We start from the raw sequence: 72089 nt of genomic DNA, 5'->3' as shown, positions 1-72089 counted from the left end.
TATGCCTTTCTCCAGTGTGCACTCTTTCATGTTTCACCAGGTTTCTAGACTCCACAATGTGAGCACTTCAAAGGTTTTTCTCCAGTATGGATTCTTTTGTGCCGCTCCAAGTCTCAGGCTCTCATAAAGGAATTTCCACATTCAGAGCAAACAAGAGCTGTCACACCGCTATGTATTTTCTGGTGCTGTGTAAAAAATAGTCAAGTAATAGAAAACTCTTCCCACAAACAAAGTTGCTCATTTGAATGCTTAACTTCATTTAATTTATGCATTTAGAATACACTTTTATCCAAAGCATCTTACAGTGCATTCAGAGCTATACATTTTCTTTTTGCTAGTATGTGTGTTCCCTGGGAATCACACCCACAACTTCTTGTGCTGCTAACACAATACTCTACCACTGAGCCACAGGAACAGCATTAGATCAGCAAAGGATCTTCTCAGCAATGACTTGAAAACAAATTTTGACCACACTGTTCACAGCATAATGGCCTTTCTCTAAAGTGAAACTGAAGGTGAAATTCGAGGCTTTGCATATAAGTGAAACCTTTAACACACAAATGGCATGAGAAAGGCCTCTCACCTGTGTGGATTCTTATGTGATACTTCAGGTGTCCTATTTGAGGAAAAGTGGTGGCATGTAAAATTGTTTTTGGCCTCTGTGCTTTCATGTGAGAAACCCTCTGAAGTTTGTGAACCACTAAAAGAGTTTTCTCCAATTACTGAATTGGGAGCTTCCTGATTCTCCTCCTTTTTGATCTGCACTTGACATTCCTTGTTTGATTCCATCAGTTCTAAAATAAACATACGAAAAAGAAATTCAAGGGGAACCCATTTTAAATTAAAGGACATTTAAAGGGCAAATTTTGTAAAACAAAACAATTACTGAACAATCATAAATGAACACAAACCTCTTTGTTTTGCAGCCACTTCATCATTTAGCATTACTGATGTCTTCACTCTCTACAACAAAATCAGTTTTACCACAGCGTCATGCGGAAATTGTTATTACACCACACTTGATTCCTGCTGGCTTGAACCTCAGTGGACTCTTGATGGGAATGTTTCCAACATTTATTGGTGATTTACTGAGGGAGTGACTTCACTGAAGATTGTGTTGTATGATTTTCTATGTGGCACGTTGGACTATAGGACGAAACCTGTGAAAAATAAATAACCAAATCCTTTTTTATACTGCCAGCTGTTAAAACACAGCAGAATGACAATTAAATAAATCCCATGTTGGAAGCATGGGCTAAAAGACAAGGCATATGCAGGTGTACCATGCACTTACAGATAGCTGCCACATATACTTAGACACATAGACTGTGAGAACAAGCAGATCAGACGTGTCAGTGGCTAGTGGCACATCATGTTCCCTCAGTGAGAAAAACCACACTGCAAGGAGGTCGCCTTTCTTTATGAGGCCTGGCCTACAGTATATGAGAGGGAGAGATTCAACATTCTCCATGTTGAAACAAGTAGCATCTTTGCTGATTTCATAAAAAGCATTGTGCAGAGTAACTACATACAGTATGAACTACATGCACTACAGACTTTGAAGCAGGGTGTCCAGTCCTACTCCTGAAGGGTCACTACCTCTGCAGGAAACTGACACTCCAGGGGTAGGACTGGACACTTTTAGAGTTTAAGAGGACTTTTAATGTTTTCTCTAATCCGTTCCCGGCCCAGAATTCTCAGCATTCTTAGCTAACACCTGTTGGAAAAACACCTGTAGTGATGGTTTCACGATGTAGTTCAGCATTTTTCTACAAACCTCATTGTTGGCAATGTATATTATGCTCAAGAACATTATTATAACTTTATCATATCAGTATATTGCTTGTTATATCAAGGCATGTTAAGGTAAAACTCTCTCAACACCACCTTTGCTGCAATGCAAATTATGGTGGAAATTGCAGCCACCCTCCTTATTCCTTTTATTATACTTTTCTCCCTCTCACTTGTACTTCATATAACCCAGATTGCACACCTGATGGTAGATAATGTATTCTGATGACAACTTTTCATACCTTTTATGGACCTTGACACTGTTATTTACTTGGCAATCTATGGGACAGTCTCAAGCCTCCGGGTTTTCATCCAAAATATCTTAAATTGTATTCCGAAAATGAACTGAGCTTTTACGGGTTTGGAACGACATGGGGATAAAAGATTAATGACAAGATTTTCATTTTAGGATGAAGTACCCCTTTAATAGATAGTTTTATTAAAGACCTTAATGCTGACGAGGATTCTAACACAGAATCCTCAGAAGGACTGGTCTGGGAAAGACACACTCACTAGAAGTCCACTTGTGATTGGATCGTTGAAAATGCATTTTAAACCAGTTCGGAACAGGTCATTATGTTAAAAGTCCATACTTATGCACCATGCTATAGGTTCTCTTGTATGTGTAAATGAACATGGTGCAGCAGTCTAAAGAATTGATTGCAGTCTGAGACTGTAACAGAAAAACCACATAAAAATTAGGACTGCTCCTTAATTTAATAAGATGACTGATATGGACTACTTTTATAGTATATAGACTTTTTTCAAGCTTGACAGCCTGCTGTTGAAAACGGATATTTTACAGAAAATAAGTTGAAATAATGAACTTTCAAAAACACATGGAATAAATTAAAGACATAAAAAAGTTTTAGAAAATGCAATCAAAAGTAAATATCTCTGCTTCTCATGTGTCAATTAAATTAAATTAAATTCGAGTTTATTTGTATAGCGCTTTTTACGATCCAAATCATTGCAAAGCAACTTTACAGAGAGTTAAGTTTCTACAATATTTAGTAGTAGCTTATAAGTGGTGGCTGTCAGTTTATGTGCATATGACAGGAATTTTTCATAAAAAAATAATACAAGACGTAGTCAACCATATGATGAAGACTATTAACAGCAGTTATAATGTGACTGCATAGTAAATAGCAATATTTGTAAGTTCTGGATGTTGTTTCTGGGTTAGCATCATCTGAGGTCCTCTGAGGGGTCAGCATCATCTCTTCTCAGGTAAAGCTAAAGCTTTTGTGACCTTAGGGAGCATGATGGATTGTAACATGGTATAAGGCTAGTTAGGAATGCAGGAGCTAAACCATTTAGGGCCTTATAGGGAAGTAATGATCATTTGTAACTGATACGGAACTTAATAGGTAGCCAGTGCTGAGACTGTAAAATTGGGGTAATATGATCATATTTTCTTGACCTGGTAAGGACTCTAGATGCTGCATTTTGGACTACCTGTAGCTTGTTTATTGACGAAGCAGGACAACCACCAAGAAGTGCATTACAATAGTCCAGTCTAGAGGTAATAAATGCATGAACTAGCTTCTCTGCATCAGAAACAGATAAGATGTTTCGTAACTTGGCAATGTTTCTAAGATAGAAGAATGTAGCATGGGAAATATGGTTTTCAAAAGACAAGTTGCTGTCTAATATAACACCCAGATTTCTCACTGTAGAGGAAGTAACAGTACATCCGTCTAGTTGCAAACTGTAGTCTACAAGATTCTGTGTATTGTTTTTTGGTCCAATAATTTATATCTCTGTCTTATCCGAATATAATAGGAGAAAATTATTGGTCATCCAATCTTTTACATTTTTAACACACTCTGTTAGCTTTGATGATTAGAAGTTTCATCTGGTCTCGTTGAGATATTTAGTTGAGTATCATCATCAATGCCCTGTACTTTATATATCAATGTTTGAGCTGCTTAAAAAAGAGAAACAAATATTAGAACTGAACACACAGCAATATTACTTTCACGTTCATTTAACATCACTAACACAACACGACGTCGTAAAATGCTTCAGCACCTTTGTAAAATAAATAAATACATACATAAATAGATAAAAAAATAAACCACGTAAAAATGATTATATTGACTTATGCACCTAAAATCACTGAAAAATACTCTCCTCGTTTATTTAATCGGACAGATCAACAGTCCGCTGAGCATCCGTAGTGACGTCATAAAAGCGACACAGAAAAGCAAAATCAAAGTCTTGCTTTTATTTAGCTTATAGACAAAATCATTAAATACATTTAAAAAAAAACTTTAAGTGTCAAAGGGGTATGTTTTGTTAAAAAATATTTAACTATTAAAATATGGAATCTACTAATGAAAGTTTAACATCTAGTATCTCGATGTAAGTTATCGGAATATATCTCCTGTATCTTAGTTCATGACCTACATAACCCATTAGCTTTAGCTTTTCAAACACATTTGCATACACACTGACACATCGAAGAAAATGAAAAAATTATATATATATATAATTTATATTTTTACTAATTATTGACTATTTATTTAGGTAAATGCTGTGTCCTTTCAACTAGAATGAACAAGCTGTCATCAGAAACACTTCATTCGCGACATCCAATCGTAAGTACTGTAGTAATTACGCATTAAAAACTTGAACCGAAAGTAGTTATAAATAAAGCGTATTTATTATTTCAATATAGTCATGTTGCATGGATACAATATATTGTAGTGCATACATAGGAAAGAATGTACAGACAAATGGCTTTTATCATCAGTCATATAATTTTCTGGAAACTCCATTATGTCTGTTACGGTAATGCCTGCGTCACCATTCTGCCTCTGGTTGTTCCTGCATGTTTATATTTACTCCTGCAAATCAAATTCGCTGAAATAATGCATGCCTTTTGACAAAGTAGGAGTCTAGCCAGAGTCCATTATGCTGTACTTAAAAACGGGTCTAAATGTGTGCAGATGCTGTTTTACAGAGAAGTCCTTATGGAGAAGAGGACTGTCTACTACTGAAAGTATTTTCTTGTTACTGAAATAACGTTAGTCGTTATGTTTTCTGTAGCTACTTTTTGTTGCAAATGCCAGTGTAGTTACTGTTAATCGTGGTATATACACACTATCTGTGTACTAATACACTAACAATGAATGACTGTTTCTGCGCTGAAGATAATATTAGCCTTAGTGTTGTTTCCGAGTTAAAATATCCAATCATCTTTAAAACAATAATAATGTACATTTACTAGAGAATCAACGCATCCTAAATCCTTATTTTTGGCTGCTTAGTCTGTAACACTGTTCTTTTTGACCCGTGGTAAAAGAGAATCTTACAATGATGTTTTTTCTCAGCTCTGATGAGGACAAACCTTGCCCATCAAAAGATATTGTCACATATCCCTCATGCACAAAAGGGTGCTGTATTTCTTTCACAATTTCTATTTTGTCCGTAAGTATTGTTTTCTTTACTTTCCCCCCAGTTAAGATCCCATTGAATCCCAGAGATTTGAATGTGAATCAAACATTTTGACCTGATAGAGCTGCCTTCACAAGATGTGGTGGCGTAAGAGGGCTGTTCGGAGGAGGCCGTGGCAACATCCGCCAGCAGACTCTGGAGGACATTGCAGAAAATATTAGAGAACGCAAGTTCAAAAGAATTGTGGTGATGGCAGGGGCAGGTATCAGCACACCCAGTGGAATCCCAGACTTCAGGTAAAGAATACTCATAAAGGTCCACCTTTGAGATGGTTGCAACTTCTCTCAAATCATATTTCTCCCACAGAACGCCTGGCAGCGGTCTTTATGACAACCTTCAGCAGTACAATCTGCCCTATGCTGAGGCCATATTTGAAATTAATTACTTTCATCACAATCCAAACCCTTTTTTTGCTCTTGCCAAAGAGCTTTATCCTGGTAATTACCAACCCAATCTGACACACTACTTCATTCGCCTGCTTCACGATAAGGGACAACTACTCAGGATGTACACGCAAAACATTGATGGACTCGAACGAAGTGAGTGAAGTTCTTTTATCTCACATTACTAACGGTAAAATACGTTTCCACTGAAAAATACTACTGCTTAATCAAGAAAAACATAATAGGGAATTTTATCTATACAGGTGCATCTCAATAAATTAGAATGTCATGGAAAAGTTCATTTATTTCAGTAATTCAACTCAAATTGGGAAACGTGTGTATTAAATAAATTCAATGCACACAGACTGAAGCAGTTTAAGTCTTTGGTTCTTTTAATTGTGATGATTTTGGCTCACATTTAACAAAAACACACCAATTCACTATCTTATCAAATTAGAATACTTCATAAGACCAATAAAAAAACATTTTTAGTGAACTGTTGGCCTTCTGATGAATTGGTGGGTCTTAAACTACTTCAGTCAGTGCTGAAAATCAAAATGGTCATATATGTCCAGTGGACTGAAGTCTGTCAGGTAAAACAAGACCCTATTGAACTCAAAAACATGTAGTAGTACACAAGTTGTAACATAGTACCCCTTTACTAAAAACTAGACTAAGTGGTAACTTGCACAGAGATGGTGAAACTGGTATTCGTATAATAATTAGGCTATTTTAATGAAAGCTGTTATTTATTATTATCAAAAGGTCTTAACAGAGTCAACGATTGTGTAGATCATTTATAAATGTCATTGATCTTTCATTGATTTCAGTGGCTGGCATTCCCCCAAAGATGTTGGTGGAGGCACATGGAACATTTGCCACGGCCACATGCACAGTTTGCCGAAGGGATTACAAGGGAGAGGAACTCAGGGTGAGTATGTGTCGTTGAACCATGGCACTGAATATTTTACCCCTGGAACTGCACTTCAAATAAACTCGTACTCGTTTATAAACAAGCATTTCACAGCCTGATTCTGACAGAATATTCTTTCTCTGTGATTTATTTCTGGTATGGTTGTTGAAATAAAGAGTTAATCTCCTGACTTATGGCCATCTCCCATTAGAATGATATCATGGAAGGAACGATCCCCAAATGCCCTACCTGTAAAGGAATCATCAAGCCTGACATTGTGTTCTTTGGTGAGGAGCTCCCTCAGCAATTCTTCACCTACCTCACAGACTTCCCGATAGCAGACTTACTCATTGTCATGGGAACATCTCTAGAGGTGAGGAAAAGCTGCTGAATCTGTTAATGAGATTTTTGTCAAGCTAAGCTCTGGATTTGTACCCACTGAACAAATGCAGTGTGAGACCAAGACCCTTTAATACATTTAAACCCATTAGTTGCTGTATTTTCTGTTTGCCACGTCTGGTTGGCCTGCACTTACATGGTTGAGTCTTTAGGGGCTTTCGCTCCAGTGGAAGGTTTTAGTTTCTCTAACTATTGGTGGAAGTACCTGCTTTTTGAAACATTTCCCCCCCAGGAAATTAACTCCATTAACAAGTGATAGATGGACCAGTGCCAGGCACTTCTCTGTCCTACATGTAGTCTGTGTATTTTTTTTAAATTTTATTATGTGATTTTAACTTCTGCTTTATTATGGTTAGGAATTAGTTGTTGTTTATATTTTTATTTTAACTCTGTTTTATTTATTTTAATTTTTTTGCACAATGTATTGCACAGCTACATACACTTTATTTTTTTTCCATAGCTTTCAAATTGAATATTGTTTGGAGGACAGCAATATAAAAAAATAAAAAAATAAAATTGAGGATAAAATGAATAAAACTTTGTCATTTTTAATTCTTAATAATTGTATAATATATGTGTATATTATTATACAATTATTCTATTATTATTGTAAAATAATCAATAAAATAATTTGAAATGGTTTTATTACCAATTTATACCAAGTATACCTGTAAATATAATCTGCGGATCATTTGCAAAAACAGGTCTTGTGTTATGGAACTACATCCCCAGCAGATGTCGCTGTTGGGTTATCTGCTTACTGCTTTCAAAAAGGTCTGTTTTCTGCGTTGTTAGGTGGAGCCCTTCGCCAGCCTGGCTGGTGCCATGCGCGGTTCAGTGTCACGTCTTTTGATAAATCGAGATCTTGTGGGGCCTTTTGCTTGGGGGAACAAACGTCACAATGACGTGGCTGAGCTGGGTGACGTAGTTAGTGGGGTAAAAAAACTGGTGGAGCTCCTTGGATGGAAGCAGGAATTAGAAGCCCTAATGAATGTTGGCAGAGACAAGGTAAGTTTTAATCAGTCTCTGTTCTTACATAAATCACACGAGTAGATGCATGTAGATTAGTCTGCTGTATTCTACAAGAGTTATGGAGATATACATTTTTTATGCTCCTCTTGCACCATTATCTATCATATTTCAAATACCGTAATTGCCAGAATATTCTTCATGACTTTATCTTTAAATACTGGTCCATTGTAATAACATTGACAAAACAGCTCGAAGCTGCTTTACTATCTTTAACTGTGTTTAATGTTTCCTTTTTTGTAAGGAAATATTTGGTAGAAATGTTTATTCTCATTTCATAACCCCAAAAACTAGAGGTGTCTAAAAGTTTTCTCTCCTTTTCTATAGACTTCAGTGAACCAGGAGGAGTGAGCAACCGAATTTCATCCCGACATGGGATTGTTTGTTGTTCGGCCCTTTGGAAAGCCCAGTTATTGCCTCAGTAGTGAGCATGCACTAGAGGGACAGAGTTTCATTTGTTGAAAAGGTGTACTTGAATATATTGGGTTGAGCATGAAGATCAAGAACTTAACAGATAATGTTTTTGGTAATGTGGTAAAATAATGAATACAGTAATGTAGCTTAAATATGCAAAACAAGAATTTCATCTCTGTTTGTTTAGCTGGCTGTTATCCATCATCTTAAACAAATTTTATGACTATGGTGATATGATTAATTTATTCTGTAACTAAGGGTGGTTCTGAGATAAAGTGAAAAAACACCCTGATGAATAATAAAAGCTTTTTCTAGAATATGAATGGAGTCCGTATCTTATGTGAGTGTGAATAATTTTTATCCTTTTTGTCAAATGTATCAATGCTTTTCCAAGAATAACTTTAAATGCAACATTATTAAAATACATTGAAAATGAAATAGAAAATGTCAAACCAAGCGTCATTATTGTAAACAAACATAGCACATACCAAACCTTTTACACACACACACAAATAAATAAACAAATAAACATATTGTTAGACATACTATTCCATGAAAATTAACAAGCAGATTTAAACATTTTGTAGATGGCAATACAGTGGAATATGTCTATAATTAATGTCATGAACTACACAGTAATTTTTAGTGATGTCCGAAATCATATTGCACATTATTGAGTGCACTCATTCAGTCCCATAATGCACTGCAGTAATTTGTGTAAACTGCTAACATGCACTCAGTGGCTAGCTGCTAGAAGATGCTCAAGCAACTAGGAGTTACACTGAAAAATTTCCATGCCTCATATAAAGATTACTTTTTTTCATGTAGTTTCTGAGTTTACATATTCATTTTTATTCACTACTTCAAGTGCACTGAAAGTGAAAGTGACGTGACATTCAGCCAAGTATGGTGACCCATACTCAAAATTCGTGCTCTGCATTTAACCCATCCAAAGTGCACACACAGTGTAATCACACACCTGGAGCAGTGGGCAGCCATTAATGCTGCGGCGCCCGGGGAGCAGTTGGGGGTTCGATGCCTTGGTCAAGTCACGGGATTGCCAGCCCGAGATTCGAACCCACAACCCCAAGGTTAGGAGTCAAACTCTCTGCACATGGGATTTTGCACACAACCAGCAAACATTTACTGAAAATATTGATGTCAGTTGGCTACTCCAAAAATGGCTCAGGAAAGTGTATGTTAAGTTCTAACAGAAGCTGTAGTATCATTGGTTTAAAGACATCACTTGGTTTGGTATATTCAGATATCTAAAGTCATTCAATTAACCATAAACAAATTACTGTATCTGCGAACAGTCCCTAAAGGAATAGATCACCAAAAATATATATTTTTTTGTCATCATTTACTCATCCTCTCACCATTTTAAACCTGTTCTTTCTAAAGTGTTGAACACAAGAGAAGATATTTTGAAGAACCAAACAGTGATTTGGTTCCATAGACTTCCATAGTAAGGAAATAAATATTATGAAAGTCAATGAGGACCATCAACTGTTTAATTTCCAGCATTCTTCAAAATATCTTATTTTATGTTTAACATTAGGAAGAAACTCGTACAGGTTTGGAACTGTGATAAATGACAATAACATCATTTTCATTTTTGGGTGGACTATCCCTTTAAGGGACTAACTAATTTACAGGCAAAGTCACAGTACATTAACAGAAGTCAGTAAAGAGAACTGAAAAACAGCAGAAAAACAAGGCCCAGGGTCTCTGTTTACCTGTGTGAACATGCTATAGTCCTGCTGCAGGGAGGCATAAGGACTACAGATGATAATTACAATTCCAGTAAACTGCAAAGTCTGTACTGCAAGATGCCTGCAGTGCTACAGGAAGGACAGCTGAACATCCTTGTAGTGGCAAACCACATGTAAACATGCGTCCCCCTGGACCTGTTCAAGAACTTACAAGAACCTTGTTGGAAAAGAGTGGAGTAACATCTCACAGCAAAAACTGGAAAATCTGGTGGAGTACAAAGATGCACTAGTTCTTAAAGCAGCTGGTGGCCACACAAGATATTCAAAGTGACTTGGATATCAGGGACTCATTAATCCATTTCTATTCGACAGTGAAACGTGTTCAGTTTATGTCTTAGTTGATGAGTCTTTTTATCTTAGTACAATTAATTCTGCATGTTAAGAAATTTAAGTAAAAGCAGTTGAGTATGTTGACATTGTTACATGTGCCTCAACTTACTTCCCACACATAGACGCTTCATTTGTCCAGTAAAAAAAGCAATGCATTTTGTGGTTTGGTTTGTCATGCCATGTAATGTTTTATATCTTTTTTTTTTTTTTTTTTTTTTTTTTTACAGCGTTTTGACATTGTTGGAGTGAATGAAAAACAAGCTGTGCTCATCACATCCATAAACTCCCATATATTGACACACAATAAGGGAAATAGTTGCAGGACTCATTATTTTGTCTGTTGAGATGGTGAACTACGTAGTTCATTGTGTCATTACGTCTCAGAGTCTGAGTATGTCTGACACTACATCTCTGTCTATTTCAGTTCAGCCTGCTGGCTAGTGTTGCTCGGGACTATACAGGGTCTGAACAGATCAAGCAAACAACAACCTCAATTGTCCGACAATTCAAGATGTCTAATGGAAGAAACAAAATTTTTTAAAGAGTTAGATCTAGCTAGATTAATATATACATGTAAATGTTTTCAATAAAACAAAAAATTTTGATTTTATTTTTAAGAATCAGGTACAAAGGGACCCTTGGTTGGGAAGGAAAGATGTTCACCAAGGCCTTGGTTGTTCTTAATTCTCTAAGAAATGCCAATATCAGGCTTAAGGGAGAAGCTGCACTTGATCACGCAGACATTTAATTTATAATTCATGGGGGGGGTATGTGAAACTTTCTCATGATGTTTTGGAGGCTTCACAGAAAGCCTTCAACTCACTGTAACATTAGGAAGTCCTATTTTAGACCTCTGTTAGAGAATAGTGGCTTTACCACAAATGTCTCATTACACCAATATGCAGTTTCCATTTTCAGAAGAATGAAATCAAACTCAAAGCTATACAGGATCTATGGAAAATGTAAAATACTAGCAAAATCAAATGTATCAAAATATGCAGTGGCACTTGAGGGACTGTGCGGTTACTAAATCATAAAGTTTGTACATTGTGGTCTTTTAATTTCAAACATTCCTGCAGGCAATAACATCTCATAGATCTGAAATATGCAATGCATTATTTATTATGTATCATTAATCTTAACTCAAACTGAGATATATTTTGACAGAGCCTGGCATATTTTAAAATGCTGTACAAATGTTCTAGGCACGACTGAGAATGTTTTGTTGCACTGAAAAGTCCTCTCTCTCTCTCTCTCTCTCTCTCTATATATATATAATAAGGATGTAGTACATGGTAGGCACAAACAAATAAAGTATTGGCAGAATTATTACAAAACAACACAATTAAACAGTTGCAGTCCAGTTTACAACTATATTTGTCTTTAACATAAATTATGGAATTGTTATCTCTTATGGGCCATTTGGTGTGTGTCAACAGCAGCGTGGAAGAAATCCTCTGAAGAACTTTCTGAATTCAGTGTTGAAGACAGTGTAGATAACTGGGTTCAGAGCACTGTTCACGTAACCCAGCCATGTCACTGTGCTCATCAGGTCTGGAGAGATGTGACAGGATTCACACAAGGCTCGTGTAGTGTGAACTACAAAAAAAGGAGTCCAGCAGAAGAGGAAGACACCTGCGGGAAGATCACACATCATGTCTCATATTCATTATCGAATTAAAGCACGATTTTGTGCATTTTCAGAGCATTTTCTGAGAAACTACTAAGCAAACCTTACATAAAATAGTATGTTCAACATAAAACAATTATTTTGCTTTGCTAATTATATAGTTTTTATATTAAAATAATTCCAGTTCCTCTGCTTTTAAAAAGCAAGAAAAATGTTCACACCCATTAAAGTAATAGTTTAGCAAAAAATAATGTAAATGATTTAATTGAAACTGACTTGAAGAAAATTAGCAATACATCACTCGCCCACAAGTGGATCCTCTCTAGTGAATGGGTGCCGTCAGAATGAGTCCAAACAGCTGATAAAAACATTATAATAATATACAAGTAATCCACTCCAGCTTTGTTTATAAAAAACAATGATCACATTTTAACCTTAAACTGTAGATTCTAACCAGAATATTAGCCCATCAATTCATAATAACATTTCCTCCAGCGAAAAAGTCCATCTCCTGTTGTCCTCACATCAAAAATACATGTCTTCAACTGTTTTGACTGTTTTAGCTTATAAACATCGCTCGATCTGTGCTTATTTAAATATATATATATATATATATATATATATATATATATATATATATATATATATATATACATACATGCATTTAGCACACGCTTTTATCCAAATACTTACAGTGCATTCAGGCTATCAATTTTTACCTATCATGTGTGTGTGTGTGTGTGTATATATATATATATATATATATATATATATATATATTTTTTACTTTTTTTTTTTTTTTTACTTTACAGTAGAAAGCAATATTATAGATAGAGGATTTATATTTTTTGTGGAAGCAATACTTTGAAGTTAGATTGTTATTAATGTTGGATTTACTGATTACTTTTTGCCTCATAATTAATTAATTAATGGACTGGAGTTGTGTTGATTGCTGTGATGTTTTTAACAGCTGTTTGGCCTCTTATTCTGACGGCACCCATTCTCTGCAGAGGATCCACTGGTAAGCAAGGGATGTAATGCTAAATTTCTCTGTGAAATCTGCAAATAATAATCTGATGAAGAAACAAAGGCATCTACAGCCTGGATGGCCTCATAGTGAGTAAACTTTCAACAAATTATTTTTGGAGGGAACTATTAATTTATTTACTATTAGCTTATTGACTATTCACTTATGGTTGAAGTCTGTATGGGCCAAAACACTGCACTAGAATAAATGTTCAAATCTACACTTTCAAGACTAACTTTAACTAGACTTTAACATTACATGTGATTAGTGTGATACGTTTTATTAACATTTAATTAAGTGTCATGACCCTTTCTGGTTCAGAAAACCCATAAAGACTGCATGAGAAGAACTGTTTACACACTTTACATAAAATCCACCCACATGAATTCCACATAAAACAGTATTTACACTACTGAAAGGACAATTTATATTAAGTCACTGCTTAATTGACTCTGAAAATTTATAAGGCTAATAAATACAAGTGCTTTCACATCAAAACTAAAGCGGCATCCAGATCTGCGCTTTAACCTGGCAGAATGCCTGGTTCAGTACTGTCAATGTGTTTTTTGTGTGTTGTTGTAAATTTGATGACACTCAAAATTATTTTCTGTGATTGATAACAGCATGCAATAACAATCCCGAATTACTCCATTAATATGCAGAATATTATAGTCAGAGTCCTGCTTTTGTTCTGATAAAGCATAAAAAAATAATAATAAAAAAAGACCAGTCCTGGATCAAAATATTAATGAATGACTTTAAGAGCTCTGGAAAGCTTTGAATAACCCAGAAACCCACAAAATTGCAGCTAATAATTCTTCATTACCCAATGCTGGCATAAGAATGTCTTATGAAAGTAACCAAACTATGTCAAATAAAATGTTATGAATAACAAGTGAGACAAAGCTACACATATAAATCAACCTCATGTATATTATAGATATTAATGTGCTCCTCCAGTGGCCGCGGCTCTGCTGAATTATTCAAGTATAGTAATGGTGTTTCTATAAATACCCAGTAATGGAGTTAGAATAAGTTTCAGATCATCTACATAACTTCAATAAGATGTTTCTGTGATGCAAAAGAAATGTTTACATCTTTGTAAATGTCACCTCTTTCCCACCTATAACTTTAGGCCCTATGAATCCACACGAGGAGGTGAGTTGCACATTCTTTGTACAATACATTTGGAAATTTTCTGTTGTTACCATGAGAAGTAATTTAACCTATAGTCATGTATAGTCATATTAAATAAGATTATTGACATGAATAGAAGGTGTTACCACATAAAGCATAACCTTGTAATGTTTATATAATTTTATATAGAAGAGAGTGGGGTAAGCTGTGCCAGTTTCCCTTAAAGGGATAGTTCTCTCTCTCTCACACACACAGAAGATTTCTGTCATTATTTACTCATTCTCATGTTGTTACAAATGTGTTTGAACATCTAAGTTCTAACACAAATTAAATTATGAAAGTATATTGGGCCTAATGTTGTATGGACAAAAATATTTTTCAAAATATCTTCTTTTGTGTTCTCCAGAAAAAGAAAGAAAGTCATATGAATTTGGCTTGACATTTGGGTAAGTTAATCATTACAGAATTTGGGTGAAATATCACTTTAAGTTTTTAAGCAAGTAAAAATAACAAAGATGAAACTAATGTAAAACTATACATCATGATGTCTGCTATGAACAAAGATTACTTGAATGCATAATTAATATAATATAATTAGTGCTGTCAAATGATTAATCACGATTGATCACATACAAAATAAAAGTTTTTGCATAATATATGTGTGTTTTGTGTATATTTATTATGTATATATATATATATATATACACACACACATATAGTATGTTTTGAAAATATTTACATGACTATATTTATATAATTTATATTATAAATAAATATATTTAATATATAAACAGAACATTTTTCTGAAATATATACATGCATGTGTGTGTATTTATATATACTTAATAAATATACACAGCACACATAAATATATTTTGTAAACAAAAACTTTTATTTTGGATGTGATTAATCGCATTATTATAGAAAGATTATAGAAATAGAAATAAGTTTCCCTATGGATCAGCTATGATTTGATATAATGAACAGGTTTTCAACAACAACAATAATGAAGAAGAACACAAGTCTAATCTTTTCTATTATGTCTCAGTGTTAATAAATGGTGGCCGGGAAATGAGGTTAAGGCACCAGGTGAACCATGACATCATAATTGGATAGAGGGATTTGCCTGTAGTTCATGTTATCTGTGTGTTGCAGGGAAATTCAGCTCCTGTGGCAATTTCCTTCAAAGTTTTGAAGCTTATAATTACCTTTGCAGAATAATTAAACTGTCGATAAAAGTTAATAAAAGCATTTATTAAGTAGTATTTTTATGTCTTTTTCATTCTACTTTTTGAGGCCCTTAAAATAGTTATTTATTATGCACTTTCAACTCCAGCAAGACTGAAACAGACAAACAAATACACCAAAGCTTACCCACAACAACAGGTAAAACCCTCATAGCTTTTCTCTCCCTTCCATTGATCTTAGCCCTCTTCTTTCTCTGAGGTGGCTGGCCATATTGAATGTCAGGGAAGGCCACAGTCTGAATGGGGCTGTTTTTGTATTCAGGTGGGAAGGGGCAGACAGGCCTTGGGTAGTCATCAAGCTCCTCAAGACTGGACTGGGCCAAGTCCCTCTCAATGACCCGGGGCAGAGACGCAGGCAGAGCCCCCAAAGGTGGGAGGGCGGCAGCCACTGCAGCATGCTGCAAACTGCGGCAGGCATGGATACTGTTTCTAAGTTTGGCTTTGCGTGATTCTTCCCACTTACGCAAACCATGGAACATCCCAAAGTACAGTAGGAGCATAATGGGACACGGGATGAAAAAGGAACAGACAGACGAATAAACCACATAATTGTTGTCTTCAAGTTTGCATTCTCTGGGGTCTCTTTGAGGAACATTGTTTATTCCGAAGATGACAGGAGACGCCACAGCCAGCGCCAACAGCCATGTAGCAGAAAGTAACAGAATCTGCCGATAGTCAACGTGTTTCCTGTTGTAGTTAAGTGGTATGGACACTGCTATAAACCTGTCAACAGAATGCACATTGAAATTTACCATCAGGACAAACGGGAAAAAAGCTTTCTAAGCACTATTATCATAACATATCATATCTCAAGCAGTTTTGCTCAGGACTAAGATAAAACAAGAATAAACAAGTGTGTCCTTTAAATTAAACAGGAAACAGCTCGTAAATGTTATCGTGAGCTGACAGTATGCAAAATGATTAACATGAATGCTGAAAGGAAATTTTTTGGAGTGTTCGGTTCCATGTGCTTAATAGCCAACAGTTCACTCCACAAAATATATTATGGTAACCAGAAACCATATTTATTCTCATCGCAAAAGAACCCATAGGATTTAAATTAGTCTGGGTCATTATTTTCTTTCACTTTTTGGATAGTTTTGTTCATAGAGTTTAATGATGAGGACATGTCATGCATTGTAGCTACTCATAATGTAATAACTGCACATAATGTAAAAACAAGAGTTTTGTATGTATAATGTAATAAATATTACTTTATTATTGTAATAAAATGTTCATAATGTAATCATTTCACAAAATGTAATACATTCTTGAGCTCTTAATGTAACAATAATTTTTCAATGTTATAATTTTTTTTCATATAATAGGTTATTGTATGAGAAATGTATTACATTATGAACACACTGTGGGAACTTATAATGTAATCACAGTTCATAAGGTAATATAAAACAACTATTATGTTTACAATATCATAATTAGCTTTCAATATAATAAATGTGAACACAAAACAATCATATTTTTATTAAAATAAAATTAGGCTTATTAGGCTACATTGTGAACTTTTATTTTTTTATAAAAAGCTTATAATTTTGTGATTAGTGACACGCTTAATTTTTGATATATATAGGCCTGCTTTTGCAGACGGGGCTTAGACTAAGCCAGGATTAGGCCATACTTCAATTAGGACATTTAAATAATTTTCTTTATAAACGTAACTTAGAAAAAAAACATTACTAGTGTGCATTTTGATATCTCTATCTCTTATACACATAGGCTAAATAACAGCACAAATATTTTGACTTGGCTGCTTATACTTTATTCTAAGTATAAATATGACAATATTACAATATTTTTGGTCAGTTTATAATGTAATAAATTTCTCATAATATAATAATTGTTATTACATTATGAGCTAAAGATTTTATTACATAGAAAATTATTATGATGAATATTTTAATACAATAATATTGTAATGCTACATCATGTACAGTTTTTACATTATGTGCAGTTATTACATTATGCGTTGCTACACACATTTAACATCTTTAACATCCTGATTTGGCCAGGCTCTTAGTCAACAATCAGTTTGTGCCAAAATGGGACACACTGCCTTTGACATCAACAACAAAAGACATTACATTTATTCTGATGCATTTTATTATTTGCATTTAGCATTGTTGCTATCAGATGTGGCCCATTTTTTGGTCACGACTCACTTAACTAATTCACAAGATATTGCTCCGATTAGCTTTATTAAATAAAAATACTCTCAAGTTGTGTGTGCTGTGTGCAGCACTGATATGCTGGAAAATAGTCTTGTGCACAGTAAGAATAAACTTCAAGACCGGCATGACCTGTTTCTGCAATCCTGATTAGGTCAAAATAATATGCTAAAAACTGATTATACAGTCTGCATTCTTTCTCAGGAAAATGCCTGAGGGCTCCCAAACAACTTTTCTCATTCATAGTAATGCTAAACCAAATATCAGGGATATTTGACTGAAATTAAAATACAAACCTGTCCACACTGATTGCACAAAGGTTGAATATTGATGCTGTACAGAGCATTACATCCATGGTCATTAGTCCATCGCAAACAGCCACATCCAAGGACCAGACACCACCTTGAAACTGGAAAGGCAGATTTACTGGGTCAAGAAAGAGTTTTAATGAGCACACTTCTTTACATTGAAGAGCATATTTGATTCATTTCAATTAGGTAACCAACTTTTGGATATAGATTCAGACTGTCCTTGATTCTCGTAATGAGTCAAACTAACCTAATGAGTCTAACGAAGCCACAACTTGACGGATTTAATGTGATGGCAACTTGAGGATAACAAGATAAGTGGACTAACCTAAAAAGCTTGAGAAAGGGATTCAAAGAGGGAGTTATCTAGGAGCCTATGTAGTAACTCTTTTCAGATAAACTACCGGTATCTATCTATACACATACATTCAGTATAAACACATAATGAACAAGTTACATTTGTCATTTATTATAAATTAGAATGTAATCGTAATAATATATGAAAATTGTCTGTTACACTACACTACTTATAGTCTATATCACAGTGCTCATTCATTTCTGATACACTGACCTACTGTACAGTATTTTGATATAAAGTAGACCTGCATGCCTTATAAAATGCATTTTTTAAACATATATATATATATATATATACTGGGGAATTTAAACGAATTATGCAGCTCTCATTATGTCTCAAACAGGTATTGCGCTTAAACACAACACTTACCTCTGCAAAGACAAACAGGGGTAAAACCAAAACTGCCAACAGCAGATCTGCCACAGCCAAACTCACTATGAAATAGTTTGTCGTTGTCTTCAAGGCTTTTTCCTTGTAAACACTCAGGCACACAAGCGCGTTTCCACAAATGATGACTATAATGAGCAAAACCCCAAATATGAGAGCAGGAACATTGTAGGTAAAGAGCTCGTGCTGAAGTGTGTTGTTCACGCTCGAGATATTCACAGACATTGTTCTTGATCCGAGCGAGAACGGCTTCTTCGGGGAAACTTTTCAGAAATGTCTCATGTTGTCCTGTCCACTGTGGTCCATCTCTGCTCATCTTGTGTTAGTCAGAAGACAAGCCATCTATACCAGCAGCACAGCGCCAGAGATGGTGCATTGAGTAGGTCAATCCATCTGCTGTCTCTCCTTAAATAACACAGTCCGTTAATCTGTGAAAATCGCGAGCTGCATTTTGTTTAAGGGGAGCTGCTGTCAAAATAAAACTTTTCGACGTTGAAAAAAAAAGGAAAGGAAAAAGAAAAAAATAGTAGCCGCTCCAACCGCTTGACCAATGGTGAGGCACTTGCAGGCGGGCTCAAGAAAGATCATTTATTATGAGTGGCTGCAGGCTGTTTAGGCGCTCTGTAGGCTGCTATATGAGTAGCCTCGTCTTTTAATCGCCCTGCCTTTTTATATATATATATAGCTAAAAACCTTTCTGTTTGTTTTCCTCCCAAGAGGATTTTTTTAATTAATCGAGATATTGCATTACATTTATTGAATAGACTATTTATATTTAATTTTATATATTACGTTTATTTGTAGGTTACATGTAGGCTAGTCTATATAGGGGAGACTCACAGGTTCTCATAGCATGCTGAATATTTAGGTAGGTTTATTTTTAAAGTCGGTTTTCGTAACCTACGTGTAGGCTACATTGCGTGAAAAATAAATAAATGAATACATTTAAAAAGTGAATAGAAAAATTGCTCTTTTATTGTATTAAACAACCTATGTAAGTGTCCCAGCTAAAATAAACAGCAAAACAATTAGGAAATACAAAACTCATTCACTTATGAAAAAGTAAAAATGTACAGTGTGTGTTTTGAACAACAAATATGAAAATTAATAAAGTTCAAAACTTGTGAAGGCTATCATTATAAAGAAAAAGAGCTGAAAGATTCTTCAAAACCTCTTTTGTTTGCTGCAAAAGAAAGAAAATCAAACGTTTAACCTTGTATAAAATAAGTGTAGTTAATGGTGTTGAATGTGGACTTCTATTTTAAATCTTAAAAGAACATTATAAAGCATACTTGCATAATATTATTTAAAAGGCCACTTAAGTGTGTTTGTTAGTGTTTAATTGCACACTAACAAAAGCACATGTGAAAAGCTTTATTATAATGTAACTGTAAGTTATTTAATTACATTTAAAGTTAATAAATTTTTAATGTACTAAATTTCAACTTCATCATTACAAGTTTGTAATTGCATGCACATCTGAGGCTAATTCACAGGCTCTACAAAAGGCTCACTCTCTTGCTCATCTGGGCCGAGTGTTGTTAGTGTTTAGCGCTCGAGAGCGTTAGCTACTTTGCAGAGCCGTTTCCCTTACTGAGTTTCGTTTCATGTCTTAGCTTTAGTTTAATCATTCTAGTTTCATCCCATGCCTTGACCTTCTGCCTGCCTTTGTTTACCTCTCTAGTCTTGTCCCTGTTGGACATTGTCTACCCCTTGCCTGAGCATCGCCAGTATACGGATGACCCTATTGGATATTGGACTACCCTATTGGATATTGTTCACAGATTGCAGATCCACACACGCCTATGCATCATTCTTCGTCTTGTCTCCTCTGTTCCTGTTTGCCATTGTCTGATCTTAGCCTGTCTTACCATGTGGTCTAAAAGCCTTTGCATTTGGATCCACGCATTTCTTGTTGTGTCGGCTCCATAACAGTTAACTAATTGTATTTAAAAATGTCCAAAAACATTACATTGAGTTTGCACAAGTATTATTTTGAGTATTTATGTAATACATGTCTCTGTACTCATTTAAAAAGTATGTTAAGTGTATTTCTTTTCTTCTCAGGGTGAGGAAATAATGACGTTTGAACTACAGTACAGACCAAAAATTTGGACACACCTCATTCAAAGAGTTTTCTTCATTTTCATGACTATGAAAATTGTAGATTCACACTGAAGGCATCAAAACTATGAATTAACACATGTGGAATTATGGAATTATATACATAACAAAAAAGTGTGAAACAACTGAAAATATGTCATATTCTAGGTTCTTCAAAGTAGCCACCTTTTGCTTTGATTACTGCTTTGCACACTCTTGGCATTCTCTTGATGAGCTTCAAGAGGTAGTCACCTGAAATGGTCTTTCAACAGTCTTGAAGGAGTTCCCCGAGAGATGCTTAGCTCTTGTTGGCCCTTTTGCCTTCTGTCTGTGGTCCAGCTCACCCCTAAACCATCTGGATTGGGTTCAGCTCCGGTGACTGTGGAGGCCAGCTCATCTGTCGCAGCACCCCATCACTCTCCTTCTTGCTCAAATAGCCCTTGATGCCTTCAGTGTGACTCTACAATTTTCGTAGTCATGAAAATAAAGAAAACTCTTTGAACGAGAATGTGTGTCCAAACTTTTGGTCTGTACTGTATATGTGAACTTACCTTAACTCCATTAATGTATTTGTTCACCCCATGCAGAGTAAAGGCCACTTTTAACTACAGATAACTATGAAGTCCTGCTCCAAAGCAGGGTTTGCATTCCCAAAATTGTGTTATTTATTAACATTTGAGGTTCTCCTTAAGTTGCTTCAGTATATGTTTCCTCTGATCATACTGCCTGGGGCCAGGGGGACATATAAGATATTAACTGAAGTCATTATTGTAATCACATGTAAAATGAAGGTCTACAGTACAAGCAAGATGGTTTTAGTCTTAAGTGTTTTGAGCTCTTTTGAACTTTTTCCTCCAGGGAAAGTAGACTTCTGAGTTACACTCTTTGTCTGAATACTGGAACTAAAGAATAAATCTTGTTCTCGTACTTTCACCTCCATACACTCAGACATAGGTGAAAATGTAAAGTGAGAATAGCAATCTGGCAGATTTTGGGGGAAGATAAAAGTTAATTCAGAAGGGAAATAAAGTCTCAGATAACTTTGGGGTAACTTGAAGATTAAACCTTGTCTTCCTCAAGATTCTAATAAAAGTAATTTCCACTCTGTAATATGTATAGACTGTAGGCTCAGTAGTCTACAGAAACTTCAACAGATTACAGGTGCTTCTCAATAAATTAGAATGTAGAGGAAAAGTTAATTTATTTCAGTAATTAAACTCAAATTGTGAAACTCATGTATGAAATAAATTGAATGCACACAGACTGAAGTAGTTTAAGTCTTTAGTATTTTTAATTGTGATGATTTTGGCTCACAATTAACAAAAATCCAACTATTCACCATCTAAACAAATTTGAATACTTCATAAGACCAATTAAAAAAAAACATTAAGTGCATTGTTGGCCTTCTGGAAAGTATGCTAATTTACTTTACATGTACTCGGTAGGGGCTCCTTTTGCTTTAATTACTGCCTCAATTCGGCGTGGGATGGAGGTGATCAATTTGTGGCACTGGTGAGGTGGTATGGAAGCCCAGGTTCCTTTGACAGTGGCCTTCAGCTCATCTGCATTTTTTGGTTTCTTGTTTCTCATTTCCTCTTGACAATAGCCCTTAGATTCTCTCTGGGGTTCACACCAACACCATAGTCATTTAAGCAACTTTTGTGCTTTTGGCAGTGTGGGCAGGTGCCAAATCCTGCTGGAAAATGAAATCAGCATCTTTAAAGAGCTGGTCAGCAGAAGGAAGCATGAAGTGCTCCAAGATTTCTTGTAAAAAGGGTGCAGTGACTTTAGTTTTTAAAAAACACAATGGACCAACACCAGCAAATGACATTGCATTAACACTGGACTTCAAGCAACTTCAGTCTGTGTGCAGTGAATTTATTTAATACATGAGTTTCAAAATTTGAGTTGAATTACTGAAATAAATGAACTTTTCCATGACATTCTAATTTACTGAGAAGCACCTGTATGTAAAAAGTCCTGTTTGGGCTCTGAGAGACCCCAAGTTTTGTTTTATGTAGGGTTAATACTGGTAAAGTGGGACACTTTCTGATAATTTATATTCTGCATACTTTTTTATTATGATCCAAATGTCTTAGCCGCTCATATGATACTATTCTCAATAGCTTAAGAGCTCTACTATACTATAGACAATAAAAAAGAAAGAAACATTAAACAAAGGATGGATGACTCTTCCTCAAACACACAATGACCCCAAACCACATTTTTCAAGGCGTTACTGTCAAACTGGGACACCTTTATTGGAAAACTGGGACACTTAAAACACATTCAGTTGTTATTCAAGTGTAGGCCTTATAAATTAAATACACAATAACAATATAAACAACAATATAAACAACAACAACAATAATATAAACATCACTTTTTTTTAAGAAGGGGTGCAGGTACAGCAAATTCAAACCACCCCCTCCCTCGCCTGCCCACAAAATTTATATTGGGTTAAATTTATTTCATTCTGTAATGCCACGCCAATAGAGGGAGCCCTCTCCCGAGTACTGACTGTGTTCCGCTCCCTCTGCTTCACCTGTACTTCCTGTTTGTGCAATATATAAGCATGGCCGCAACCACTATCACGTTGCAAAGTATTGCCAGCCTGTCTGCCTTACCGAGCATTTTTCCCATGGCCATAGTTTGCCTTATTGTGTATGATCTTTGCCTGGTTTCCTCGTTTCTGCCTTTGGATTTGCCCACTGTCTTGTTGTTTGGATTGGACTGCCTATCTGTGTATGATTCTCTGCCTTCTACGATTACGATCCTCTGCCTACTGTTTGGATTTGTCTGCTGTGGATGTTATTAAACTGCACATGGATTCTAACGCCGCCTCCGCGTCATTACACATACAAATAAAAAAATAAAATAAAAAATAACCTTCATTAACATCTCTTCTTGTAGGAATTAACTGATTGCACACAGGCTTGATTTAATTTCTGTATGGTAGGTTGATCTGCACGTCAATACAGCCAGTGCAAGTGAACGCCTCCCAGTCTTCAATGAGGCCATTCTCCTCGCCACACGTCTCATGGAACCAGTCCTCGCAAACAATGCACATGATCCAGTCCTCTGTCTTCTTTGGATCATTTGCATCACCAAATTTGGCTTTACAAATATTGCAAATGTCCTGGCCATCCGAGCTTGTACCCTCTATCTTTCTTTTTTTTTTTTTTTTTTTTTTTTTTGGTAGGCTTTGTTTGTTTTTTGAAAAGTGTTAATTGCGTGTGTCTCACGGTGAATGTGTGAGAGCTGGCGTAGTTTAAGTCAGTCTTTTTTTAAATATCTAGCTAACTAACTAAATGTATGAGGGACATATAAAAAGTTAACTCAATTCCTCCATTAGAATGACTTGAATGGCTGTCCCAGTTTGCCAGTATAATACCCTGTCCCAATTTAACAAAATACTATTGGCAAACTGGGACCTTGTCAAAATCGCATTAAAAACCCCCCAAGAAGATTAATATGAATGTGATTTTTACAAATTCTGATTCACCATTACATCTGTCGCAGTGGGGCACTGTGACTAGAGACTGGCACTGGACTTAGAACACAACACACTAGGCATGCATAGACTTTTCATACAACAACACATATTTGTTTTGCGCAATGTAACACCAGTTAACACCAGGTATGTGTGTGTATGTAATTGATTGTGTATTGTTTAAGTGTTGATCCTGTTCTCACCATTTTTTGTTTAGGTTAACACTTGGTGAGTCAATTTTTTTTTTTTTTGTTAATTTGTGTATTGTTAAGAATACAAACAAAACCGGTTGACATGTTAAATGTTTATTGTTTTCAATTATCCACTTACATAAAGTTAACCGTCATACTTACGTACTGGAACATTTTCTCATAAAAAACAGAAGAAACCCAGGCACCACATTGCCACCATTTTTAAATACCTGTTTCCCGCCAATAGAAGGCACACTTAATTGGTCTCATGCCGGAGGGGGAGATTGGTGTTTGTTTGATGCTTTGGTAAACCATAATAATGAATTTAGTTTGTGTTGTTTGAAATGGTTGTATATTTCTGCATGTTTTTAGTTCTAATAGTTATGCCTTTGTTACAATTAAGTTGCTATTTAATTGTTTTGTCTTTCTTGAACTTATTGGTTACCATCAATTATTTAATGGTTTAGTCCTAGTGGGAGGGGCTTATACTTTTTAAGTGTTTCTCTCAGTCTGGTAAAGGAAGCTCGTAGAGTGAGTCGGGGAAAAGTTGCTTGCTTGATTTTTGGGTCAAATTATTGACATAGCCAAAAGTTTTGTTTGTACATTTAAACTTTGTACAATTGTTTTTTCTATTTTTTTTTTTGTATTTATTTTTTTTATGTTTTTCTACTTTTTGAGTTACACTGTAAATATAATTTGAATTATTTTGGAAAATCTTTGTTTTTCACATTTTGGAATAAACACCAACTTTTTGACTTCATCAGCACGTCACTTCATTTTTTCACGCCTCCATGGGCCGGTACATCCAGAGCAGGGGTGCCGCCACTGCTTGAACATCTTGTAGCAGTTGGCACACCACTGTCTCTGTTACAACATCCTATAACAAAATATATAAAAATTACAAATGATCCATGAGTTGTTTTATTTTTATAACCGTAACATTATTTACCCCAGAATGCTATGTCATTTTACTTACCATCACAGTTCACTGCAAGGTTGTTAAATATGATGTGCCACACTCCAGAAGTGATGTCATAGCCACAGAATTTTTTTTTTTTACATACTTGCTACTGATGAGCTCAGTGTTGATTTTTAGTAAAAAAAAAAAACATATCCATGTAAAGATATAAATTATTAAGCTTAACTGTCCCACTTTACCCATTGTCCCACTTTACCAGTATTCACCCTATGTATTTTTCCCCCCAAAAAAGTGTACTTAGCACAAGATGGGAAACCATTTACACGAAGACAATTTTTATAAATATATGAAACAGAAGGATTAAAGTCATTTAGGTTTGGACTGACATGGTGGGTTAAATATAACAGAATTCTCATTTTTGACAAACTAACACTGAAATAATTCTAGACAAATGCATTGTTATGATGTTTGAAACCATACAACATTAATAAAAGCAATGAATTTTCACATGCTAAGATTAAAAGATAAGTCAAGAGTTGTCAGATTGACCTCAAACAAAAACATTGTTATACTTTTCTTAAAGTCTATGTTCAATACCAAACAACAGCGGGTTAACGTAATATCTGTTGACTGCATTTCAGTTAGGTCAGAGTAAAATGTTTAAAGAATTTGAAAGGAAAATAATTTCAAAAATACTATTATTATTTTTACATATAAAGCTTTGTGGGAAGAATGTTGAAGAAAAACAGGGTTAGGCTTTCTATTATCAAAGCAAATAGTCTGATATTTTAAATGTTTGAATAAAAAGCTTCACATGCACTAAATTGATATAAATTCCGTATAGTACAGTTTATAAAACATTTAATTGAATTTACAAGCATTACTGACAGATATGTAATATATATATATATATATATATATTTTTTTTTTTTTTGGGATGCCCTCTTTGTGTGATACAGTTAAGGCAAACAGTATTTAGTATTGAGAATAAGATGTTACAGTTTAAATAAGCTCTGCATTCATGACTTTTGACTCTAACATCATTCTGCCACAGCAAGTTACTGTATTATTATAAATAGGCCTATATTATATATTCCATGTTATTGTTTTCTGTTCCTCTCATGATTGGCTTAGAATTGATTAAATCCTTATGGTGTTTAATTTCTCTAGGCTTAAGGACACACCTGGTTTCTCAAAATGGCAAACATATACAAGGTCCCCCAAATGTTGTGATTGGATTTTATCCCAAGGGCTTTAAGATAATTTTGAGCCTTTTGAGAATATCATATTCAAAACCTTTTAAATCAATTTTAAATTGTCCATTAAATTGTCTTTTTTCTTACAATTGGCAGTTAATGAATAAACGGCATATATCTACAGTTGTTGTTTTTTTTTTACAATTATTTTCAGTTTTAAGGCCCCTTTGCACAGTACTGGTTATTTAGATTTATAGATATATTGTAGCTGGATGCAGTGTAAACAGGTTAGCTATATACAGCCATCTACGTCTGCTGACTCTCTAGAGGTTTCTTTTTCTGGGTTTTACCATTGGCCAAATGTAATTTATCTGGACATACAGAATACACTAGACAACTACTGTGGTGTAGGTGGAGATATAAAATGGAATAGAAATAAGACAAAAAAATAGCAATAAGTAGAAATACACAATTTCAATTAAGTACAAGACATTTAAAGTAAAAAAAAAAAATCTTCCATTATTTTTGGTAATACCTGTTAGTAAATTATTGATACTTTATTTAATAATTTGATGTGTAAAATATGGTATTTGCACCATGAGATGGTAACATATCAAGACATGACACTGAAAGTAAGTTTGAAAACATACATCAATTTGATCATTAATTGACCTAAATGCTAGATTGACAATATTTTTAGATAAATATTTAATATATTATTTTGATGAAGATGCATGTATATGTTTGCTTATTTATTTTAATTTAGTTAATATTATTTAATTGTATTCCTTTTTTGTTCTATTACTCCAGTATCAATGTTTGAAACTAAGCACTCTTTGGCTCTGAGCTTTGAGAAGATTGTCCCTGTGAAACACATTCACCTCATACAACTTTCAAGTCTGATATTTGGAATGATGGTGGACAGCATGTGCTACTAGTTTCTGTGCAATCTAGATTCACTTATTAAAACTCTGACTTAAAGAACTGGTATTGCAAGCTGCATTAAATATAGCCTTACAGAAGGAAAATAATGTTTTGTTTTTATATGATAAGTCAATGAATGCATTCCAAACTTTTTTACAGTTTCATGTAATATATATATATATATATATATGTATGTATGTAAGTATCACAAGGAGTAAAACCAAAGAATATAGTTCTGATGTGCAGAACAAGATTGATGAGCTTCACAAAATGGAAAGTTGCTGTAAGAAAAGAGGTAAAGCATTGAAAGTCCCAATTTCCACCATCAAGGCAATAATTAAGGGATTCCAATCAATTAAAGCTGTAACAAATCTGCCTGGAAGAGGACATGTGTCTTTATCATCCTAATGCACAGTGAGGAGGAGAGACTGAGTGGCCAAAGGATCACATCTAGAGAATTGCAAAGATTAGTTGAGACTTGGGGTCATAAAGACTAAAACAATCAAAGAGCCCCTACATTACCACATGTTGTTCGGGAGGGTTTCAAGGAAAATCACCTTGCTCATCCAAAAACAAATTCCAGCATATTCAGTTGTCAGATATGACTGAAACATCAAGTTCCACTCGCTTCTATGGTCAAGACGAAATGAAACAAACAACAAAAAAGAGCTTTTGAGCAGCAAACCCACCAGATGGGTTAAGTAAAAACAGGGATAAAAAGTACCCCATGTCCAGGGTTAATTATACTGCTGGATCTTTAATGTTGTAGGCGTGTTTTTCTGTCTGAGGTCCTGGATGTCATGTCCAGATACATGGCATAAAGGATTCAAATCAGATACCAAAAAGATAAAAAATCTAACCCTGACTGCCTCTGTTAGAAATCTTAAAATGGGCCATAGATGGACCTTCCATCAGGACAATAATCCAAAACAAATCTTAAAATCAACACAAAAATGCATCCAAAATGCACACACACACACTGTGAGCACACACCCGGAGCAGTGGGCAGCCATTTATGCTGCGGCACCCGGGGAGCAGTTGGGGGTTCGATGCCTTGCTCAAGGGCACCTAAGTCAAGGTACTGAAGGTGGAGAGAGAGCTGTTCATGCCCTCCCCCCACCCACAATTCCATCCGGCCCGAGACTAGAACTCACAACCCTTCGATTGGGAGTCCAACCCTCTAACCATTAGGCCACGACTTCCCCAAAATAATTGTGGCCAACGTGAACTAGATAAAACATTTATTTCATGCTTTTGATTGTTATACTTCAATTAAAGTTTAGAATTTTGTACATGTTTTGAATGAAATATCAAAAGGATGAACAATGCAGATTTATTTTCACAGCTGGCTTTGCTCATTTTTACCAATGGTGCCAATAGTAGTGGAGGGCACTATATATATATTCCAGCATATTCAGTTGTATATATATATATATATATATATATATATATATATATATAGGCTTCTGTCAAAGCAGAGTACAGTCAACAAGTATGGCAGGACATACCAGATGGAGTTGTCCTGTCAGTCAAGATTTCGAACTGGATAAAAAACCTTACAGATGAATTGCCAAGTGCATCTGATTGGCAAGGAGAAAAGGAAGTAGAGTTTACAGCCATGCTGCAGGAAATTAAACGACATACAGTGGGTACGGAAAGTATTCAGACCCCCTTAAATTTTTAACTTTTTGTTATATTGCAGCCATTTGCTAAAATAATTTAAGTTATTTTTTTTCCTCATTAATGTATGAGGAAATGTATTTTTAATGTATTTTTTTCCTCATTCTGACCATCTCCCTACACAACCATTAACACATCCTGCAATCCCACCCTCCACACCTCCTGCTCTTCAAATCTGTGAAGATGATGTGCGCCAGGTCTTCAAGAAGAACAAAAGAAGAAAATCACCAGGCCCAGATGGTGTTACACCAGCCTGTCTGAAAATCTGTGCTGACCAGCTGGCCCCCATCTTTTCTCAGATCTTCAACAGATCCCTGGAGTTGTGTGAAGTGCCTTCCTGCTTCAAACGCTCCACCATCATCCCCATCCCAAAGAAACCCAAGATAGCAGAACTTAACGACTACAGACCTGTGGCTCTAAAGTCTGTCGTCATGAAGTCGTTTGAAAAACTGGTTCTGGCTTATCTGAAGGACATCACTGGACCCTTACTGGACCCCCTCCAGTTTGCTCACCGAGCAAACAGGTCCGTGGATGATGCAATCAACATGGGATTGCACTTCATCCTGCAACATCTGGACAAAACAGGGACTTATGTGAGGATCCTATTTGTGGACTTTAGTTCGGCATTCAACACCATCATCCCAACAGCCCTTCAGACCAAACTGACCCAGCTCTCTGTTCCTAGCTCTATCTGTCAGTGGATCACCAGCTTTCTGACAGACAGGCAACAGTTAGTGAGACTGGGGAAATTCACATCAAACAGCTGCTCCACCAACACTGGTGCCCCTCAGGGATGTGTTCTCTCCCCTCTGCTCTTCTCCCTGTACACCAACGACTGTACCTCTAAAGACCCCTCTGTCAAGCTCCTAAAGTTTGCAGACGACACTACAGTCATCGGCCTCATCCAGGACGGTGATGAGTCTACTTACAGACAAGAGGTTGAGCAGCTGGCTGTCTGGTGCAGTCTTAACAACCTGGAGCTGAACACGCTCAAAACAGTGGAGATGATCGTGGACTTTAGGAGAAACCCACCTGCACTTTCCCCACTCACCATCATGAACAGCACTGTGACTGCAGTGGAGTCATTCAGATTCCTGGGAACCACCATCTCTCAGGACCTGAAGTGGGACAATCACATTGACTCCATTGTTAAAAAAGGCCCAGCAAAGGTTGTATTTCCTTCGCCAGCTGAGGAAGTTTAACCTGCCACAGGAGCTGCTAAAACAGTTCTACTCGGCCGTCATTGAGTCTGTCCTCTGTACTTCAATAACTGTCTGGTTTGGTTCAGCAACAAAATCAGACATCAGAAGACTACAGAGAACTGTTCGGACTGCTGAAAGGATTATTATATAAGGGTGCTCCCCTGCCCACCCTTCAAGAACTGTATACATCCAGAGTGAGGAAAAGGGCTCAGAAAATCACTCTGGATCCCTCACATCCAAGTCACCCCATCTTTGAACTTTTGCCATCTGGCCGGCGCCTCAGAGCCGCAAACACCAGAACAGCAAGGCACAAGAACAGTTTCTTCCCCCAGGCAATCTACCTCATGAACAGTTAAATGTTCCCTACTTATGCTTATAAACCTGCAATATCCTTATATTTATTTGTTAACCCTCCATCCTAGAACATTCCCGCATCTCACTCAATCCTATTCCATTATCATTTATAGCACAATTGTTTATACACTTATTTATTTGTCAATTTGTAAATCTCTTTTTTTTTTTTTTTTTTTTTCTGTGTGTTGTTGTCTCTGTGTACTGGAAGCTTATGTCACTAAAACAAATTCCTTTTATGCGTAAGCATACTTGGCAATAAAGCTCTTTCTGATTCTGATTCTGATGTATACACAGCACCCCAAATTGACAGAAAAACACAGAACTGTTGACATTTTTGCAGATTTATTAAAAAAGAAAAACTGAGATCACATGGTCCTAAGTATTCAGACCCTTTGCTGTGACACTCATATATTTAACTCAGGTGCTGTCCATTTCTTCTGATCATCCTTGAGATGCACCTTAAGCACCTTAAATTGAGTCCAGCCGTGTTTGATTATTCTGATTGGACTTGATTAGGAAAGCCACACACCTGTCTGTATAAGACCTTACAGCTCACAGTGCATGTCAGAGCAAATGAGAATCATAAGGACAAAGGAACTGCCTGAAGAGCTCAGAGACATAATTGTGGCAAGGCACAGATCTGGCCAAGGTTACAAAAACATTTCTGCTGCACTTAAGGTTCTTAAGAGCACAGTGGCCCCCATAATCCTTAAATGGAAGATGTTTGGGACGAACAGAACCCTTCCTAGAGCTGGCCATCCGGCCAAACTGAGCTATCGGGGGAGAAGAGCCTCGGTGAGAGGTAAAAAAATATATATACAGTATACATACATGCATGTTTGCCTTTGCTCATGATTATAGCTCTCTCATAATCATGAAAACTGTCAGTGTGTTCAATACTGCAGCAATAAGCAAAGAAAAGGCCTACAGATATATTCAGCCATGAATAAATCATGACCCAGATTTTGATACTAAAATCTAAGAAATATATACTGCAACCTGCTTAATTTAGCTAATAGGAAAGATAGAGCACTGGACATTTGTTTTCACTGCAAGGATGAAAGGTGTCTCCTGGTAGTCTAAAGTCTTTTCCTTTAATTTGAAAAGTATGTCAGCAGTTCAGCGAGGCAAGAAATTCTCTTAACGTGAATTTAAGGTCAAAACTGTATTCTAAAAACAGCAGGTGACCTAAAACAGGATGTTTTAACTGGCTACACCTCTCCAGTAGTAGCTACTTCATAAACAGCCTCTGAGAAACAACACTACAAGCTATGAACAACAAAAAAATGTAAACACTGTACAACTACCCCAGTGAAAGTTCTCCTCTCAAACCCTCTCTGACCTCTCTCCTTTTTGCAGGATGGCTTGTGGGTCAAACCACAGCGAACATTAAGCAGGTTTACATAAGGCTTAGTTGGGAGTATTGCACTAATGTGGAGCTCCGTGTATAAACAATGTAGCACATGTGTGACTATTTGACATCACGTGAGTTACTTTTACCAAATCCAAGTTGTCCATAGCTTTATTTGAAAACAATCCTTAGAAGTTTGAATAAGGACTTGTATTTGTACAGAAGATGCTGGGTAATTGCCTCCAAGAAGAAATTACAACAAATACTTTATATTATTGTGATATTTTGGAGGTTTATATCACTTAGATTTTAATTACCCTGTTTCCTGAGATGTTTATGTAAGGTAGGGTGCAGATAAACTCAGATTGCAAAGTTAAAAAGAAAAAGTTTTAGTGGTTGGTCTTTAATAGCGCAGAAAACTCAATTCTCACATATGATCTCTTATGAAAGTAGAGAAGTATGGAACTTAAGAAAAAAATTGCAGTTTCGGAGAAGAAAATTAGATATTAAAGAAATAGTTCAATTATGACAATTAAAAGGGTCTATATTAATTGAGCTTTATAGATGTCTCATTTTGAAGTATATTTTTATAATCTCTTGACTGTATACCTCAATGAGGTTGACTCGATTCAGAAAAGTACACATTATAAGATTGAATGTTCATCATGAGGCTTAAGTTATTGTAAATTTGCTTATACTTTCAGATGTAATGTTTACTTTTCTGAAATGAGACAGCCTCAACCACGCATTCAGCTGACAAATGCAACCTCCGGAGTCTTCCAAATGCAGACATAGTAGACAATTAAAATACAATGCATGAATGCAATGACAGGAGATTTTCACTTTTATATCTGTCACTACCTTATTGCAATGTTAAATAATATCTGTTTTATGTTACTGGTATCCCGTTAAGTAATTTAGCAAATTATGTGACATAACATACATAAGAACATACATTAAATTAATCCGCTACTGATTGTCTACTGAGGTATAAATAAACTAAAATAGCAAGAATTTTTGGATTCAATGCTAAAACCGGTTTGGTCAACCCTGTCCCTGTTGCAAGCCAAGTTGGCATGGACTGGGAGAAAATGGGATTTATCCTTTATCCTTATCCTTTCTACAGAAGGACTTGAGGAATGGAGCATGTTGTTTTGAGAAGATTAACACATTGTTGGTATTTGTATTTTTAAGCACTTTGCATTCCCCTAGATTCCAATTGATCAGTATATATTTAAAATAAGTATTTACACACATTGGCAAGTCCCTGAAATTCATAAATCTTGCATGCTCCTAAACTCTGCTCATCCATGTTAACTTCAGGTGCTATACTTTACATCTACTCAACTCATCTTCAAGGTTTAGCTGGTGAGCATGCACAGTTAGCCTCTGATGGCACAGTAGATGTTGTCACTACACAGTCTGGATAGAAAGCCATTCAATACATCAGCATATTCTGACTTTTTCATAAGAAACATTAAATTGCAAACATTCCAGATTATTCTAATCATATAATCATGGTTTGAAATTCACACCTACTAAATGTGGGTGAAATTCAATGATATAGTAGTTAACGATATCAACTCTCTAGCCAGTTTGGCAGGTTATGATTACTGTAGGAGTTGCCAACATTAGCAAAACAGCATTGCTAATGCACTGGTGAGGATGCGAGAGGCAATACTTTAAATGTTGCACAATTTGTAACTTAGCAAATACATGTCAACTACCCTTTATTAACAGTAGACTTTATTTTGATGGTCCCCTAACAGACATTCTGCTAGTACATGCAAGTACATGTCAAGTGCATAACCCTAACCTTTAGTGTAACCTGACAGTTTTCTAGTACTCCAGTAATACAGTAAAACTTTATTTTATTTTAAGGACCAATTCTCACTATTAACTAGTTGCTTACTAACATGCAGATTACTAGAACTTTGACTGCTATTACATTTGAAGCACATATAAAAGCTTTATTCTGAATTTTAGATCCCTTAATGATACCCCATACCTAAACTTAACTCCGACCTTACTTACTATTAATACGCAGAAAATTAGGAGTTTATTGTGGTGAGAGTCATAGTTAATTGTTAATGAAAAGTGAGAATTGGTCCCCAAACTAAAGTGTGACCTAATAAGAGTCAACTGATGTGTAAGTAGCTGCAAAGCTACTGCAAGGGGAACATCAGAAGCTAACCCAAAATTCATCATTTAAAATTCCCTGTGTCGTGTTTCTCTCTTCCTTGCTGAACTAATTCCACCGAACACCACATTTCTTCGAACTCCATAAAACCTAAAACTGTAATTAAATTTCAGTCTTATATTTAAAATTTAAGTGTAGTCAGGCCTATGTCTCTTTTCTTATGTCTCTTTCTTTGCGCTTCAGTCTCCTTTATCATTTCCTTTCACACCCACTGGAGCTGGTACTCATAACACCTTATCCCATTATCTGAATCCTTTGTGTCATTTGTAATAATAACTTTAATTTCAATCAAGATACTCTGATTCAATCTGCTCTACTCGCAGTATTTTCTCAGAGTTAACCCTATGTTAGCCAAACCCGAGGAACATAGAACCCTAGGTCATGTTCAAATCTGTGGAGTACAGAACCCCGAGCAAATTATTCTTTCACTTTTCAAATCATGTTCCAACTGAGTTCTTAAAAGAGAATGCTCAAGCTTTCGCCAGGAATTACAGACCTTCTTGAGACAACTCTCTTATTATTTCAAAACTGCACAACACTGGCCTCTGTTGGTGAAAGAAGAACATGCAGTTAAAATGATCATCAGGAGGGCCTTGCAGCAGGTGTGGAAAGGCTGCAGAGCCAGTGGGTGGAGCTTCCTGTCCAGCTTCCTGTCATTGGATGTAACCACAATTCTGTGATTTGAGAAGGCTACATTGATCAAACATAGGCTATGATCGCTCACTGTCTGTCATTTTGACATTACATACAAAACTGAACTATTTTAATAGCTTTTACAGTAGTATTAGCAGTTTTGGGAGACGCGAAAAAAGACTGGCTTAATTCTGATGAGCTGTTGGCCACGGGCCAGGCTAGGGCCTACATTTGAGGCCCATACAGGGGGCTTCTATACTATTTGCCTGCAGTATAGGTCATAAACCCTGCTTATTATCATGCATATTACTAGTACATTGGCTGTTTATACTTATAAAGCACATATTACTGCCTTTATCGTACAGGTCATAAACTTATGTAAACGAATGGGACTTGGCGTGAGCCAAACTAGAAAATCAAATTACACTTCAAATACATTTTTCCCAAAAGATGGTTTAGTTCTTATAATGCTGATGTGTGCTCAAGTGTTTCATTTTCTTATAAGTTAGTTTTAGTTAGTTATTTGAGGCTATGAGAATGGGGTTTGGCATATCGAGTGCTTGCGACTGGGTTTAAAGTAGAAAGAGGGTGGAATTGTTTTGAAAGAAGCATTATGTTGGCCAGTATTTCTTTCAAAAACCTTACAAAACAATGCAGCCTACAGCTCAGCTGTTCAAGGCCTGCTCCATGAGTCCATGACAGCAACACACATCTACATGGCTGCACAATGTGTCTGCTTCATGTGACACTGTGTTCCTCTTGTTCCCACACAGAGAAGCAGTGGGGAGGACGAGGGGCTTCTTCTTGTTTGTCTCCAAACATGTATTATACTAGCTGATGTCACGGTCGCGTGTGGCAGGGAAGAGCTCTGATTGGCTGAGAGGGAGGAAAATATTTTGAAGGAAATTAAGTACTATCAACAAATATGTTAAACTAAATAGCACACGGCATAAAGAGTTCTTGCTCTCGCTCTCAGACTTGGTCAAAGCTGATCATACGCACACATTATTACGTAAGTCTTGAGAAGACAGTCTGGCAATTACTTTCACACATTATAGAATATGAAAATAAAACATTTGAGTGTTTTATGCAGAAAATTAAAAGAGTACTGATCTATGGTAAAATATGATTCATAAAATATGATCAACACTTTCAGTCCAAAGTTTAGAAAAAATTAAGATTATTCATTCATTCACAGTCAGCCAGTCAGTTATTCATTTAATCATTCATTCATTCTTGTCTCTTTTTATAAAGTTCTTAAAAGTATCTTATGCTCACCATCTCATGGTTTCCAAAAAAAGAAAAATGTTAAGCAGAAAAAAAACCTAATTAAAATCATTAATAAATAATAAATTTAGAAAATAATGCATATAATAAAATATACTTTTGTGTTTAAACACCTTCGATTCTGGATACAGATCCCAGGATTATTATTATTGTTTTTTTCTCATACTTTAGTTTTCATAACTTTATTATTATTATAACATTTGGAACAGCTTTTAGAACAGCTGCAATACAGTAATTGTGCCTAAATATTTGGTTGGCATTTCATTATTAGTGTAAATCTACAGCACTGATCAAGGATTCAAGTAGTGACAGGTTAACTAACTATTATTAATATAACTTTTTGTTTTATTTCTCACCACATTTATTTTGTAATTTAACTTTAAATGAATCCAGTGCTGCATAGCTTTCATTTGTTCATCTGGTTAGACTGTCAAAGTAATTTTATTATATTTCACATTATCAGATTTCTCACAGCCTCCCATCCCGCAGTGCTTCCACTAATACAAAATGATTCCTGAAAAACAGATGCAAGTATTTGGGTGGGAGGGAGCAGACCACTGCTGGCAAGCTCTTTAGGCAATATATGACCGTAAGATGAAGTCACAAACATCGCGACTGGAGTCAACTCCCACTCATCGGTCAGCACAGTCAATGCTTTATCTGAAGAAGTACCAGCTGGTGCCACCGTCTCATAGTCCTCCATACTTACTTGTGTGGATCAGAAACTGGGAAATGGACATGATATTTAAGCGTAAATCCATAACTACCATCTTTGGCTGTTTATTTGCATTATTCTTTCACAAAATCTGCTTTGCTGAGAAAAGTAAGTTACTCTTGTTTCAGTTTTTAGATCTGCTAAACTATTGTCAGCAGTGCTATTGTGTTGGTATGACGTGTCAGTCTCTCTGTGGGTATTTTTTGTGGGTATAAGTAATTTCAGCTCAGTCAATGGAAATAAAAAAGACATGTCTGTTCATTGTCTATAGATGACTGGAATGTAGAGCTTCATAATACTGTATATCTAGTTGTTCACAATGCTTTCCAACAAATATAGTGTCATCACAAAAAAATTAACTATCCTCAAAAACTTTAATGTGCTATAAAAACTGCTTAGTACGATTTCAAAAACAGCATTATGACTTTAAATATTGATATGGTCGCACAATTCTAAAATAAATAAATGCTAATTAAAATAATCAGTTTATTTTATTTTAAAACATATTCTTAAAACATCTAAATGCTATCTAAAACATAGCATATTAGAATCAGATTCAGAGAGCTCAAATTGAGTATCACATACAATATCTGTGCATACACATTTACAAATACAGACAACAAAGATATCGTATTAATGTATTAACTGTAAAATATGAATTTGCACAAAAAATATTTGTATTATATAACAAAACACATTTGTGTTATATCTGCTAAGAAATGGTAATTTTTGTTTTCATTCCACAGTTTGTACCATCCCCTCAGAGCCTGTAACAATTAAAGAGAATAACACCGCAGACACAGTCGTTGTCTATATTAACACAACAACAAAGGATGTAACGCTGAATCTCACAGAGAATCCTGGGAATGCCTTCAGTCTGAGAGGTTCAGAACTGATAGCAAAGAAGGGCCTGGACTTTGAAGTATGTTTATTTAATGTCTTTCCATTTTCTTGTGCCAGTTTGAGTAAGAAAACTATGATGACACTGTTAGAAAATCCAGTTTTCTAGCTGGTCATTCATGGTCAGTATCTAATTCAAGTTGATTTAGTAAATCAGCCGCAGTACCAGACATTGGACCTGGTTTAAACCTGGTGGTAGACCAAACTGGACTGGCAACAAACCAGCTACCATCTTCCATATAACAGCTTGACCATTTTAAACTAAAAAAACTTTTAGTAAAATTTGATTTGACTTTGGTTGAACTTGACTTGGTTTAACACTGGACTACACTCTTAAAAATAAAGGTGCTTAAAAGGTTCTTCACAGTGATGCCATGGAAGAACCATTTTTGGTTCCACAAAGAATCATGCAGTCAAAGATTATTTAAAGAACCATCTGTTTCTTACCTTTTTATAATCTGAAGATCCTTCTTTCATCACAAAAACCTTTTTGTGAAACAGAAAGGTTCTTCAGATGTTAAAGGTTTTTTATGGAACCATTTAGACAAAAAAGAAAAGAAAAATTCCTTCTGTGGCATCATGAAGCACCTTTATTTTTAAGAGGGTAGTCATGAAAATTCACAACGAAAGATTACAAAAGTTTAATCCTAACTTCGCCTGATATTAAACTGTTTTCCAGACACTTTCAGGTCCTGAAGAACTAACTGTCCAGATCCGATGTAATAAAACTGGCTACAGAAGTGTAAGTTACTCAGAACTACTATTAAAATGATGGATTTCATGCAGATTAATTCAAAGCAAAACAAAAAAACAAAACAACAACAACAAAGTTGATTGAAGACAATCAATCAATAAATATATATATAAAATAATGGACCCACTTTATATTAAGTGGCCTTAACTACTATGTACTTACATTTTAATTAATAATTTAGTACAATGTACTTATTGTGTACATACATGTTTTTACATTGTACTTATATAAAAAAAAAACTACATGTAATTACACCTGTATTTAATTTCTGTAATTACATTTATAATTACAATGTTGACCCACACTTTACACCTTGACCCACCCTTAAACTTACCCATACCTCCGACCCTCTGCCTAACCATACCCCATCCCACCTCAATAGCAGCAAAAGTGTTTTACAATACAATATGAACACAATAAGTACATTGTACTTATTTTTTTTATGTAAGTACATAGTAGTTAAGGCCACCTAATATAAAGTGGGACCAAAATAATTAACCACTTGATTTTCAATTATGAACCACACATGTGGTTACTGCATTGGGATACCTGAGTGAACTTCGAGGGAAAGGGACTTCATATATTCACAAAAAATCCATCTTATTCAATTTGAAACATCTGATTAAAAGTAATTTTAAGAATGGCTCAGAAAAGAACTGGTGTGAGATAAGCTAGCATTTATCATTTGTTTGGCGATGCCACTTGATAATGTTATCTAATGACATCCAATGACACCAGTCTGTTTGGGGGTCACTGTTTTATCCAGAATTAATAGTTTATTTTTCATTTTTGGCATTTCATTTTCATTTGTACATTTTATCTACAGATCACTCTGATTGTAATTGTTCGTGTTGTGAATATCAATGACAACCCTCCATCATTTGACAAGAGCGAGTATACACTCCACATAAATGAGGTGAGATTACATGCATAGTACATGTAAGTGAAGTCTGACAACTCGCTCTTCATTTTTTAAATCAACTGTCAAAGTGAGGATGCTGTCATTCTAGTCCATTCTAATGTTGTATTTTGTGTGTACTGCACAGCTTACACCAGTTAATAGCAGCATTGGCCTGATTGAAGCAATAGATGATGATTCTGAGGTTCTGTATTATTCTATGGAACCAACTGTGGTAAGTAATCAATTCCTTTTCTCTAATGAGAAGATCATTTCAGTTTCAGGAATTGTTTACCCGAAAATAAGTCAGTCATCATTCTCTCATCCTCCTGTTATTCCAAGCCCATATGAGCTTGTTCTGTGGACCACAACAAGAGAAGATGAGCAGAAAGTTCAAGCTGTTTTTTAAAACTCCAAAAAAGAACAAAATAACATAAAAGCATCATAAACATGACTGTTACATGTGCTGTTACAAGTCTTTTGAAGTCAAACGCTATAGCTTATTGTGATGATCTGACTGAAAATTAATGGGATAGTTCACCCAGAAATGAAAATTCAGTCATCAGTTTCGTATTCTCACATTGTTTCTTAACCATAATATTTTGTTTATCTTCAAAAAAAAAAAAAATCTGAGAATTTCCTGTCCTTGAATTTTTGTCTCGTCAGAAGTCTTGAATTAAACCACTCAATTCACATGGATAAAATCTATATTAACTTTTTGAAGCATGAACATGGACTTTTAATAAAACGACTGAAATCAAACTGTGAGAATTTAAAGCTATTGGTTTGAAAGGGTGAGAAAGTGACATTCTTTGCATATTTGCATGAACTATTACTTTAATATAAAGATTTCTTTACAGAACAGATACTTCAGGCTTGAGACCATGTACACACCAAGCATCCTTGTGAACAAGATTATAGATTACGATGTCATCCAACAGGTGAAACTGATCTTGTATGTGCAGGTATGTAAAACTTGCACGGTTTCATTTGAATGTGATCATTTCAGAAATTTTCTCCTGATCTGATGCAAACACAAACAATTCTTGACTCTAACAGGATACTCTACCTCCATCACAACCGGGTGAACTCTCTTTCACAGCTTCAGCAACCATCATCGTCAATATTATAGACATTGATAACCGTCCTCCCTGGTTTCAACCATGTACAAGAGTAAGCATTGGTAATGCCAAACTCTGCCTGAGCCTGGGCTACAGGGGCAGGGTGAACCTAACAGAGAAACAGGTACAATTTCATTCATAATACGGCCATAGAAATTGTTCACCCAACAATTTAAATTTGCTGAATTTCCCTTAGGCCATCCAAAATGCAGATGAGTTTGTTTCCTTGCTGGAACAGATTAGAAGAAATTTAGCATTACATCATTTGCTAACCAGTGTATCCTCTGTAGTGAACTGGTGCCATCAGAAGAGAGAGTCCAAACAGCTGATAAAAACAACACAAAGTCCTTTAAATGCAAAGGATATTATAGCCATACACTATAAGAGACCGTTTAAAATTAAAACACTCTGATGACAGATTTGTTTCTTATAAAAAGGCGGCTCTTGCTTCACAATGCATTAACTGTCTTGTAAATCATTGTGATGTTTTTATCAGCTGTTTGAACTCTCATTCTGATGGTAACCCCTTCACTACACCCATTCCAATGGTGAGCATGTGGCATAATGCTAAATATCTCAAAATCTGTTCTCCTGAACAAACAAACTCACTTAAGTCTGGCCTGAGGGTAAGAGAAAATTTTAAGCAAATTTGAATTTTGTGGTGAACTATTCTTTAAATAAATGCAATGGTGTGTTTTTAAATTATTCATACTAAATTGGAATTTCCAGGATGGAGCCTTGCAATTGCAGCCAGGTCCAGTTTATGCCAGAGATGGAGATAAAAGCAGAAATGAAGAGATAAGCTATAAAATTGTTCGAGGTATTAAAGCATTTTCCTCACATAATTGTACACACTTAATGCTCAACATGAACTGCACAATCATTTCTGTAATTGCCTAGGAAATGATGACAACATATTTCAGATTGATGAGAAATCTGGAAACATATCCATGCTCAAACCAGCAGATACAGCTGGCCCAATATCACTCTTAGTTTTGGTGAGTTTCTTGTGCATATTATGAAGACTTTCATAATTTTGTGACATATGCTTTCTCACGATATCTGATTGGACCTGAGAGCAAATACAGTTTTCACTGCTTAATTTTGATAATAATATCAATCAAACTTCTGTCCTTCCCAGGCTTCCCAGGTATTAAATAGAGATCAGTTTGCCACCACTTCAGTGACTATTGATGTAATGAAAAAGAGCAGAAATGCTCCAAGGTTTGAGAAGGATCGATATGAAGGGTATGTTTACAGTACTTCAGGGCCTGAAAACATGGTGCTTAGGGACAGGATATCCAACAGACCCATCAGAGTCAGAGCAAGGGATGAAGATTTTGCGAGTGTAAGTTTTAAAACTTTTAATACCATCAGTTAGTGATTTACACATTGTGATTTAGCCATGTGACCCTATAGAGCAACATCTTTGATGGTTTTGGAAATGTTTTTAGGTTTAGGGTTGATGTTAGGACTGGGGTTGGGGCTTAAGCAACATTCATACCAACGTATCACTCCCCTTTCATTTTAAAGCTAGTTAATGGTTAGATTTGGGGATAATATTTGTTTGAGAGAAATGTTTTTCTTTTCCAGGACCAACAAAGAGATTGATCAAGGATCAATAAGAGATTGCCAGTTTCTCCCTTTATTTTTCAGGGAATCAATCCTGACATAAAATATGAAGTGCAATATAGCAGCTATGTTAATATCACATCAGATGGGTTTATACTTTTGAAGAAAGCTGTTCGGACTGATTCATTTGCTGTGCAGGCAAGTAAATATGTTTTGTTGCATATATTTTGAGATCATTTTAACCACATTATATCTGATAATAGTTGTTTGCACATGAAATCTGTCTTTTACCATTAATTACTTTCTTCATTTATGATTCTACTTGTGTCCTAACCTAACACAGCATTGGTTTTGAGCAAGTTTCAAGCAAGTAATCTATATTAAAAAAAAGTACTGCACAGTAAGAAACACATATCACATATTTGATGCTTAATATAAAGATGTAGATGGATTTTGGATCTATGAGATCTGAGTGAAGGCAGAGCTACCCAGTATGATAAATTATTGTCAAACAGTCCTTTTTGTTCACTACAGCCACAACATTTAGCAGGGCTTTTATTACTTATTTTATCCTGTCAATTTTTTTAAATACATTACTTACTTTATATGGGAATCTTGTTACACTTAAAAAATGTAACACAACTTTCTTTGTTTGTTTGTACAGTACATTTCAAAATAATTACAAAGAAGCAGCAAGTAACATATTGAGTTAAACATAACATTTCTAAGTGGAGAGGCTGAAAATATATATTTTTTCTGTATGGGTTGGTTTTAGGGTGTGTTAATAGGTAAAGATAAATTTAGTATAACTACAGAAATTAAGTACAGATATAGTTTATTGCATGTGTGTATAGAAACAATTAAAAGTACAATGTAAGTATGCACACAGTAAGTGTATTGTATCAAAGTGTGACTGAAAATGATTTATTTTGCAACCAGCTTCGGGCAGTGGATGTGTCTACTGGTGAGGCAGGAACAACTACTCTCTCTGTGATTGTAGTACCACGTAAGTTATACAACAAAAAAGTGGGTAGCACTTTATTGGTTGCACTTTATTTTACAGTACGTGTATTAACATGTACTTATAGTGTACTTACAGTGTATTTATCTAAGAAAGTTCTGGTAATACATGGTAACTACATGGGGTAGGGTTAGGTTTAGGGGTAGGTTCAGGGTTAGTACCTAGTTATTACATAGTTATTGTAATTACTATAATGAGTACATAGTATGTACATGAGGAACAGGACTGTAAAATAAAGTGCTACCACTTTATTTTACAGTCCTGTTCCCCATGTACATAGTATGTACTTATTATAGTAATTACAATAACTATGTAATAACTAGGTACTAACCCTGAACCTACCCCTAAACCTAACCCTACCCCATGTAGTTACCATGTATTACCAGAACTTTCTTAGATAAATACACTGTAAGTACACTATAAGTACATGTAAGTAAACGTACTGTAAAATAAAGTGCAATCCAACCCAGGGGTGTCCAATTCTGCTTCTGGAGGGCCACCTTCCTGCAGAGTTTAGCTCCAACCAGCCCCAACTGGCCTGGAGGTTTCTAATGATCCTGAAGACCTCGATGAGCTGGTCCAGGTGTGATTAGTTTGGGCTAGAGCTAAACTTTGCTGAAAGGTGGCCTTTCAGGAGCAGGATTAAACACCCCTTGTTTGAGTGTTGAAGGATTACTTCACTTTCAGAATAAAAATTTCCTGATAATTTTCAAAACCCATGGCATCCAGTCAAAAAGAAATTAAGGTTTTTGAGGAAAATATTCCAGGTCTTTTCTCCACATAGTGGGAGAATGGGATCCAATGGGTTGAAGGTTCAAACTGCAGTTTCAATGCAGCTTTAAAGGGCTCTGCACGATCCCAGCTGAAGAATAAGGGTGTTATCAAGCAAAATGATCTGTCATAAAAAAAAAGAAAAAAAAAGAAAGAAAGAAAAGTAATGAAAATTGATATACTTTTTAACCACAGCTGCTCATCTTGCACTAGCTCAGCGGTTCTCAATTCCAGTCCTGGCGCCCCTCTGCTGTGCACATTTTGCATGTCTCTCTTTGTTAACACACCTGATTCAGATAATCAGCTCTTTAGAAGTGAGCTCCGTGTATGAACTGTATTCCGATTGACATGGTCCCTACACAGTGTTCATTGCTCTATACTCCCTGAGCAGGGAAAACCTCTTGAAGTTTACCTCACTTCAGAACATTCATTCACATATTTGCACTGTGCAACGTCTTCACATACGGACAAGTGTAACATCATATACCTCGGTAAATACATATAATTTAATTTCACATCTCGCACACGTCAATGCATTTTGAATGGAACATACGTATATGTTCGCTTCAAGCTGGAATCATGGCTGAATATCCTGTGAGGTCCACTTCGCAGGGAACTTACATTCGAATAGAACAAACGTCAGAAGCATAAGAGAAACATACAAAATGTGTAGAGCAGGGGGGTGTGAGAACTGGAATTGAGAACCGCTGCACTAGCTCGACATCACGCATTATGTAGTCCTGTTGAAAAGGTCAGGTGTGATGTAGGCGGAAGTACCGACCTAGTGTTTACAAAGTGAAGATGCAAAGAAAATAAAATGGCCTTTAAAAAAATTGGCCAATCATTTCACAAGATAGGACCCTTAATCCTCGGCTGGAAACGTGTAGAGCCCTTTCAAGCTGCACTAAAATTGTAATTTGGATTTTTTTCCTATATAGCTGACTTTAATGGAACTGCAATTTCAGTGCAGCTTGAAAGGGCTATAGACCTGTACAAGGTTGCTATCTTGTGAAATGATCAGCCATTTTTTTAAAAGGCCATTTGATTTTTTTTTTTTGCATGTTTGAATGTTTTCCTCAAAAACCTTAATTTATTTTCGACTTAAGGAAGAAAGAAAGACATGAGCATCTTGGATGACATAGGAATGAGTAAATTTCAGGAGATTTCTATTCTGGTAAGTAAGCTAATCATTTAAGGTTCTATATTTTTCCAGCATGTTGCATGTCTAATTTTTTTATGTACACCTGCCATATCAGCATTGGGGGACCAGTCGCCCGATGAGGGGTACCGTGCGGGAGACATGGCTTTGCTGGGCTTTGTAATGGCTGCGTTACTGGTGCTCTGCCTCATTGTGATTGGCTATCTGATATCCCGTGTCAAGAAGGGGAATCCTGATGCATTCAAGTCTGAGGTCAGCATCTTCTCATCAATGCTCAGTGAGTCCAGCTCTGAGTGTCCACTTTGTAAAAGAAATGACGCTTAAAAGGAAAGTTCCATAAGAACACCGTAATCATGTACTACAGCAGGTAAAATACAGCTCATGAAATTGTGAGATTAACCCTCTGCCCTCATTCAGTGTTTAGGGCCATGCTTGAAGTTTACTCAGCCCCCTAACAGGCCAAGTCCAAGAGATAGCATGCAGTTCACCAATGATGGTTTCTTGAATGAAGGGGACACAGGGAGAGCCAGATCCAGGCGAGCTGAACTGAGAGAAAGGAGACTGGATCCACTTCAAGCAGCGAGGGTTCGAGTGATACCTCGCGAGAGACAGAGGCACTGTAGCTCTTGTGGACTCCAGACACATACAAACCATTCTCACCATAGTCCTGCCATCCAAACCAGAGGAAAGGTGAATAAGCATAAAGTAAAATCCATTCTGGCTAAAGAGAGGAGGAAGGATGACACACAAAAGACCGTTTGGTTTAAGGAGAGTGAGGATTCTTCAGATATCGAGGTGGAGATCATCCCTGACACTATAGGGCTTAAACCAGAAGAGGACATGAAGAAAGTCGAAGGGGATTTTGCTTCCGCTCAACCGGAAGACAGTGATATGGAACTGGGGGAGTTGACGATGCTCAATTTACAGGACTTGAGTAGCAGGGAAACGGCAATTTCTGATAGTAGAGAAGGACTGAACACAGAAAGAAGAGATCAGTGAAACGGTAAAACAAGAGCTCATTGCTCACCAGAGACTGAATTTGTTTATTTCTCAAGTTTGGTTTGGCTGAAATAATTGATATTTGTAAAAATATAACCAGGTCTTGTTCAGACATAATTAATGGCAAAATACTGACAAATTTATTCATGTTGGTGATAAAATGCGAGTACATTATGATATGCATTTTTCCATTGTGTGATATGCATGCTAAATTAATATGCAAACATGTGTCGATGTGTCTATAATTTCAGAAAACAATGCATTTAATGTTGGCTTGCTGCTTTATTTAATATCAGCTGTGTATGTGAATAATACATTGAGAAACAGAGTATTTTGTATAGTTATGTAAATTATGTGGAAAACATCTAGAATAAAGTAAATTTGAAAGTAACATCAAGACCTGATGTGGTGCCTGATTAAAAACAGGGTTGCCAACTCTCACGCATCTGGCGTGACATCAATCTCACGCTGAAGTCCAAGCGTGAGTGTCATGCCTGATGCCTGATGCGTGAGAGTTGGCAACCCTGTTAAAAATATACATGAGACAAAACCAATTAATTTTAACACAGCTATATTTATAGCCCTTTATCCACATGAGCAAATTACACAAAGGATTTTTCTTTAAGGAGGATGTTATATCTGGATTGTTATGTTGTCCCTTGCAGGTGTCCTGAAAGTGTTTGGGTCTAGAAAACAACAGTTGCCTAAGTGCTTACATTTTTTAAAGAACCTTAATCCTGAATTTGTCATTGTAGCAGAGTGGCCGAGTAACTTGTTGGTAAGTGCTATCATTAAAAAAAAAACTCTGAAATCGTTAATTTATCTGAAATCGTTATTTAATGACAAATTATAGCATTATACACTGTATGCTGAGAGACAGATTAGTGTGTGGTGTTAATGATGACAGCATACAACAGAGATTACTAGCTGAGGAGGAACTGAAATTTGAGACAGCGCTAAGGAAAGCTCAGGCGATTGAAGCTACTAATAAGGATATGTCTGATTTGCATGAAGATAAAGGAAATCGTGGGTACCACTGTTTTCAAGATGGACACAGGAGAAAAAAGCAAGATTGAGGCATATCCAGTAAATTCAGCAACAACAACTGGGAGCCTTAGCGTTTGAAATCTGACTGTCAAAGAAATCAGTTGCCAGATTCACTCAAGTGCTCAAAGAATGCCTGAATTGACTCAAACTGCAGATAGAAGGGAGCCTGAGAGTGCACCCTTGGGATGTATACGACGTTCAGTAAGAGAGAGGAAACCACCAGCATATCTTAAAGACTTTGTGAATGAAGAAATAGAGTATTCGGGGGGTGGGGGGAATCCTTTTAAAAAAAAAAATTCACTGTATAAATTGTTCTAGAATATTTTGTGTCTGGGGAAAGGATGGCCTCTGAGTAAAGTGGAGGGGAAATGTTGTATGTTAGGGGTGATATTATGTTTGTCCAGTAGGAGGCAGTGGCGCACTGGGTGTGTGGGCTGTGGCAATGTTAAAAGCAGAGAAGAACGCTCAGTGTGGGGTGCTTGAGCAGGGGGGCAGGGTTTCATATTTTTTTGAAGCAGCCCTGGGCGCCGCCATTGGCTAGCGGACCCCCACCTGCTGTTAGCATTCCATGGACTCCCATTCATTTTGGCGTCACTTTGACAGTGAATAACTTTACATCTGAGACCTTTAAAGACTCCATTTGTCCGTTAATTATTTCAAAAGAAACACGAAAATGTAAAAAAGGCTCCATTACCTTGTATCTTACATTATGGTCCCGTAGAAGCAGTGTTGGTAAAAAAATAGGCTTAGATTGCATCATAACCTGCGACTCTCTGTCGCACAGTAGAGAAATTACCGTATGGACAGGAGGAGAAGCTCGCAGACAATCTTTTACTGTCTATGAGGCAATCGGGGGGATGCGGAGGCATAAACTTAAGGGAGATAATTAATCAGAATACTTACCAAAATTTGCTCCTGTTCACGCTAGCCTTCTCTGCAAGATTCGATGGTTGATTCATATTTCTCTTGGCACAGCGGTGAAGACTAGAAGACTTACAGGTTGCTCACGTGACATCTACGTCATCAAGCTCAGTTTTAGTCTGCACAGTACGCCCGACCCCCAGGAATTGCGTGCTTCTAATTGACTTCACTTGTCTCCATCGAATCCAATGGGGTCACTGTGTCCATTTCTTTTACTGTCTATGTGCTTGAGTCCCAATAAAGAGAGACCATTCAGAAGTTTCCGTGTTCTCTGAGTTTCTCCCTGGTATCTACGATACAACGAGAAACTTTCTCATAATAATGACTTAACATCTCGTAATAAGAAAAACTTTCTCAAAACAATGAGAAATGTTCTAATAATAATGACTTAATCCATAAAAAAAAAAGATTTTAACACATGCGCAACTCAAGCGTGACAACACGCTAACGACATCTGTTGGTCAAAACCATGCAAGAACGGCGCAAACATTGCTTTTTCTGTAATCTAGTGTATAATGATATAATCTGTCATTAAATAAAGATTTCAGATAAATTATCTGCATTTTTGTTAGTCTTTTGTTAATTTGTAGCACTTACCATCAAGTTACTCTGCCAGCATGATAGTTCATGACTTCAGATATACAGTAAAGGAATATATTCCAACAAAAATCACATGCATTTTATGAAGATACATATCTATGCTTCAGCGACCCACACCACTTCTTGTAGGACATGAACGTGAAAAAATGCTTAATGTGGCTTAAAGTACAATTACAAATTCAGAATACAATATAATTGATCATTCATACAGGCAAGCATAAGAGCACAGAATTTCAGTGTAAGGGAAACAGGTCAATTTAGCTCAAAGGGAATCATTTAAGATTTTAAAGGGAATTTGAACAGAATCACTGTTTCACGGCTGTTCACGGAGACGCGCCTGCGGTTCACTGAACGAGCCGTTTAACATCAGATCTGCGCTGGATACTAATATCCAAACTATAGTGAAAACACTATCAATTAGCACAGTAACAAGATCGGCAGCTTAAGACATTAACTTGTAAGCACAAAACACAAGATACTTCTCTTTTGAATATGAATAAGGCTTTATTAGATAAATCTAAGACATATAAACTAATCTAACACATAAACGCACGCACACACACATTCACACAAGTTGCAGGAAGGTCGAAAGTTAAGGAAAGATGAGTTTAAGAGAATGGAAATATGGAATCCCAAGTTTACAGCAATACGTTAAATTGCATAGACATGAACAACCATCAATCATGTAATTAGCCCTTGCATTGAGTTCCTCAATGTGACTAAAATTATATTAGATACACCAGCACAACAAATATCTGGGGATACGTTGCCTTAGTTTCCTGTGAAAGGGACTCCCGTTGAAAGGGTATCCCGGTGTCGCTGATTGGCTGGAAGTTCAGTTGGCTGAAGTGACGTCTTGGGGAGCCCGTGCTTGGGCGTTGGCTGAAGCTGGAGTTGTGTGGCTGGTCGGAGTTCAAACGCGCAGACGAGGTCGACGTTACAAAACTTAACTCAGAACACGAAACTCTCAAACGGAAAAGAAAAGAAATAAAGTTTGACGAGACTAGGTTGTGTTCCTTCTCATTGTGGCATAAGTAGCAGCAGGCAGGCACGCTGGAACCGCGCTCGAAGAACCATGATGACTAACCACATGGCTAGATGCTACAAGCTAAAGCTAGGTAGCAAAGCTACAATCTAAGAGCAGGCATGACTGATAGCACGAGCAAGGCTGGAACTAAAAGCCGACATGGCTAATAGCAGCAGGCAGACTAGAACTAAAAGCAGACTAAAAGCAAAATTACATCGTGTCCAATGTATTTAAACTTCCTTGTTGGCCACCCCTCAAATGTTGCCTTGACCAATCAGATATGTTCTTGGGGTGGGTATCATAAATCATTTGTTTATCTTACCAAGCATGTGGTTCTTGCCTCACAGGGTCTAATTTTGGACATGATTCCTATAACATGATTATGATATATTTTACAAATAAATGATTGTCAGGACAATATCAAGCAAGAAAATGCGATTATTTGAATACTAGACATGACTAGGTATCCTATAGTTATCAAAAGACATACACAATAAGTGATTATACATGATAGTCAAATGTGTGGGTTACACGTAAATGAATATGGAGTTAAGCAATGGAATGATTCATTCATAAGTCTTTTTTGAGTTCATTCTGGTCCATATATAATGTATAAAAAGCAGTTTCTTTGCCATTCTCTGGCAAAGGGACTTTTCTGTGAAGACAAAGGTTTAAAGCCCTTCCCCCTTAGGAATTTCAGTCTGGTTTCACTGGCTGGGGGGGAAGTCAATGCAAGTATTTAACTTGATCTCCTGGGTTTACATGTGATGTCCAGCGTTGCATTTCAATCACGAACAATAAATTTGACAATCTCTTCTTCGAATTAAAATTGTTAATAATTGTTCTATTGGTGTTAATGTTGAAAGCTGTTGTGTGAACAAGTTGGTTGGTTGGTTATCTTGCTTGGTTCCTGTGGCACTAGAACTGATTTATGACTTCCTGAGGAATTCAGCTCATGTTTCAATGCACACAGCTCTGATAGACTCTTTGATTTGTCTGATTTGACTCATTTCTGCTACATCAGCACAACACCCAAAGTTGCACATTAAGCGTTTTGCTATTAAAAACTGTTAAAGAAAATGCATAAGCATTGCTGTTTTGTGTTGCATTCATATTTTGGGTCCACCTGAATGCCTGTATATACACAATATGGAATGTTCATTAATTTCTGTACTGAATTTTTGGTTCAATCTGTCTTTGTACTTCAAGCCACATTAAGCATTTTTCATGTTAACAGTTTGTCCTGCAAGAAGTGGGATGCTGAAGACCAAGAGGTCTTTGTTTTTGTTTATTTGTTATTTTGTTGTATTTGTTTGTTACTCAGATGCAGGCAGTGCACTGAAAGAGCCAAAACCAACGCGTTGCCATTCAACATCTACTGTACATGCATGTTGATTTTATCAGACGATGTCATGATTAGCCTATAAATGAGGTTAACATGTATCAATGAGTCGTGTTTCGTCACTATTTACAGTGGAATTTTTCTACAATATTCACTCATGACTCAATCTACTGTCAATCTACTGCAGTAGTCTATTTCCTCTTTCAATCAGTAGAAAATGTGGTTTACATCCGGTCAAAAATACCGTCATATTGCTTGAAACTGGCTCACCAACATTTGACAATAGAAGACTGGAAAAATGTTCCCTGGTTTGATGAGTCTTGATTTCTGCTGCGACATTGAGATGGTAGGGTCAGAATTTGGCGTGAAGAACATAAAAGCATGGATCCATCCTGCCTTGTCTCAACAGTTCAGACTGGTGGTGGTGGTGTAATGGTGTGGGGGGGGGGGATATATTATTGCCACACTTTGGGCCCCTTAGTACTAACTGAGCATATTTTAAACACCAAAGCCTACCTGGGTGTTGTTGCTGGCCATGTCCATCCCTTTATGACTACAGTGTACCCAAGTGACTCCCAAACTATTCGCTCAAGAATTTATTTTTCCAAAACCCTCCTTTGTCTGACGCTAATCTGCGGTTATTGGTCCGATTGTTCATTTCCATTTTATCATGCCTGTAATTGTCAAGGGGCGAGACTGGGACTCAGTTGCAGGTGCTCAAAAGGTCAGTTTATTAGATGGCTTAATTCCAAAGGACAGAGAAAAAAATAAAAATGAGAATTAACAAAAAACTATCCAGGAACAGGGCAGTCTGGAGCAGATCCAAAAGAGCCTCCTGGACGAATTCCACTAGGAAATCCTCTGATGCAATGCCCGGACAAACTGACAGGGAGGCGGGGGCGCTGTTGAGGCGGGGAACTGGTGGCGCGCTGTGGCGCGGCGAAGAAGAGGAGTGACAGCGATCGGTGAGCTCTAACACGGAAGGCTGGAGAGTAGCGCTGCCTGAAAGCAGGAGGAAGTGGGAAAAAACAAACAAACTAGAGGATGAAAACAAAACGGGCACGATCTCTGTGTAGGCTAAACAAGAGATGTGGATAAAGTTGAGACATGGACGAAAACAACTCGACGATCTGACAACAGACAGCACACATGAGGAGACTAAATAGAGAAGGAGTGATTATCATAATGCAGAGCAGGTGATGGTGACCAATAACAAGATAATAATGAAACAAGAGGGCGGAGACGGGCACCACGGTGACACAGAAGCACATGGTAAGTGTAAACAACACACACTATGGGGAAAAACAGACAGATCAGCCCGGGGGCGTGACATTACCCCCCTCCCCAGGAGCGCCCCCTGGCGCTCCAGGGAAGGTACCACCACGCTGCCGGTTGAAGTCCTCGATCAGCGACCGATCCAGAATATCCCGAGCCGGGACCCAACTCCTCTCATCCGGACCATATCCCTCCCAGTCCACCAGATACTGAAATCCCCGACCACGACGTCTGACATCCAGCAACCTCCTGACAGTGAAGGCTGGGGAACCATCCACTAGACGGGGAGGGGGAGGGTTAGTAGCAGATGGGTTAAGGCGAGAATGAAACACAGGCTTGACCCGAGAAACATGAAAGACTGGGTGTACCCGACCAAGTATGGGAGGTAACTTGAGCTTTACCGCCACCGGACTCAATACCTTGGTGATCTGATATGGCCCCATGAACCTGGGGGCTAACTTGCGAGAAGCCACCCGGAGAGGAAGGTCCTTGGTAGACAGCCATACTCTCTGACCACATACGTAGCGGGGAGCAGGAATACGGTGACGGTCAGCCGCTGCTTTGGTTCGTCTGGAAACCCGAGCCAAGGTTTCCTCAGCCCTCCTCCAGGTGCGGCGACACCTGCGGACGAAGGCTAAGGCAGACGGAACAGCAGCATCGGGTTCCTGTGAGGGGAACATAGGAGGTTGAAAACCAATGGAGCACTGGAATGGAGACATACCTGTGGCCGCCACTGGCAAGGAGTTATGGGCATATTCAATCCAGGATAACTGTTGGCTCCAAGAACTCGGATTATGGGACGTCAGGCAGCGGAGAGCTTGTTCCAAAACCTGGTTTGCCCGCTCGGACTGCCCATTGGTCTGAGGGTGAAAACCTGACGACAGACTCGTAGAGGCCCCGATCTGTCGACAGAACTCCCTCCAGAATCGGGAGACAAACTGTGGCCCCCTATCAGAAACCACGTCCACCGGAAGGCCATGAATCCGGAAGATGTGGTCAACCACCACTTGAGCGGTCTCCTTAGCTGAAGGCAGTTTGGGAAGGGGGATGAAATGGGCCGCTTTAGAGAAGCGATCAACCACCGTCAATACTACGGTGTTACCCCTCGATGGTGGAAGACCAGTGACAAAGTCAAGGGCTATGTGTGACCAGGGGCGGGAGGGGATGGGTAAGGGCTGTAGCAGACCAACAGGAGGCTGATTAGAACTCTTGTTCTGGGCGCAAATTGGGCAGGCAAACACAAACTGCCTGACGTCCTGGGCCATGGACGGCCACCAAAATCGCTGGCGGATGGCAGCCAGAGATCTCCGAACCCCAGGATGACAGACTAACTTGGATGAATGCCCCCACTGGAGGACTTCGGGGCGCAGCCCACCCGGCACGAAAAGTCTACCCTCTGGGCACTCCCTCGGCACCTCTCTCTCTCGTATGGCTTCCAGCACTCTCCTCTCCACGTCCCAGGAGAGGGACCCTACCACAATCTCTTTAGGGATAATTGTTTCAGTAGATACACTGGTTCCTTTTGTATCTCTGTAAAGACGGGAGAGGGCATCAGGTTTTATATTTTTGGAGCCTGGGCGATACGAGAGAGAGAAGTTGAACCGGCCAAAGAAGAGTGCCCATCGGGCCTGGCGTGAACTCACCCTCTTGGCCGAACGGACATATTCCAAGTTCTTATGGTCCGTCCAAACCAAGAAGGGCTGTGCTGACCCCTCCAACCAGTGACGCCACTCACCCAAGGCTAGCCTGACCGCCAACAGTTCCCGGTTCCCTACGTCATAATTCCGTTCTGCTGGGCTCAGGCGGTGAGAGTAGTAGGCACAGGGATGTACCTTCCCATCTCTGGGGGATCTCTGAGAAAGGACCGCACCTACTCCAATCTCAGAAGCATCCACCTCCACAATAAACTGGCGTTCAGGGTCTGGAAATGAAAGAACAGGAGCAGAAATGAATCGGGACTTTAGGTCATTAAAGGCCTCCTGAGCCTTCAAATTCCACCTAAACGGTACCTTAGTGGAAGTAAGAGCTGTCAAGGGTGCAGCAACCTGACTAAAGTTTCTGATGAAGCGCCTGTAGAAGTTGGCAAATCCCAGAAACCGCTGCAGTGCCTTTCGTGAGTCTGGAGGTGGCCACTCGGCTACGGCCCTTACCTTAGCGGGATCAGCTTTGATTCCCTCCGCCGAAATGATATAGCCCAGGAAGGGAACTGACTTGGAGTGGAAAACGCACTTCTCCGCTTTAACATATAGCTGGTTCTCCAGCAGCCGTTGTAGCACCTGGCGCACGTGTTGGGTGTGTACCTGAAGTGAAGGAGAGAAAATAAGAATGTCATCTAGGTACACAAAGACAAACTTGTTAACCATGTCTCGCAACACGTCATTAACCAGGGCCTGGAAGACAGCTGGGGCATTTGTCAGGCCAAAGGGTAGCACCCGGTACTCATAATGTCCCGAAGGAGTGTTGAATGCTGTCTTCCACTCATCCCCCTCTCGAATCCGAACCAGGTGATAAGCATTACGGAGGTCCAACTTACTGAAGACCTTGGCTCCCTGCAAAAGTTCAAAGGCAGATGACATTAAGGGCAGGGGGTACCTATTCTTAATGGTAATGTCATTCAAACCTCTGTAATCAATACAAGGGCGCAAGGAGCCGTCCTTCTTCTTAACAAAGAAAAACCCTGCGCCAGCAGGAGACGAGGAGGGACGGATGAGACCGGCATCAAGGGACTCACGAATATATTTGTCCATAGCCTCTCTTTCTGGACCAGACAGGGAATATAACCGACCCCTGGGCGGAGAAGTGCCTGGGAGGAGGTTGATGGCACAATCATAAGGCCGGTGAGGAGGCAGGGACACAGCCCGGGACTTGCTGAAGACCTGCCGCAGATCGCAGTACTCCTCCGGCACCCCGGACAGATCAGCATCATCCACCTGCACAACAGGAAACACAAAACCAGGAAAAGAGGCAGAACCCAAACAAGACTCAAGACAAGACTGTTTCCAAGACAAGACTGAGTTTCTGGCCCAATCCACATGAGGACCGTGCTGCACCAACCACGGGTGTCCCAGAACCACGGGGGCACTCGGGGAATCAAGAAGGTACAGCTCGGTTATCTCATGGTGATTGCCAGAAACGATAAGACTTACAGGAGGGGTGAGGTGAGTGATGGTAGTGATAGGGGAATCATCCAGAGACCGAACAGAGATAGGAGTAGAGAGGGGAATGGCGGGAATTCCCCACTGCTTGGCCAGTGCCGTGTCCAGGAAACTACCACCAGCCCCAGAATCCACCAGGGCCGAACAGGAGTGACGAGAACCTCCGAACTGGACACCCACGGGAAGTAGTGTGCGGGAGGAGTGGGGGAAATTAAGCGGAGATGTGCCCACCAGAATCCCCCTGGCTACTGATGGGCCTTGGCTTTTAGCGGGCATTTTCCAACGAAGTGTCCGGCCCTCCCACAGTAGAGACATAAGCCCCGGGTGAGTCTCTCTTGCTTCTGCTGGGAAGTAAGACGCAGTCGTCCCACCTGCATGGGTTCAGGGTCAGCAGGAGATGGCAGAGGCAGGACTGGGGTGGATTCGCTGGTCATTTCACCCACCCTCCAAGAAGTGCGAGCAGTCAGTTGTTGGTGACGAAGGCGAAGGCGGTTCTCAACACGGAGGGCCAGGTCGACCAGATCATCGAAACTGCGTGGAAGCTCTTGGGTGGCGATCTTGTCTTGGATCTCCTCGTCTAGTCCAGCACGAAACACAGCTCTGCAAGCCCCCTCATTCCAGTCACAGGCCGCTGCTAAGGTCTTGAATTCAATGGCATACTCGGTCACTGAGCGGCCTCCTTGCTGTAGCCGTGCCAGCTGGGCCGCTGCTTCATCACCCCGAGCAGAACGGTCGAATAATTTGACCATCTCCTGTCGAAAAGCCCCAAACGAGGCACAAAAGGGAGCCCGGGCCTCCCACACTGAAGTTCCCCAGTCACGGGCTCTGCCTGTGAGGAGGGTTAGAACATAAGCCACCTTAGTCTCTTCCTGGGCATATCGGCGGGGCTGGAGGGCGAAGACTAGGGAGCACTGAGACAGGAAGGCTCTGCAGGAGTTAGGGTTCCCATCATAGGGAGGTGGGTTGTTGGCATGAGGCTCAGGATCATGACGGGTAGAGGAAAGGCTAGTGGGGTCCTCCGATCTTGCAGGTGTCTGTCTCTGAAGTTCCTGGAGCTGGGCAGTCAGCTCCGACAACTTGGCATTAAGGAACTCAACCTCCCGCGATGTGGACGTTAGCTGGGAGGCATGTTGGCCCAGGAGAATGCCCTGCTGGGTGACGGCTGATCTGAGGGGATCTGCACCTGCTGAGTCCATGGTGGTCAGATCGTTCTGTCAAGGGGCGAGACTGGGACTCAGTTGCAGGTGCTCAAAAGGTCAGTTTATTAGATGGCTTAATTCCAAAGGACAGAGAAAAAAATAAAAATGAGAATTAACAAAAAACTATCCAGGAACAGGGCAGTCTGGAGCAGATCCAAAAGAGCCTCCTGGACGAATTCCACTAGGAAATCCTCTGATGCAATGCCCGGACAAACTGACAGGGAGGCGGGGGCGCTGTTGAGGCGGGGAACTGGTGGCGCGCTGTGGCGCGGCGAAGAAGAGGAGTGACAGCGATCGGTGAGCTCTAACACGGAAGGCTGGAGAGTAGCGCTGCCTGAAAGCAGGAGGAAGTGGGAAAAAACAAACAAACTAGAGGATGAAAACAAAACGGGCACGATCTCTGTGTAGGCTAAACAAGAGATGTGGATAAAGTTGAGACATGGACGAAAACAACTCGACGATCTGACAACAGACAGCACACATGAGGAGACTAAATAGAGAAGGAGTGATTATCATAATGCAGAGCAGGTGATGGTGACCAATAACAAGATAATAATGAAACAAGAGGGCGGAGACGGGCACCACGGTGACACAGAAGCACATGGTAAGTGTAAACAACACACACTATGGGGAAAAACAGACAGATCAGCCCGGGGGCGTGACAGTAATGTCTTATAAAGCAGCATTTGTGAGCAGTGCTACCTTGTGTGCAGCCAGCCATTACCGGGAAAACAGCTATTTTACCACTCCAAAAGCGGCACCTAAGTGGCAAAGAAAATTAGAATTTTCCTTCAGTTAAAGTTTTCAAGTTTTCCCGGGTTTGCGCGTGCAACACGTGGGCCGGCAATCTGCACCATTTTGACTTTTGACTTCAACATGAAACGGCTTGGGATTTGTTTTAAAAAAAGACTCTTTCAGTGATTCAGAGTTGGTTCTTTCTTTTGAGAGACAATAGCTTTATACATGGTGCACTTACAGATATAACTTTGCTCAATGTTTTCATTCACTTCACTGTATGAAAGGTCATTTTTAAAAATCCATAAAAGGGGCACTTTAAATGTATTTATATATAATATAAATATACATTTATGCATTTAAATGTTTTCAAAATATTAAAATATAGTGTACCTAATAAATATAAAATATACAAATATACACATACTGTATTATGTAAAGAAAAACTGGAAAAACTTTCATTTTGGATATGATTCACTTCACTTTTTTTTTACTTTTGATTAATTGTGAATAAATAATCGTTTGACAGCACTAGTATAACTACAGTTTTTCAAGCATTGATTCAGAGCTCAGAATATCTTTGCATTTCAGTGTATTTTTTATTTCAAATGGACATATTGTTAATCCAATATCAATCAAAAAGTGGCAAAGAAGAATAGTCAAATAGGCGTGGCAGATGCAGGACAAAACATGGCCTAATTATATCTTCTTTTTCTTTTTTCTTTTCTTTCTTTCTTTTTTCTTTTTAGCCATTGGGTCTAACTTGGACATGTTTATATTCAGTAAGCATATAAATACCAACAAATAAAACCGCTTTAAAACTGTTCAAGTCACAAACTAGTCATTCGTCGTTCTCAAATCACAGCACCCATTTGGTTTATCGGGAAAATAAATAAATAAATAAATAAATAAATAAATAAATAAATAAATAAAAATAAGTCCACTGTTCAATCAGTTGAAAGAATCTGTCTGAAAGCCTGTGAATGTTGTCAGTATAAGGTCGGTTGTCTGGATTGTTGGGAGCGTTGTGCGTCAATCACGTTTAAATGAATTCCAGTGTGTGCGTCATCCAGGTTTTGATTGCTGCCTCGGCTGTATCCATATAGTTTTCCAGCCTTCGAAATAACAGGCGAGGAGATGCGCAAAAAGAAACTATGCAATATTTTCCTAAACTCCCGTCGCATTAGACAATACAAAACTGGGTTTAAACAACTATTAGTATGAGCAAGACAAACAGTCACGGGGAATACATACGTATGCACCATGTAGTATGTTTTGTCCCAGTGCACTGCGTTCAGTTTGACCAGCACGCCCCAGAGGGTGATCGCATGGTTAGGCATCCAACAGATGAAGAAAGAGAGGACCACCACCGTTACAGACTTTGCTACTTTCGATCTTCTTCTTAGATGGGTATTAATGCCCCTCTTTAAAAACCTCAGCAGTAACAGATAACATACTGAGAGAATAAACATGGGCAAGATAAACGCAATGACAATTTTCTGAAGGTGATACAAAGCGAGCCAATCCTGGCCATCTGGAAACTTGAGGAGGCAGAGTTTTTCACCTGCCACAACTGTCACGGTGGAGAAAATGGAAGTTGGAGCAGTTGCCACAGTCGCCAGGATCCACAATACAGCACAGATCCACTTCACAGACACGGACTTCTTTCGAGAAGGGATCTTTAAAGCAGAGGCGACAGACCAGTAGCGCGTGATGCTCATCGCGGTGAGGAAAAAGACGCTGGCGTACATGTTCATCACAGTGACTGATAAAATGATCTTGCACATGGCGTTACCAAACGGCCAGCTGAAATCCAACGCCGTGTCTACAGCCCAGAAAGGCAAGGTCAGAACAAACTGAAAGTCGGTGACAGCTAAATTGATGACAAAGAAATTAATGATGGATTTCTTTCGACCTTGTCTTATTTTCATAAGGAAAAACACCAAGAGGTTTCCGACCAAACCCACGGCGCACACCGCAGAATAAACCACTGAGATGATAATCCGCAGGACGAGGCTGCCGTCAGCAGTCACATCGATGTCTTCCAGACTGCTGAACTTGTGCTGATCCGTTAAACTTCTGTTCAAAGATGCCCATCCGCTTTGGTTGAGAATGTCACCCATTGTTTCTGAAGAAATCTCTCCAACAGGTGCCTGGTGGAGAAGGCTGTCTACTGATCGCATATCAGTTAGTCTGACATTGTTTCACACAGAACATAAACGGTTTTAGATGGCAATGGGTTGTTTTGAACACGCAGAACACCTGAGAGCCAGCGTTTTATGCAGAAGCTCGCGGGGAGCGCCCGCCTGTGAAGCGCGCGCACTGGATAACACCGCTGCGTTGACTTACAGCCGTCAGCCGTTCTCTTGACGTCATGTCGTGTCATTCAGATTTGAAGGAAGATGATCAAATAACACAAGATTCCAAAATAGACTTCTAACTTAACTATTTAATAAACAAAAATCTAAAAATATACGGAAACCAAACGCTAAAAAAATGTAATAGAAATATAGGCTATTTCAGCCCATATAGTAGCTTTTGTTACATTTATTAGTCAGTTATTTAAATGCAATATCAAATGATTTAACATTTAATGCTTCTATAATCAAATGATTTAACATTTAATGCTATTATAATTTAATATTATGTTCATGGATTTTATGTTAATGTTTGCTTTTTTAGTTCCTGTTGATAGCTCATACTACTCTTAGAGTCAATAAAGCCTTATCGTGTATCATCTTATCATATATCATCTTAAACTTCTGCAATTTACAATGCTAGATTGAAATGTCTTCGTAAATTGATATGAATATATTTCCTTACTGTTGTGTCCACCAGAGGGGGCGATTGATGGACAGATATAAGCAGCTCAGTTTGTAACTCCCTTAAAAATTAGCTGGCATTGTCAGATTTTCCGTTTTCAGACTTTCAGTTTATTGGAGGGTCTGATAAAGTGTCAGATGGGGGACAGGTGGACAATTAGGCTACTTAGTAGGCGTAAAAGGGGTAATTCACCCCCAAATTAATATTCTGTCATCATTTACCTTGATGTTGTTATAGATTTGTATGACTTTCTTTTGTGGAACATGTGTATTTTCCATATCCAAGTGGAAAACAAATGAGAATGATTATAGTCAAAGGATATAGGCTATGGGCTTATCAAAAAATAGGCTATAAAATAATGCATTGTAGAAAAATTATGATGATTGGCATTATTATTAATAGCATCAACATGGATTCAGAAACATGACTTCTTGCATTCAAAAATAGCTAGCTAGCTACCCGGAACTAAAAGGAACCGGACAGAATGTAAATCGAGTTTATAGCTGTAATGACAAAGGAATAAACGCTTTTGGCGCGAGACGCGACGCAACAGCCAATGGCTATCGACTGTTGTGTTCATATTCCAAATTTTAAATTACACAGATTAAATTCAAGAACGCGTCCTTCGTTTGTGTTCAGTTACAAGCTGTTAAATTATGGGATGTGAGTCTTTTGAGTATAATCACGAAGCACTGCACAAAAGACTGGAGTGGGTTCAGTCTGACACACTGAACAAAGACAGGGTCCTCCTACTAGAAGACTGAGAGGGCGGAACTCTTACAAAGTTTTACTGAAACAAAGTTCACTGCTCTTCTGTGTGCGGCATCAGTAACTGCAGCCGTCCCAGTTGAATTAACGGAGCCCAAAATCGCCCATGCACCGGATTCACAGACTTTATCATGCTACATCATTTGTCTCGGACTGATGACCATTGCAGATCTCTGGTCTAATAAATGCAGAAGCGTTCTTTTGTGTGATGGGTCCAAACTACCGATGCATAAGGCTTAGGCAGAAGTTACTTTTCAAACTATCACCATTTAAATGGACTGTAGATGTAAGTGATCTGTCTTCTCCTCTGTGCAGTTTGACATGATGGTACAGCTGGACTGCGGCATTAAAGTTTTGGGACCAGCACGTTTCTCTCTCTGCTTTGTGATAACAGCTGGACTTCTGTCCATGTTCGAGAGCACAACAGCTAGCGCATATAATCAAGACACAGGTGAGTGGGTTGAGCTTGTGTCTCATTATAGTCCCACGCTGTGATTTTTAGCATTTTATTGTTCCTTTGTCATGATGTGCGCCTGTGCACACAATTGTGTTTGTATAAAGAGGCCCAAATAGTATTTTTTTTTTTAAAATGTGGCTTTTATTTTAAATAGACGAAGATAAGCACACGTATTGCAAGCAAAATATTTGATAAAGATAATTTGCCTGCATTCTGATTTTAAAATGGCATATATTCTGTTCATCAAGACAAAACGTATTGTGACACTTAGGGGTTGTAAAACGTTAATTGGAGTGAAGCATGCTCATATAATGTGATGAAATAAATACTTTGGTTTGGTTAATACTTTGAGGATTTCATACATCCACTTAAGACCACTGCAAAACCGGTAATTGCAAAAATGGCTCAGAAAAGTTAATTAGTTCTGGAAAAAGCTCTGCTGTTTGAAACTTGTAATATTTTGTCATCGAATGCATTGACATTCATGCACTTGTAAAATTATTTAAGTGCAAATACACTATCAACCTGAAAAGCATTGAAGTTAAATATTTGGCCCAGTGTTCCCAAGTTTCTCTCTGAACTGTTTATTTAGACCATTTTATAAACTATGAATTCATCTTTCTTGATAAGGTTATTTGAATCTAAATTTGAATTTAATAAAATTTGATAATAATAAACAACAATAAAATTTCAGAACTGTCTGTAATCAAAAATTTGAATTGTAATTTTAGTGCTATTGTATATAACTATATTAAAGTGTAAGGTCATAGGATACTGTAATGTGAATTGTTTCTAAATATCAGCATCACAGCACTTTTGTTTGGCTTTTGACTTCTGTTTTCCCTGATGGCATATACATCCCCCACTCCATATCCTGTTTCTTGACGGATACTACCTCTATTGCTGCTCTCTTGTGGAAACCCCTCTGCTTCCACAATCATGTAGATCAAAGCAACAGGGCTACCAATGAACAGAATGAAGTCATGTAACAAAGACTGTTCGAATGTTTGTACTATAGAGTCTCTGGGGAAATTATGGAATATGGAGAATGCAGACCTGAGAAGTTATTTTAGTCTTTACCACATAATTGCTATAAATCGTTCCGTAAGTGTATTTTTCTGGTCTATAATTTGAATAGAATGACAGACTTCAGCATGCTGTTATTAGGATAATTCATGGATTTGAGTGGATCATGGATTTTATTTGTAAATGATTTGTTTATTAAAACTTATCCATGCACAAAATAAAGAGCAGAAATGTTACAATGTTCCAATTGCAAAATTGCAGTCAAAGACACACAATTCTTAAAATTCAGTGCATTTAGTAAAATCTTTGGGGAATTTTAAAGTCTAAACTATGGTAAATTATCTGTGTTGTTTGGTCATATCTTTAGATGATAATAAAAAGTAAATCATATAAAACTTAAACATTTAGTGTTTTGTAAAATATACATAAGACACATACATAGACTTTGACATGTTCTGGGGGGGAAAAGTGATCATTAATGAGTGGTTGATAGCTAGTATGCTAAGTTGCTAGCATGAGCTCGGTAGCTGATGTTTAGTTTACTTACTAGATTAAGCCAAAAGAACCCAGCCATCTCAATGATATTCTAGTAAGGCTGTTAAATAAGCTGTAAATTGTAAATAGGTACTACGTTTATGCACTGCTAAATAATTGAGCTTTTGCACCATTTAAGTTAGCTGAAGCATAATGCTACGTATAACTAAATATTTACAGAAGCCTGCAAACAGCAGTAACGACTGGAAGAATGAGCACGTCTTGTCTAGCAGACATTAATCCTTTTAATTAATTTACATTTGATAGAACATTATGTGTATATCTGAGTTGTAACCAAAATGATAGCTAAAGTAGCTGCAAGCTGAGTAGTTGATACTAGGCCAAAAGTGTGACCTTTCCATTCAATGCAACATCTGTTTTGATTTTTTTTAACTGTTCTGTGTTGTAACACCATACTAATTAACTAATCCACTTAATATTTGTGGCACCTTTTTATCCTAAGAGTTATTACCCTGGTGTTTTTGCAGATAGCTCTCCTAATGGATTTCCTAACTACGAAGTTGTTCATCCTATCAGAGTAGATTCATCTGGACATTTTTTGTCCAATCATGTGTCCCACCATGTGAGTCGAATTCAAAGGAGAGAGACATTAAAAAACAAAGAGAGCCTGGCGAAGGTTTTTTACCATCTGCAGTATGGTGGTCAAGACCTGCACTTTAACCTCACCCTAAACCCTCATCTGCTAGCACCTGGATTCCTCACAGAGTGGAGATACGGTGGTCTGCAAGGGTCCACATTAAATAGCCATGGCCACTCTCTTTGCTACTTCCTGGGAGATGTCTGGAGCAGCACACATAAGTGGGGTCAAGCTGCTCTGAGCACTTGCAATGGCCTGGTGAGTTAATAAGCATGTTTGTATTTTGATGTTCTCACGTAGAAGTATAAAAATCTGGAAATATTTGATCAAACAATGCTAATAATATTTCTAATTGGCACTGAACAACATTCTTTTCAACTTATAATTGACCTTATATTTTATGGATATAAAGGAATTCGATTAAGCCAGTGGCGTTTGTTTTTTGTTGGTGGACACCCAGTGATGAATCTTTGGGTTCCCCTATAGGTCTTTAGTGACCCCTTCATAACAGGGCTTGCTTGGGCAACATTCCCAGAAGTCTCCCATGATGACAGCTTTGTAAATAGGTTGAAGTTAGAGGTTAGAGCAAGGGTTAAGGTTACGATTGTTAGGAAGAAACATTGTTTTATGCCAAACAAAGGATGTTGATATAGGTGATCCATATAATACAGAAAAATGGCTCACTTTGTTAAAACCCATCAAGCCACTTTCACAAACAGTTTAACAGCATTATGTTAAAAAATTGTAAAATGTATCATTTAACTGAACTGTGCACATGCAGTTTAAACACTTACGTTATGTTCTAGCTCTTTTCATGCAATAAATCAGAGTCCTGTAGTAAGCAGGGATTTATAGCATGTTTACTTTACCTTTTCAGGTGCTTCCAAGTCTTATTAGCCTTCCTGTTTATCCAGCTTTATATAACGGGGTCGAGAGTAGAGAATCTGGGCCCAGGCTAACAGACCCCACAGATACTTAAACTAAGTGAGACAATCGAGATAAAAAAAAAAATAAACCCCACAAGACACTGACAGACAGCAGTCTCCATATATTAATATATTTTAATTGTTTTATTAAAATTATTACCAGAGACAATTCAGTAGTCGCTGGATATTGATGGGACACGCTCGTAGCATCCCTACAAAATTTTACAGCCTTGAGGGGTGGAAGGGTTGCTGTTGCATAAAGTAACACAAATGTCAGGGTGATGCAACTTTCCTGATGATGATGATGATGAAAAAAAGCCTATTTGTCAGGAAAGTCACATTGTTAACCTAGCATGCAAAAAAATGCAGGGGAAAACAATTTTCACAAGGTCGGTAAGTGTTCTTTGTAAAACATAAGAATTTTTTTTAACAAAGGTAAGGTTGTTTCATGTTATAAAAAATGTAATGCTGTGTGGCTCCCATAAAACTTTATAGTATTTATACATTAATAATTCATTATGTTTTTAATAATAATTCATTACATTTTATATAGCGCTTTTCTAGGCACTCAAAGCGCTTTAAAAAAACAATACAAATAGCCATGAAAAATTTATTTACAAACCTTATCAAAAATAATTTTTCCTTTGTGTAGTTGATTACTGACCCTCACTGTAGGGTAAAGTTAATGTTGTTATCATTCTGAGTAAAACTCTGTTTAATACTTAGGAATAGTAAGTAGTAGGTGCCCTGTGGCAATACATATGACTGCAGTGAAATGAGACAATGAATGTGGATTGCATGGGTATACACTGTTTACATTTTTGTCACGTTACTTTGACCTTGTATTCTCTCTAGACAGGGCTGTTCAAGCTCTCAGAAGAGGAATTCTTCATTAGCCCTCTGGAGTCAGCACAAGAAAAGTCAGTTCCACAGACTCATGCAGTCTATAAGCGGCATGCTGTCCAATCAGAACACCAGCTGCTGCAGCCACTGCTTGGGGAGCACACAGCTAACACGACTTGTGGGGTCAGAGGTAAGATTTTGTGGCGTAGGATTCAAAGAGGCTAAATCATTTATGAAGAGATGTCTTTCATGATTAAAGCACATCATGCATTAATGATCCAAGGTCATTTTTAATCATCCTTGGAACTTTAGGCGGGGCAAAGCAGGTGGAAAGGCAAAGAGATCGCTGGGAGAGACGGCAACATCGCAGACGGATTAGACAGCGCTCCATAAGCACTGAGAAGTGGGTCGAGGCTCTGGTAGTGGCTGACCCTAAAATGGTGGAATACCATGGGAGCAAAGGAGTTGTGAGCTATGTGCTCTCTGTCATGAATATTGTGAGTAACAGTCCTATCTATAAATAATTAATGCATGGTGTTTTCCAAGGCAAGCACTGCTATTACTGTTGCTCATACTTATTCTAAACTCTTAAATAGATCACTGTCCTGTCATCATTTACTAACCTTCATCTCATTCCAATCCTGTACAGTATGTGTATTTATTGTTATGCACTGAAAGTCAGTGGGGTTCAGTACTGTTTTGAACCTCACTGATTTTCACTTTATGAACTAAAAGATTTAAACAAAAGGAAAATTATTATTATTATTATTAATAATAATAAAGAAAGTAACTCATATAAGTTTGCAATGGCATTAGGGTGATTCAGTTTTAATTACATTTTTTGGGAGAATTGTCCCTTAAGCTTTAAAGGGATAGTTCACCCAAAAATGAAAATTATATAATTAATCACTCATCCTTATGTTGTCCCAAACCCGCAAAACCTCAGTTTTTTAAATACATTTCAAGATATGTATGATACATTCTCAGAGCTGTAGACTGACAGTAATGTAATTAACACAATCAACATCCAGAAACACAGCAAGGAGATCGGTAAAATAATTAATGTGACTTAAGTGGTTCAGCCATAAATTTACAAAGCTACAATATGCAGATATGTTGTTTTAATTCAAATCAAAGCATAAATAAACATATAAAATTTATTCGCCACAGAATTAAAAGAAGTAATTGCAAATTTTTATCTCACAATTTGGACTTTGTTTCTTGTAATTCTGAGAAAAGAAGTAATGATTGTGAATAGAATTACAAAAAGTCAGAGTTCTGTTTTACATCTCGCAATTCTGTATCACAAAAAAATAATTTATACTGCGACTTAAAGTATTTAACTTTTGCATACAGTATATCTCATCCTGTGACACTTTCAAAGTGATCAGATTTATGTATTTCATCTGGGGGAATGGTTAGGCAGTGAAAATAATCCTATGATCAAAGCATTCATTTGCTTTCACTAGCTTTCACATTTTAAGCGACAACCTTAAACATCCTAGCAACCACCTGACATTGTGGTGGCAGCTTCCACTACTTACATTTTTTTATATATACTGTTTTAAAAAAAAAGTTGTACACCATGTTTATCCAGCTTATTCATGTTGCTGATAATTGTAGTAGACTGTGATCTGCTTCTAATTAGAAGATCATATGTACGATTAGCCTTGTTTTCTATGGTGAACAAATTGTCAATCATCTTCACTTTGTCAGGAACACCCATGGAAAGAGTTCAAAAAGTTTCCAAATCCGCTTTTTTTTTCATACTCAACTCTGACGTGTTGTTTCAAACTGTCCTCATTTCATCCCTTCAGCTTTCACCTCGCTGGCTCTCTTCACCTCAAATAGCTACAGTGTGCCTTTAGGCAGCACTCTTTCTGCTAGTTGCTCCTGAGCTGGATCCAAGTCAGCTGACCATGTAACCGATCCAGTCTGCTAGGTACATTTTCCAAAATATGCTCTGTATGCTTTGTCTGGCTTCTGTTTTGTGGAGGGAAAAGCCTACAGGGAAAAAGGTTTTCCATTCCAGACACTTGGTTGGTATTGAAGAACATTCTATAAAGGGGAAACATTCCATTATCCTCAGTTTCCTGCCAAGCTGCTTCTCTTGTAGGTCTGGCCTGCTACTTACTGTACGTAAGTTGGCAGGAGTTTAGATCTGGCAATATAGACCCATTGCTGCAGTATTTTAGTGTTTTTTGTTTATTGTTGAACAGGCTAACAAGGGTAATAACCAATTCAGAATCAAAGTGAGGAATACAGAGCTACAGTAAATAAAAGAGGCTGTGGGATTAGACACAAATGTTCCACATTTATCAAGCTACCTTGCTGTCTACTGGTGGCATAGGAAGCAATATTCTAAAAGTGTGGTCACATTTAACATTGCTCTGCAAATCTTCTACGGTTAGCTATAGTCATTTCAATTGATGTGAATTGATATTTCATGTGAGGGTGAAAGTTTTCTCTTTGCAGATTCAAGTAAATCACATGGATTTTAACCTTTGATATGTGTTTTTTTTTTTTGGTAGAAAATTGGTAGAAAGTGGTCCAACATGTTTATATGAAGTGATTGTTCAAAAAGAAAATCTGAAAAAATTGGCAAACAGAGTTCCTCCATTAACTAACTATTTTAATGTTCCTGAGGCTCAGTATTAGAGCATTGCGTTAGGTTGTGGGTTCAATTCCTAGGGAACAAACATAAAAAATGTATAGCCTGAATGCATTTTAAGTCGCTTTGGACAAAAGTGTCTGCTAAATGTATATGTAAATCAACTACAGCCTCTTGTTTGCAGTTTAAAGAATCAGTAGAGAGGACAAATTATTTGGGTTTCAGGCACCATTGAGCTCATAAATTCTCTTTCCAGCAAACATACTGCTGATATGTATTCACAGTGCCTTTTTAATAAATATGTCTTTACAAATATGACTATTACAGGATTACAAGTAATGGTTTACATTTTCTGAACATAATAGGATTTGTTATGCAATTCCTAAGATGTTCTGAGTGGTTGCTATTTCATTGCTATGCAACTGCTTGGGTGTTCTGATGGTTGGCAAGCAATTCCTAATTGGGTGTTGGGGGTTCTGCCTGGTTACTTGATGGTTACTTACTGGTCCAAGTCAAAGGGGTCTTACAAGTCCTAACTCCAAGACTCTATGCTATTCTGGATTCTAGATATGGGCTGTGTAAATGTAAATATTAAAGACTTTAATGTGTTTTATCTGCCAGTCAAAAATTGTTAGCCAGGTTGCTTAAAAAGTAAAAGCACACCCCTGCTTGAAAAGCAACATGATATTATTTTTCATTCATGAAGCTTAAGCAAGGATGAGTCATGCCTAGAAATACATTAATTAATTCCAATGACTAATGATCAAATGTTTGTTTGTTTTTTTCTCCTTAATTTGCTTTACATCTCTCACTTTGATAAATATATTTGCCAACATATTGCATGTAAGCTTGATCACTGCAGAGAACTGGAACATTAGTACCTGCAACCGGAAAAAAAAAGGTATTATAATACATTTAACCAGATTTTGAGTGTGCCATAGACATATCAAAGATCAGATTAATGTCAGTGGAAGTTGCTTCACCTCAAAAAGACAGAACGGCTTCAAAGGTGCCTCATTAATTCACTGGAACATTTTGCAATGAGCACCACAGAAGCATAGAAAATGCCTCATCACATTTCAGACCACATTTACCTCAAGGAGAGCTTTGATATGAGAGCATAACTTCTAAGCATCTCACCAGCAGAAAATATGTTTGTGCTAAACTCCTTAGTTCAATACCAGTATATCAGTCAAATCAAGTGTACTTGAGATTTATTTTGGTTACTTCTCTGCATAGGAATTCCTAGACCCCATTTAGGGGGGAGCTTCAGCTCCACTGTTTTTCATCTAAGCCCCTGTTAAGATCTGTGATTAACTTGGCTGTCATGGCTCCTAAAAATCTGTCATTATGTGATCTGTCCTCCGCCTTACTGAAAACAGCGACCGCAGTAAGCTATCTGAGGTTACTTCAGGCTAAATCCTTCCCATACCAGTCATTAAAAATGTAACAACATTAAGTATTATTGTTCCCTTTAGTCGGCGGCCAGATCATAGGCAACATAAGGGTCCACACACTGCTGACAGATACTCTATCCATTTCTCTAACTTTCATCCAAATGCTCTCCATTCCAGAGGAATTAAAACAAAATGCCATTACTGCCCATGGATTTTGACCCAAAATGTATAAACCACTGCAGTAGAAGGGTTGTGATGTTAGATCAGCTTCAAATCAACATGACATTCAATTATTTACAATTTGATATGTGAGCATGTTTTGTTTTATAGGTGGCAGGGTTATTTCGGGATGCCAGCATTGGAAATGCAATCAACATCGCTGTCGTGCGTCTCATTCTGCTGGAAAAGGATGAGGTAAGTGAAATGACAAAGCAGTGATACAAATTCTTGCTCTAAAAATACATGGCAGACAGTCTAAGTCAATATCATTGCTGCAAAACAGACTAGGTGCACTATGATTCATGTACACAATGCAAGGTTTTTTTTGGTGATGCCAGCATTTAATTGTGGGAATGAATCACCTAATTCAGGAGTGTTGGTAATCACTGTTCATCACGTTTTGCTTTCATGGCTTAATCTGAGGAATATTCCCCATATGTGTCACCAAACGGGTTTCTGAAGGGAAAAAGAAAAAAAAATACTGTCAGAAAAGCATATTCTAAACTTGGTATATTGGTGGTAAATTGGAGGAGTTGCAGGCGTTAGAGAAAAAAATCACATGAGATGTAAAGTAGTCTTTATAAACTAAAATTAGATTTGAATCACACACATCACGTTATCATTCTTACATTGTGGCTTTAAATTCAACTCAAATGTAATGATTTGTTTACTGCCAATTTTGACTTGCATTTGATGGTTGATGAGTTAGGGTTTGGTAATAAACCATAAATTAAATTCTAATGATATTAGTGAAATTATTATTATTATTATTCAGCAATAATTTGACGTTAAATAATATTTCTCACTCCCTCATGCCAGTATCTGACCTTTTCCATACATGCCTTATGTTGCAGAAATGCTCCTGAAATTTGTTTATTGGCATAGTGATAACCATAGCAGTTGTTTGGATTCATGACTGCGAACATGAAACATGAGTGAGAACAGTTTATGTCATTGGGTGTTAGTTTCATATACCCAAAGTAATTTTAATGTTAACCACTAGACAACAAATGTGAGAACATTGAACTACTGGTTTGAGTAACATAGAGTAGGGCTGTCACTTTTCGTTCGAAAATCGATTGCACAATCGATAGGACCAACCAAAAAAGTTTCGAAAATGAAAATAGGTAATCGATTTTAACCAAACTATTAATTTTAAGTTAATTAAAAAATTAAAAAAATATATATGTAACAAAAATCACAAACAAGCAGAAAAGGAAAATAAAGAATTCAGAAAGTGCAGTAGGCATTGCAAAAGCTAGACAGAAAATACCAGCAATTTTACACACCTATAAGACCCAGTGACGTCGAAAGCGACCTCTTACAGGAGATGCTGAGTTATGAAAAGGAGTCACCATTGCCAGCAGACAGCGACCTGCTTTTGTGGTGAAAGATTGGCAGTAATACCCCCACCTTGCGCAGCCTAATTGCCATGAATTGCCTAAATCATAAATGCAGCCGGGTTGAAGCCTGCAGTGATGTTTTTCATTTGTAGCTCTCCTGTTGCTGTTTGTTATTCTGCACGAAACTTCATGCCAATTAGAGCTGAAGATCTTTGCCCATCGGGTTCGGGCTTAATTTATATCAACTTCATTTTCCTCCACAAAAACATGTAGACCTAGCCTAATCTCTGTGAGTAAAGTTTTTTCAAATGATAACTATATATTAATTGAGGCTTAATTGCATAATGTGGACAGAGTATATACGCTAATGTTGGCATTATTCTTTTATTAAATGTCAGCTGATAGTGGAGAAGCAAATCCGACAGAGCCTTTATCTTATTTTCGTTATTGCCAAATAAACATCTTAATTTAAAATGTATCTTAATTTAATTTGTTAAAAAAGACTCGTTTTTATTTGTGCGTTGGTCTATTTATAGGCTAAATGAGCCTATGTCTATTTAGAGTGCTGAGATGTTACTCTGTCACAGAGGACTTATTTTAGTTCTTTATTCCAACTTCCAAGTGGTATAGTCTACGTTAGTTATAAATAAATTATGTTAAAACATGTATAAATGACTCATTCTTGACAAAAGGCAAAAGAGTTGTGTGTGTGTGCACATTTGAATGTCGGGCTGCAAACGGGTTCGGGCTTTTAAAAAGCTGTAAATCAAAATGTACTCGTCGGGCTCGGGTCCTGTCGGGCCTAACTTTTAAGGCCCAATTACAGCTCTAATGCCAATAAATAAGAATTATAGCTGACTTGTCCTTTTCCAGCGCTCTCTTTACGTTCGTCCGATATTTGGCGTTGAAAAAGGAAACGTCTTTTTTTTTAGACATGGAAAATCGATTTTACAATCGATTCAATGAACACTTATGTCAAAAAAATCGAAAATGCTTTTTCACAAAAGTGACAGCCCTTATAGAGAGC

The 72089-nt window shown here is 37.6% G+C and overlaps 5 protein-coding genes across 7 annotated transcripts in view; 3 read left to right on the top strand and 2 right to left on the bottom strand.

Annotated features, from left to right (window-relative positions):
• The first annotated feature begins 4599 nt into the window (after positions 1-4599).
• Positions 4600-8710, top strand: sirt3 (sirtuin 3). 3 transcript variants are annotated; one of them, XM_052560058.1, is made up of 8 exons: positions 4600-4798; positions 5130-5226; positions 5316-5489; positions 5560-5792; positions 6467-6567; positions 6761-6922; positions 7744-7956; positions 8305-8710. In XM_052560058.1, exons 1-8 carry the CDS (start codon positions 4711-4713, stop codon positions 8326-8328), a joined length of 1092 nt encoding a protein of 363 aa, XP_052416018.1. In that variant the 5' UTR covers positions 4600-4710; the 3' UTR covers positions 8329-8710. The 3 variants fall into 3 exon arrangements, with proteins under 3 accessions (XP_052416018.1, XP_052416020.1, XP_052416019.1); XM_052560059.1 differs by lacking the exon at positions 4600-4798 and adding an exon at positions 4804-4822; XM_052560060.1 differs by lacking the exon at positions 5130-5226 and having other exon boundaries at positions 4671-4798; positions 5258-5489.
• A 2820-nt stretch (positions 8711-11530) lies between these two features.
• Positions 11531-19327, bottom strand: LOC127961115 (D(4) dopamine receptor-like). The gene is made up of 4 exons (XM_052560057.1): positions 18756-19327; positions 18017-18129; positions 15665-16260; positions 11531-12131 (listed from the first exon to the last, which is right to left on the bottom strand). The coding sequence occupies exons 1-4, from the start codon at positions 18996-18998 to the stop codon at positions 11929-11931; spliced, it is 1155 nt and encodes a 384-aa protein (XP_052416017.1). The 5' UTR covers positions 18999-19327; the 3' UTR covers positions 11531-11928.
• Positions 19328-36958: 17631 nt separating this feature from the next.
• On the top strand, positions 36959-46607 carry LOC127961449 (cadherin-related family member 5-like). Its single transcript, XM_052560542.1, has 14 exons — positions 36959-37129; positions 37768-37943; positions 38601-38663; positions 39502-39591; positions 39722-39808; positions 40434-40538; positions 40633-40818; positions 41424-41514; positions 41595-41692; positions 41836-42042; positions 42351-42464; positions 43206-43272; positions 45315-45469; positions 45635-46607. The coding sequence occupies exons 1-14, from the start codon at positions 37039-37041 to the stop codon at positions 46214-46216; spliced, it is 2112 nt and encodes a 703-aa protein (XP_052416502.1). The 5' UTR covers positions 36959-37038; the 3' UTR covers positions 46217-46607.
• An 11654-nt stretch (positions 46608-58261) lies between these two features.
• Positions 58262-59840, bottom strand: LOC127962573 (relaxin-3 receptor 1-like). Its single transcript, XM_052562188.1, has one exon. It carries the CDS (start codon positions 59698-59700, stop codon positions 58507-58509), a length of 1194 nt encoding a protein of 397 aa, XP_052418148.1. The 5' UTR covers positions 59701-59840; the 3' UTR covers positions 58262-58506.
• A 1196-nt stretch (positions 59841-61036) lies between these two features.
• Positions 61037-72089, top strand: part of LOC127962163 (A disintegrin and metalloproteinase with thrombospondin motifs 7) — a 78926-nt gene continuing 67873 nt past the window's right edge. The window contains exons 1-5 of the mRNA XM_052561658.1: positions 61037-61559; positions 63614-63981; positions 65505-65682; positions 65805-65989; positions 69831-69914. Of these exons, the coding sequence (XP_052417618.1) occupies positions 61430-61559; positions 63614-63981; positions 65505-65682; positions 65805-65989; positions 69831-69914 (945 nt within the window). The 5' untranslated portion in view covers positions 61037-61429. The remainder of the gene's footprint in view (positions 61560-63613; positions 63982-65504; positions 65683-65804; positions 65990-69830; positions 69915-72089) is intronic.

This window comes from Carassius gibelio, chromosome B7 (genome assembly GCF_023724105.1).
Source record: "Carassius gibelio isolate Cgi1373 ecotype wild population from Czech Republic chromosome B7, carGib1.2-hapl.c, whole genome shotgun sequence".
In the NCBI taxonomy this organism is placed as follows: domain Eukaryota; kingdom Metazoa; phylum Chordata; class Actinopteri; order Cypriniformes; family Cyprinidae; genus Carassius; species Carassius gibelio.
This window is presented reverse-complemented; position numbering and strand designations above follow the sequence as displayed.

Coding starts and splice junctions, on each gene's coding strand:
- sirt3 (XM_052560058.1), top strand. CDS start 4,711: ATGCTGTACTTAAAAACGGGTCTAAATGTGTGCAGATGCTGTTTTACA. Junction 5,227..5,315: donor TCACAATTTCTATTTTGTCC/GTAAGTATTGTT, acceptor TTGACCTGATAG/AGCTGCCTTCACAAGATGTG. Junction 5,490..5,559: donor AGTGGAATCCCAGACTTCAG/GTAAAGAATACT, acceptor TTTCTCCCACAG/AACGCCTGGCAGCGGTCTTT.
- LOC127961115 (XM_052560057.1), bottom strand. CDS start 18,998: ATGTCTGTGAATATCTCGAGCGTGAACAACACACTTCAGCACGAGCTC. Junction 18,130..18,755: donor CCCTGTTTGTCTTTGCAGAG/GTAAGTGTTGTG, acceptor CTGCCTTTCCAG/TTTCAAGGTGGTGTCTGGTC. Junction 12,132..15,664: donor GGTTTTACCTGTTGTTGTGG/GTAAGCTTTGGT, acceptor ATCTTCCCGCAG/GTGTCTTCCTCTTCTGCTGG.
- LOC127961449 (XM_052560542.1), top strand. CDS start 37,039: ATGGACATGATATTTAAGCGTAAATCCATAACTACCATCTTTGGCTGT. Junction 41,515..41,594: donor AAGCTATAAAATTGTTCGAG/GTATTAAAGCAT, acceptor GTAATTGCCTAG/GAAATGATGACAACATATTT. Junction 42,465..43,205: donor CTGATTCATTTGCTGTGCAG/GCAAGTAAATAT, acceptor TTTTGCAACCAG/CTTCGGGCAGTGGATGTGTC.
- LOC127962573 (XM_052562188.1), bottom strand. CDS start 59,700: ATGCGATCAGTAGACAGCCTTCTCCACCAGGCACCTGTTGGAGAGATT.